At 40.9% G+C, this 62726-nt stretch overlaps 3 pseudogenes; 2 read left to right on the top strand and 1 right to left on the bottom strand.

The window, feature by feature from the left end:
* The first annotated feature begins 8667 nt into the window (after window positions 1–8667).
* Window positions 8668–11640, top strand: LOC138848017 (SERPINE1 mRNA-binding protein 1-like; annotated as a pseudogene).
* A 3407-nt stretch (window positions 11641–15047) lies between these two features.
* LOC149125241 (uncharacterized) lies at window positions 15048–18714 on the bottom strand (annotated as a pseudogene).
* Window positions 18715–27694: 8980 nt separating this feature from the next.
* Window positions 27695–38262, top strand: LOC138848118 (ubiquitin-conjugating enzyme E2 D3 pseudogene; annotated as a pseudogene).
* The last annotated feature ends 24464 nt before the right edge of the window (window positions 38263–62726 follow it).

Below are 62726 nucleotides of genomic sequence, written 5' to 3'. Positions count from 1 at the left end.
GCCCCTTGACCAGATTGTCTGCCTTGGCTATATAAGCTACTTTACCAACTGAAATAAAGGAGTCTACAGGATGATCGTCTCTGGCCCACTTTCACCCAGCTCTCAGGGTCTGTGTGGTGACTCTGTGCCTCTTACCCCCACTGCGCTCCTCCTCTCAGAACAAATCCACAGCAACATTTGGCCCCCAATGTGACTGAGAGAGACAGCGTGTTGGACTTGGTGAGGTCCCCCCTTGATTTTGGCAAGTAGGCCCCTCTGTGTTTTGTGTGCTGTTTGGTTCTGTGAGGGTGAGCACAGAACCCCCTCCTGTACCCCTTTCCTTATCATTGTCCTTGGTCTAAGTGACCCCAGGTTAGGCACACACTGCCCAGAAGCATAACGCCACTTCTCTGCTCCTCCTTTTACTTTCAGTTCATCCGGCAAATTTACGTAAGGGACTGATTATCCCAGAATTGGAAACCAAGTCATCTTCCCTCACTTGAGAGGGGTGATGCTCCAGAGACACTGTGTGGGCATATGGCCTTGACCTAATGAATCAAGGAAGTCTTCCACTTAGCACAGGCCATACTTATGATCTGATACACCACTGTCTGTTCATCTAACGTAGGGAACCCCTTGCATAATGCCATCAGCCACTGAGGTGCTAGGAATTAGTTTTGTTATGGCAGCAGTGCTGTGGGTGTCTTTCTTTTGGCTAGAATCAGTGTGGTTGCCGCTATTAAGTGCTCAAACATGGGAAACATATCACTCTCTCAGAAACCCACACAGATTACCAAACATAATGAGTCTGTGAGTGATAAGAGCCTGTCACTCCAGGCCTCTGCCTCACAGGCAAGAGTTGATGACTTAGGAGAGAGAGCTCCCATAGTGAAAATGACATGACAGCAGACAACGCAACAATGCCTAGTCAGCAACTCCCCAAATATCCATGGAATGAACTTAGATGACCTTGAGGCAATAACCCATGTGAGGTCATCCCATCTGCACCTAGTGAGGACCCTCACACTTGTGGCAGTCCCCGGGTACCCCAGGCTCTCAGGGCAGCTGCTAGACCCTTTCCCACCCACATGTTTTCCATTAATGTAGGAGTGGATGCAGAATTCAGGCCTTGGATTCCAATACCTACAGATGACCTTACTATGCTAAAAAAGGCTTCTCAAGAGTAAGATCCTGACTCTCCCTGCTTTGAACAGGTGCTCACACAATGGGCAGCGAATCTTCAAACTCATTTTGAGTGGATTACACTGCTCAAAGCATATTTGTCAAGACCACAGTTCAGTTCTTACTGTGGAAAGCCTCCTATGAGGAAGAGGATGAAACCGTGGTGAGGAATAATGCTGCCTATGGAATAGCAGTAACCTTTGATATGCTTAGAGGCCGTGGCACCTACAAATATTCTCATGAACAGGCCTGCAGTGGAGTAGTTACCTATTTTGATCAGGTCAGAGATTTGGCACTTAAAGCCTTAAAAAATATAAATCCTCCTAAATATAGTCAGCTCTTTAGAAACCTAGTTCAAGGCCCAGGTGAATGGTTCCTCAATTTCCTTGCCAGAGTCTTGGAGGCAGTAGAGAAAATATCACTGCTTGGCCTGATCAAGACAATCTGGTCAATTAGCTTGGGGAAGTGCTACCAAAGAGGCAAAAGCTCCAATTGCCCCAGTCCGTAATGAAGACCTTTCTAAATGGATAGTAGCTACAAAGGAGGTAAACCCTGCTGATACATCAATACAGGCCTTAAATGTGGCCATTAACAAACTGAACACAAGGAAGTCTAACGACCCTCCAGTTTGTTGGGGATGTCAGGAAACAGGACACCTATGGCAAAACTGCCCAAACACTGACAGATGGGGCAAGCCCAAAATGCTGTGTCCCAGATGTAAAAAAGGCTTTCATTGGGCAAATGATCGCAAAACCAAGCCTTTAAACTCCCAGTGGGGTGGCCCTCAGCCCAACAAGTAAGAGGGAGTCCCACCACCATTAACTGGTCAATGCCTATCTTCAATTTGAGGCCAAAATGGACCCTATACTTAGATTACATTGCTTTTGTGGGTTTAATTGATATGGGGGTGGATGCCACTATCTTAAAAGCTAGGGACATAAGAAAAATGCAACATTGGAAGACAGCACCTGGGCCTGACCTCCAAGGCATTGGAGGATTAAAATCAGCTGATCAGGTCATCAAGCCAATAATGTGGTGAGATGACACAGTGTGGTGAGATGGTTCCATACAGGAACCATCTTTCTACTAATTGCTGAGGTTTCCACGAGCTTTCAGGGGAGACATGTGCTCTCACAAATGCAAGTGGTCCTTAGTACAGATCACAAATCTCCACAAGCCAACAGCTTTAATGGAGAGCCTACAAGTAAGATTCACCCCCAATTCTAGGGGCCACTGCTCACCTCACAAAAACCAGGCCCAATCCCCATTAAATGTGAAAGAACAGGAAACATCTGGGTAGAGAGAGCAGTGGCCAATATTACAACCCAAATCTGTAGGTATTGGAATTGGTACAGGAACAATTGGAAAAGGGACACATAGAGCCCTCCACTAGCCCTCACAACACACCCATTTTTGTGATAGCAAAGAAACGGAAAATATAGGCTACTATAGGATTTGAGAGCCATCAACAAAATCATAAAAAATATGGGAACATTCCAGGCTGGCATTCCCCATCCAGGGGCCATTCCTAACAGATTCCACATAGTTACCATTGATATCAAAGATTGCTTTTTCCATTCCCATCGCAGAGGAGGATAAGGCCTGCTTTGCCTTTACAGTATGGGAGCCCAATTTCTAGCTCCTCACAAAAAGATTTCAGTAGACAGTACTCCCACAAGGCATGAAAAATTGCCCTGCCATTTGTCAAAAATATGTTTCTCATGCAACCAGCACACCTAAAGGTCAGTTCTTGGTCATACATTATCAGGATGATATCTTACTTGCTCAGGAGAATGTGATGACTCTGAAGGCCTAAGTCAGACAGTAAGAAATTTACAATTCCTGGGTTTGTCTATTGCCACAGAAAAGGTACAATATTTTCCTCTTTTTCAATTCCTGGGTTATCAAATCACCTCCCATATATTTCCAATGGGTCCAAATCTAAAAGTCAAGCATAAATATTCACTTAATGAACTTCAGCAACTATGCGGCCAACTCAATTGTTTGAAGCCCTTCCTTCCCTTAACACCCGCAGAGCTTAAATCACTATTTGACTTACCAAGGGGAACAGCCCTCCCTCAAAAATCACATTGACATCAGCAGCCAAATCCACTATAGAAAAGATCAACACCCAGTTGTCAAATTTAAAAACCCTTAGATATGAACCTTGGGTGCCTCTATTTGCCATAATCATTTCTACCCTCAAGGCCCCATTAGATACTGGGTTACCTGGCATGATTTTCCAAGGCAATGAAAAGGTTGATCATCTTATCTCCTGCAATACGGCTTCCATTGGATACCTACAACAAGCCCATATTCTACACCAAAAATTTCATATGTCAGCAAGCAACATAAAATTGCTTTTTCCAGAGCTAACAATGATCCAATGCAAACACCTAGTGTGCTCTTGCAAGAATTGTATCCCCCTCACCCCGTTAGGCCCACTGCAACAAGCAGGGTGAACTCTCAAGGCCTTGCTCCTAATAAGCTCTGGCAAGTGGACATCACCCACATTAACTCCTTTGTTAAACTTAAGTTTGTCCATGTGGTGGTAGATACTTATTCAAAGGCTGTATTTGCAACAGCCCAATCTAGAGAAAAGGCTAGTAATGTGATAAAGGCTCTCAAGTCAGCCATGTGGGTCTTCAGTATCCCTTGGACCATAAAGACATAATGGGTCACCATATACATCACAGGAATTTAATTCCTTCCTGAGGTCCTGGAACATACAGTGCCACAGGTATCCCATACAACCCACAGTTACAGGCAATCATTGAAACAACTCATAGGACTATTAAATATCTCTTACAAAGACAGAAAAACAATCTCATGCCCCCAGACACACCGTTTGCTTTGACTGAGGTTCTTTTCACTATCAATTTTCTTACTTTTGGTTCCCAAAGTGTCAGCCCAGCTTATAAACACTGGAGATCCTTTCCATCCCAGATCCCAGCCCCTATGTTTAGGTGGAAAGATCCCCTGATAAGAGAATGGAAGAGACCACACTCTCTGCTAACCAAGGGCCTAGGATATGCTTGTGTCTTTCCAGAGAATGTGGGACAGCACATTTGGGTACCAGCCAGAAACATCAAGCCTGCAACTGACAGTCAACCAGAACCAGCTGAACAAGATTGAGAGTCTGTCTTGTTAGTGGATGCACCTACTACCAATTGTCAAGCTGCCGCTCTATCATCCTACCCTGAGGAACTGCCCATAGCCACATTCTCTACTGCTTTATACTCTACTAACTCTGGTCAGCCACTCAAATGGCCCACAGCCTGTGTGCAGTCACTCTGTTCCTGATTACCATTGTTCCTCATTCCTACCCCCATCTGAGCAAGCACTCCTGTGGTCTCCCATTTTGAGGGCTGGTTAGTCAATTATGGGTAAGATCCCCTGGGGGACAACCTAAGACAGGCACAGCCACATACAGAGACCACATGGAAACAGAATCAACAATGATATGACAAAGGATCATGCCTCCTGTTGCTCAAAAATAAATGAAAAGGGGGAAATGTGGTGGAATAAGGCCATGCCAAGATGGCCACAGGCAAGTGAGCATCAGTTACTCAAGAATGATTTCAAAACCCACCTGGCAATGGAGCCTGCCGCTCAACAGGCTGTGATTGGTTAGGGCATAAACCACCCCTTGACTGGATTGTCTGCCTCAGCTATATAAGCTGCTGTACTAACTGAAATAAATGAGTCTGTGGGCTGCTCACCTCTGGCCAGCTTTCACCTGACTCCTGGAGTCTGTGTGGTGACTCTGTGCCTCTTACCCCCACTGCACTCCTCCTCTCAGAAATAATCCACAGCAACATCTGAAGTAGACTTTTAATTTTAGTAGCATCTTTGGTTTCTCGTATTTTGTGAGTGTTGACAGATACGAGCTATGTGACAAAGAAAAACTGGAAGATTTGGGGCAAGATAATCTCCCATCTCAGAATTCTATTACTGTGATGCTCTCTAAATCCCCTCCAAGCCTGAATGCTCAGTGGGTCTTGGACTTGCTACACACAATGATCCTGAGGTTATTCATTTTTTATCTGAAAGGCAGAGTTACACACACACACACACAGAGAGAGAGAGAGAGAGAGAGAGAGAAGCAATCTTTACCTGCTGGTTTACTCTCCAAATGGTCTCAATGGCTGGAGCTGGGCCAGTCAAAAGCCAGAAGCCAGGAGCTTCTTCTGGGTCTCCCTCATGGGTGCAGTACTTGGGCCATCCTCCATTGCTTTCTCATGTACATTAACAGGGACCTGGATCAGAAGTGGAGCATCTGGGACTTGAACTGGCACCCATATGGGATGCTGGTGTCACTGGCAGAAGCTTTACTGACACAGCCTAACCTTTTTAAAAAATATTTTTATTTTATTTTAAAGGCAGAGACAGAAATTTTTATCTGCTGGGTTATCCACAAATACCCACAAAATCCAGGGCTGGACCAGGCTAAATCCAGAAGCATGGAACTCCACCTGGGTATGCTATGTGGGTGGTAGGAATGGAGTCATCATTTTCTGCCTCCCAACATGCACATTAGCAGGATGTTGAAGTGGAGTCAGATTAGCCAGGACTTTTGAACCATAAATGCAAGTGGAGATCATTATACTTAGTAAAATAAGCAAGTCCTCAAAAGACAAATATCAGATTTTTCCTGATTTCTGGTAATTAATATACAGAGTACAAAACAATATAATGTATATGAGTAATGTTGACATTTTAGGATTTGATTTTAAAAAAAGATTTATTTGAAAGGCAGAGATACAGAGAGGAGAGAGGGAGAGGGGGAGAGAAAGAGAGGGAAAGAGTGAGTAAGAGAGAGAACCTTCCATCCACTGGTTCACTCCCCAAATGGTTGCAACAGCAGGGGTTGGAACAGGCCAAAGCTAGGAGTCTGGAGCTTCTTCTGGGTCTCCCACATGGGTGGCAGAGGCCCAAGAACTCAGCCATCCACTGCCCTCCCAAGCACATCAGCAAGGAGCTAGATCAGTAGTAGAGCAGCCAGGATTTGAACTGGTACCCATATGGGATGCTGGCACTGCAAGCAGCAGCTTAGCCTTCTATGCCACAATCCTGGCCCTCATAGATTTGATTATTATTTATAGTTCTATATTCCTTGTCTATACTCCTGAGGAACAGTGGTTATTCTGCTTACTACTTGTTGAGCCTTTTATTTAGTGGATGATTAAGCTTGTGATTATAAAGTAAATTGAAAGTTTGTCATAGCAAACCTTAAAATATGAAAGGAATATGAAGGGGGAGTGTGGATGGAAGTATCATTACTCTTAAAACCATATATATGAAAAACATGAAATTTGTTGCCCGTCCTTCAAGTTAATTTTTAAAAAGAGTTATCTATTCATACACCACTGATTCTCTTGAATTGCTGTTGCCATACATTTTCCATATGGCACCAATTATTTCACCATTCTTCCACTTGAGTTGTAGCATCAATGTGGAGTTTTCTCTGTATTTTCAGAATTCATGTTGCATTATGAGCTCTTTTGAAATTGTTGCCTTATACATCCTAGCACCTCAAACTACATCCTGTTCAAATATGTTGTAATAAGTTAATATGAGTTTATTTTAAGGCAAAAATATCAAAATTTATGCACTGTTTTTGTAGTATGCATTTCCCACCAATGTTCTGAAGACCCCTTTTATTATTATGCTTTCTCTCTGCATAGTGGACTTAGAGTGTATTGAGAATTTTGCCTTTTTCATGTCAAGATATAGCATATTTCAAGCACTTGGTTGGAATTCAGCATTGATGTATGAGTGACAGATGGGAACTCCTTGCAATTGATATCTCAGAAATAATCATCAAAGTTAAAAAAAAAGCTTAATTCATATAATTTGTGTGTGTGTGATTTTCAAAACTGTTTTTGAGAAACAGAGAGAGAGTGCTCCCATAAACTGGTTCATTCCCCAAATATTTGCAATGGCTGCAGCTGAGTCAAACATTTGAGAATCACTTTTATTTCACTTTCCCTTATATGAAGATATTCTTGATAGACTTGAAAATGCAAACTTATGCTTTTCACAGGAATTTCTAATCTACTATAGATTCTTAATGTTTGGTTTATGGTGTTTTTGCCTTGAAGAAAGTTTTGATTTATGTGACTCAGATTTTATTTTATTTCTTTTGTGTCTTCTAGATTTTATGACTTCCTTTGTAAAGGTTTATTTATGGGCCATATTGTGGCAAGCAGACCAAGCTACTACCCACAAAGCCAGCATCTAGTATGTTCCCAGTCACAGAGGGGAGGGTAGTTACTGGAGTGAATTCAGTGGGTTCCTTTCCTTAGCCCAGTAAAGAAAAAAAGCCTGGAAACAATGGCAAGTGAGTGGAAACTTTATTGCTTATTTGTTTTGCAAGTGAAAGTGAGCAGCTCATCTGAGAGGTGAGATGGAGTGCCAGAGTGGGACACTGGCTTTTCCACAAGTGCACTGGGTTTTTAAGAATTTACTATTTTCTTATTGGGTCATCTTATGGGCTTTCCCATTGGATAGGGGTTTCACATACTGTATGCTCATTGGCTTGGGGCCCATAGTAATAGTGGGATTTTTGTTGGTGACAGTCTGAATGGGAATTTCTAAATGCTAACTTCCTCTTTTGGTGGCCTCAGCCCTCTCTCTGCTAGTTCTGAGTGAAAAATTGCAACTAGTTTGAAGACATTGCCAAAATCACAGGCTGTAGCATAGGATGCTACAATGGGGAGAGGTATGAGCAAGTCTCAGAGAAAACCACACTGTCACAGCCTACAGCCTGCATGCTAAAGACATTCTGCTAAAGCCTGAGAGGCCCACAGATGCCCAGCCCAACTAAACAGGCTCACCATTTGGGCACTGGTTCATGTTCTGGCTGCTTCAATTTTCTTTCCTTCATTTTGTTTTTATTAAAACATGTTTGCTTAATTTACAGCAAGCAGAAAATAGGCTGGGTCTTCTTTTGATCCAAACATTGATGTTTTAAAGGTTGTACACAATATTTTTAAAAAGGACATATAAAAATACAATATTAGAAGTTTCCATAAGAAAGAAAATACAACTTTTAACCCCACAACTTTTCCTTTTTCAGAACTGCAAAACTACTGCTAGTAGTTTTATTTTTAAAACTACAGTTTTAAGAAATAGAGAGAGACAAAGAGAGACAGAGAAGTCTTCCATCTGATGGTTCACTCTCCAGTTGGCTGCGATGACTGGAGCTGTGCTGATTTGAGGCCAGGAGCTTCCTCCAGGTCTCCCACATGGGTGCAGGGGCCCAAGCATTTTGTGCCATCTTCTACTGCTTTCCCAGGCCATAGCAGAAAGCTGGATTGGAAGTGGAGCAGCCGGGTCTCAAACCAGTACCCATATGGGATGCCAGTGCTTCAGGCCAGGGCATTGCCCCACTGTGCCACAGCGCCGGCCCCTAAAACTACAGTGTTAAGTAGACTCCTTCCCCCTGAGCTGGATCATCTTGTGGGAAGTACTGAAGCAGGAGCTCTTAACTCAAGGTGGCCCATGGCAATCTGTGGAGAAAAGCACCGCCGAGCCACAATCAGGGCTGGGCACCTACAGGAAGGCTTCTCTGCATGGTTACCAACCAAGTAAACCAGTTATTTGACATTGAATCTGATCCATTCCAGATGCTAAAGGAGCAGAGACCAAGAAAAAAGAAGCCGGCAGAAGGGGGGCTGGGGGTGGGGTGCATTGGAGTCCCCGTGGCCAATAATGCAGCTCAGGCAGAGGCCCAGACCAACTCCAAAGCAGCAGGCAAACAGCCATGGAAAGAGTCCCAGAAAGACCAATAAACTCACTGCCAGATTGGCCTGGTTGACAAGAAAGAGGAGGTGCAGCCACCTGTGGCGTTCAAGAAAGAAAGAATAAGACATGTTGGAAGAAGACTGATCAACAACTTCAGGGTGAAGGAAAAATCATTGATAGAGGACCAAAAATGTGACCACCTCTTGAATGGTGGTGAAGAAGGGTGAAGAAGCAGGTTTTCTTTTCTTTTAAACACTAAAAAACTGCTATTTATTTAAAAGGAAACTTTTCAATACAATAAAGAAATGGCAATAGCTGGTACATACATTAAATCAAAATATTTTCGTTAAGCACCAAGTAGCATCATTCTCATTCTTTTCATTAAGAGCACCTTTATTATTAAAAGACTAATACTTTTAAGTTTTTAATCAAATTTAAAGCTGCCAATCAGAGCTTCTAATTAGCTTGAGATGACTGGGTAAACCTTCTTATAGTGTGAGCAAAAATGACTTATAAAAACTTTGTTTAACTGTAACTGAAGGGATTCACTGGCTTCAGGCTGAGAATCAGTGCTGGGGGCTAAACGCTACCCACAACAGAAAAATGAGTAATGAGTACCACGTATCAATGATAGATGACATATGGTTTCTTCCTAGTCAAAGGACTAATACCTAACTCTAATAGGTCTTGAAGGATTGACCCACAGGGACTGATTCAAATTCTTAACCTTCCAGGGTGAACAAGTCAAGGACAAGGAAAGAGGTGAAAGTCCTGCACCCTGGGTGGCAGGGGAAATGGCAGCAAACCAGGTGGGGAACATCAAGGAGTGTTTAAAGGCCAGGGAGAACAAAACAGCTGAGACTCAGACCCACAAAAGTACTAACTGCTCAGAAGGCAGTTCAACACATGTTTTGGGAGGAAGGACGTAATCCACTAACAGATTATATGCATCATATAAAGGAAAATGTCATTCAACAAGAGAGGGAAGATGTCTCTCCTAGCACAGAGACTCCGCAGCTGTTTGGGGAAGCTCTGAGGCTGAGGATCACCCTGGGATCCAGTCCACATTCCAAAGCCCTACCCCCTTGCAATTAAATCCACAAACCAAAACTTTATTAATGGAACTGTCTGCTCCAAAAAAGTGAAACACAAACACAAGCAAAGAAAACAAACTGAAGGGCCATTAGAGTAAGCTTTAATCCCTGCTACTATCCCTGCCCTGCAAGAACAGGATCTGCCCTGTTACTTCCATTGATTCACTTCTGCAAAGCTTGTCAAAACCCAGCATCTTACTGTTCCTGCTACATCCTCTCCTAATGAAAGCAAATACTATGCAAAAACACAAACACACCACAAATAGAAGCCAGCATCAACTTAATGACCCTGTGGAATATTACAAACCTAACCTAGGATATTTTAATCATCTTCTGACTTATTCACAAAATATCCACTTCTGTAATGTTTTGGGAGCATTGCAGACTTGGTTGCATTAGATTCCTCTTCTTGAAGTAGTTCAAAGTTTGAATGCAATTTAGATAATTTTCTAAATTATCTGAGGGGAAATTATCCTAAAAGGCCCAGGAAAAATCCCTTTTCCTCTATTCTCAGGCTCCAGTAATTCTTTTTCTCAGATCATAAAACCTAACCTAACAACTGGAAAGAGGATAAAAAGTCATACAAAAAATACAAAAAAAAAAAAAAACAGAAAAGGGAACCAACATCATCATAAGGGTCTGTCAGTGTCATCACACTATCTCAACATGGCACAAGACAAAAAAAAATCGTACTTTGTTTAGCAAAGTTATAGTCATTTTGTAAAGTATGCAAGAAATTAACAATTTATAAAAATAGGGGAAAGTTTTAATTGGGAGCATAAAACTAAAATGTCATTCTCTGGCGAAGAGTGCTTCCCAACATCAGGTCTACAGGTGGAAGTTGAGGCACAACTGTTGGCTCAAGGCTGCCTCAGGTCTGCTTCAGAGGGGCATGGATATTAGCAGATGAGAGGTGAGTTTTCTGTTGATACATTTATAATTGACTGACCTGAGGTAGTGGTGGTCTTAGAAGAGGTCAGGAGGCCATGGATGTGGAATGGGCCTAGGAGATGGATTTGGTTCTCACGGCAAATGTGAATTTGATAGACACAGTAAAAGCAATAGATCTTTATCACATTACAGTGGTCTAAAGCAGGTAGACAAATGTGGAGGTTGTGGGTCTCACAAATGGGAAACTGTCAAAGATGAATTAACTGACTTTGATTCATCAAAATGTGACTCAGGAAACACTTGAAGGTGAAGAACATCCAGTGGCCAACATGGAAAATGGGGAAATGTGAATGGAAGAGGTAAAAGAGAGTACAAAAGAGATTACTTTGGATGAGTGGAAGACAATTCATAAAGACAGGATAAAACTAGAATTTAATATCTGAAAATCAAATCAAGGTGCTGATTGGCAATGAAAGGATTTGTTTTTCATAAATCAAGGTGTGAAGAGGCTCATGCTGAAGATTCTATTATGGCCTATCATTTTTGGAAACCAGCAAATGATATAACATCTTAGCTAGAGATCAACTTTGGAGACTTAGGCCACCTAGAATATGGTGGTAGAAGAGGGCAGAGGTAGACATGGGCATGATGGATGTCATGATGGATGACCTAGTCCAGCAGGACTAAGTCAAGTGTTTCTGTTTCTGATATGAATGATCCAGAGGCATTTCTAGCTATGGCTTAATGGGATGTCCTAACAACCTTAGTTCCTTTGTGGACTTTCCTGTGCAATGCTTTTGCATGCTTAATGATCCCAAAGGACTAAGAAATTAAAAAAAAAACAGCCTAAAGATTGAATTTTATCTGTTTTGCAAATGAGTTTCTCTCACTACCCAGAAGTAACAAATATGGTAGTCACTTTTGTACTTAGGAATGTATTAGTAGCAAGGATGTTTTAATAATTTTCATAGATTATGAATTATTCATGGACACTTTTGCATGGCTGCTTGCAAATGTGCATTTCCAAACTTGAAGTGCAGGTGTTAATAGTGTGTAACAGTTTAATAAAAAATTAACTTTGTTCTTTATACATCCAGAAAAATCTTAAAAAATTAAAGAAATGTGCATAGCATGATTTTATAGCAAAACATGAACATTAACTGCAAATAGTAAATAAATGAAAGCTAGAAATACTATCCAATATATAGCAGTCCTAGAATCAATCCCTCAAACACAATCCACAAGCAGTATCTAAAAACCATTGTCTTGTTCTTCACAGGCAAAACCTAGGTTTCCAAAACCAAAATTGGAAAGAGTACTCCTCTGAAAGAAATTTTTTCCCCACAATATTACCTAGATCTACAAGTAAACAATCTGAGATTTAAAAAAGATGTTAGCTTCTTACTCTGAAATCAGTTTGGATATGTCAAGTCACTTTTAGTTCCTCAAAGAAATCTTTCAGAGAAATTACAGAAATTATAAATGGTTAAGGATTTTATTTCCTCATTTTTAGTCAGCTACATTGATAACTAAAGCTGAGAGATGACTCTTGCTTAGAACTGATCCTTTTCCTGAAATATTTTAAACTTCACGACACAACCTCACCTAAAATGGGAGTGTTGTCTCTCAGCTTGCCACACATTAAATAAAACTGAAGTGTGAAAAGCAAGCCTCCCTCATAAATAGGTAGGCACATTTTATACAAATACACACTCTAAGTGCTATAAGCATCACCATTTAGTTTACACAATGCACACTCTCACACAAACAAAACTTACTTTGAAACAACTTACTTCTAATGCACTAAGATAATTAGTCAGCAATTCTCATTAAACTTCAGAGTAATTATGTGAGAACATTCTTTCCCCCTTCAAATTGTTTCTGCCATCAATGATCTGCTCAACTTCTAAGGTGAGATTTTTGTATATTCCAAATCTGTACAGAAGCCAGAATAAAAGCAGTGAAGGCTCTGTGTTTCAGCCAAAATCTCAATCACCCTGAAAATGTTGTTTAACCCAGCCGGGGGGGGGCAGTCCTACAAGTACTGGGGTTAACAAAAGAACTATTCTAAACTGTGTCATACATAAACTTTTTTAAAGATTTATTTGAAAGTCAGAGTTACACAGAGAGAGAAGGAGAGGTAGAGAGAGAGGTCTTCACTCCCCAATTTGCTACAGTGGCCAGAGCTACACCAATCTGAAGCCAGGAGCTTCTTCTGGGTCTCCCAAGCAGGTGCAGGGGCCCAAGGATGTGGGCTATCTTCTACTGCTTTCCCAGGCCATAGCAGAGAGCTGGCTTGGAAGTGGAGCAGCCAGGTCTGGAACTGGCACTCATATGGGATGCCAGCACTGCAGGCAGTGGCTTAACCCATTACACCACAGTGCCAGCTCCATAAATAAAATATTAACAGGGGACTAGACATCTTAACAAGACCTAAAAGTTCACCATGAACCTACTGTGTTTGAACAGTCAGTGTTATACTGTGGCTGCTTCATTTTTGTATTAATCTATCTTTTTTTAACTTTTATTTAATGAATATAGATTTCCAAAGTACGGCTTATGGATTACAATAGCTTCCCCCCCATAATGTCCCTCCCACCTGCAACCCTCCCCTTTCCCACTCCCTCTCCCCTTCCATTCACATGAGGATTCATTTTCATTTCTCTTTATATACAGAAGATCAGTTTAGCATGCATTAAGTAAAGATTTCAACAGTTTGCTCCCACACAGAAACATAAAGTGAAAAACAATAGATGATTTTTTAAATGATGATGAAATCAGATCAGACCTATTGTCATGTTTAATCCCATAAATAAAGGGGAGAGTGATCCAACATGGGAAGCGAGATACTCAGCAGACTCATAGAATGGCAGATGTCCTAAACAGCACTCTGGCCTCAGAATCAGCCCTTAAGGCATTCCGATTGGGCTGAAAAGCCCATGAGAGTATTTCAGGCATGGAAAGCCAAGACACTCTGGAAAAAAAAAAAAAACCTAAATGAAAGATCTCTGTGAGTGAGATCGCAGTGGAAAGAACAGGTCTTCAAAGAAGGAGGTACCTTTCTCTGAAGGGAGGAGAGAACCTCCACTTTGACTATGCTCTTGTCTAAACAAGAAAAGAGTCAGAGAACTCAAGGGGCTTCCATAGCCTTGGAAACTCATGACTGGTGCATAGGGAGATTACTGATGCCATAAACAGGAGTGTCAATTTGTAAAGTCAACAACAGGAGTCACTGTGCACTTACTCCTCATGTAGGATCTCTGTCCTTAATGTGCTGTACATTGAGACTTAATGCTATAACGAGTACTCAAACAGTATATTTCACTTTGTGTTTCTATGGGGGTGCAAACTGTTGAAATCTTTACTTAATGTATACTAAACTGATCTTCTGTAAAAAAAAAAAAGAAGAAATTAATCTATCTTATTAGCAAGCTACAGCTCTAGGTTTCCAGTTCTATGAAATATGGAGATGAAATTTCATTTTTAGTAAGACAATGTTGCAAATTCAAGTCAATCAACATCTTTTCAATGAATACTTCAAGCATAATGAGAATCTTTGAGAAAATTGCAGATCCCACAGATTTGTTTTTATTTTTTTTTAAATTTTTTGACAGGCAGAGTGGACAGTGAGAGAGAGAGACAGAGAGAAAGGTCTTCCTTTCGCCATTGGTTCACCCTCCAATGGCCGCCACGGCCAGCGCACTGCAGCTGGCACACCGCGCCAATCCGATGGCAGGAGCCAGGTACTTATCCTGGTCTCCCATGGGGTGCAGGGCCCAAGGACTTGGGCCATCCTCCACTGCACTCCCTGGCCACAGCAGAGAGCTGGCCTGGAAGAGGGGCAACTGGGACAGAATCCGGCACCCCGACCAGGACTAGAACCCGGTGTGCCGGCGCCACAAAATGGAGGATTAGCCTAGTGAGCCGTGGCACCAGCCGACCCCACAAATTTGTACCTGCCCATGACATTAAGTAAATTGGACTCTTCAGAGTGGCTTCTAAATAACATGTCATTTTAATTATAACTGGATACATGGAAGGCTAACAAGTATTTCTAAAGTATCATTACAACATTGTACTTCTGATAATTTAAGTAAACCACACTATGAGTAAATAATGATATATGCCTAAAGATTATCATAGTTTATATTATCAGTGGCCACTGGACTTAGGACTAGTCTAAGATCTTGATCTAAATTTTGACCTAGACCTAGACTGTGATCTTGACTGAACTTTGGATTTAGGTAGTCCTTTTCTCCCTGGTTCCTTTTCATCACTTGAGCCAGACTTATAATGTGTTTTGGAACCTGTTTTAGGGGTGCCTTTAATTTTTTTGTGAGATGCAGATCTAGAATGTGATTTAGTCTCCAATTATTTATTGGGCTGGGATATCACGATCTTTGGTGTTTGAATCTAACAATGTTGGAACGGCTTCTGCTACCGTGAAGTCTTCTAATCAGTCTACTGTTTCTAGGGCTATAAGATTTATACTTGTAATTAAAAGACTGACTTCTTGCTCTCCCTTTATAACATTAGATTCTAGAACATCAATATTTGTCAAATCATCATGACATGAAGAACTATACACATTCCTCCCTTCCTTGGCTTCCTTCTGATTTGGTGTCTTCTGATTGCCCTGTGCAAATTGTATTTTTGATGCCCACAAATCTATTTTCTGTCCAAGTTATGTAAAGCATTTTTGGAATCATGAGCATCCTCAAATTGAATGTAAGCAAATCCTCTTGGATGGTGAATGTAGAAATCAAGTGGAACATACACATGAACTTTAGGATCATAACAACAAAATTTTCACCATAAGTCTTCAGACCTGGTGTTGTCCACTACGTTCCTGACAGAGATGTGTTTGCAGGGCACAGGTAGTGGCGTGAATCTTGCTCAGGGTACTAATAGGCTCAGCAAACCACTTGCAGCCAAGTCTGACACAGACACACAACTTTTTTTTTAACATTTATTTATTTATTTGAGCTGGTCCATGGCTCAGTTGGCTAATCCTCCACCTGTGGTGCCGGCACCCCGGGTTCTAGTCTCAGATGGGGCACCGGATTCTGTCCCGGTTGCTCCTCTTCCAGCCCAGCTCTCTGCTGTGGCCGGGGAAGGCAGTGGAGGATGGCCCAAGTGCTTGGGTCCTGCACCCACATGGGAGACCAGGAGGAAGCACCTGGCTCCTGGCTTCATATCAGTGCATCGCACCAGCTGTAGTGGCTACTTGGGGGGTGAACCAACAGAAGGAAGACCTTTCTCTCTGTCTATGTCTCTCTCACTGTCTAACTCTGCCTGTAAAAAAAAATGATAATTGGATTGATATACCTTCTTAAAAAAAGATTTATTTGTTTATTTGAAACTCAAAGTTACAGAGAGGGAGAGATGGGGGAGAGAGAGTGAGAGAGGAGAGGGAGAGGGAGAGAGAGAGGGAGAGAAAAAGCAAGAGAGAGAGAGAAAGAGGGAGATGGAGGGAGGGAGGGAGAGAGAGAGAGAGAGATCTTCCATCCACTGGTTCACTCTCCAGATGTCTTCAAAGGCCAGTGCTGGGCCATGCCAAAACCAAAGCCAGAAGCTTTATCTAAGTGAAGCAGCCAGAACAAGAGGTAATGCCCATGTGGGGTGCTGCCAATAAAAGTGGGTGACTTTACCCACTATGCCACAATGTTGACCCTGAGTCTGCTCTATTTCTGATCCAACTCCCTGCTAATGCACCTAGAAAAGAAGCAGAAGGTTGTCAAAGTACTTGGGCCCAACCACCCATGCAAGTGATCTGGATGACACTCATGGCTCCTGACTTCTGCTGGGCCTAGTTCTGGTCATAGCCATTTGGGGTGTGAATCAGCAGATGGAAGACTTCTCCTCTGTGTCTTTTCCTCTCACTCTGTACTCTTTCAAATAAACAAAAATAAATCTTAAAAAAGTGAAAGGGGCTTATTTAGCCTACACAGACATGTTAATGATTTTTCAAGTAGGAAACAATAGGTTTTAAAATATCGGCAAACACAGACTATGATTCATGTGACACGATGAATTGCTTTTGCCCTACCCTGATATAAACACACATACTGGCCCCTGGTTTTGGCCTGGCCAAGTCCCAGCTGTTACAGCCATCTGGTGAGTGAACCAGTGGGTGAGACAAATCTCTCCCTCTCATTCTGCCACTGTGTCTTTCAAATAAACTTTTTAAAAAAGATTTGAACTTAGGGACTTTGAGATATTAATCAAAATGCTGAGTCAGATACTCCTCTCAATGTGTCTTCCGTGGGCCAGCTCCCCATGTGTGACTTTTTTTTTACTCTCTTTCTATAGATGACTCACAAATTTATGTTTGTAGCCTCTGAATTAGAAACAATCTAGTGGACATTTCCATTTGGATGGAATTTAGCATGCTTATATCATATACTGGAAATATCAGACTGCTGTTTCTCATAATTCTTGGTAGAAAAGGTTGGAAATTGAAAGCATGGGACACTTAAATTCAGGTTCTCTATACCTAAGGTTGGTGCCTTTCTTCAGTGACTTAGGTTTGATTCACCAGCACCTCCTACAGACCCTGGTACCTGACCTGAGAGAATTTTCATTGATTCAGCTTTATTTGCATGTCATTGTTCTTTTAAGGTCAACAAGTCCTTTGGAAGGTGATTACCTTTATCCCACAAGTTCAAAGTACTGTAATTTATATTCATGATGAGAATATTTCCTAAAAGTGAGCAGGGATTCTTCTCAGAGAGCAATCATCACTGAAAGTCTGAATCTATGTAAATCCCCTTAGAGTCTTTAATCCATTGGAATTAATAATCACAGAGAACTCAAGGTAGCACATTAGATTTAAAGCAGTTCAATTCAAGCAAGTAAAGGAAACTTGGACTGAAAAGAGAAATCTTTGCACCAACAGGTCGGGTTTCAAGATTGAAATTGACAATTTCTATAGGACAAGCATTGCCATTTTCAGTTCTTTAGAATGATGCTTTTCTTTTAAGGTTTCCATTAATTAAAATATATAAAAGTAACATATGCTTATTGGAACTATGACAATACTACAAACCCCTAGAAGTGACTGTTATTAATAGCCCACAGTGCATTTCTTATGCTGCTACAGGCTCAAAAACTGGATACCAATAGGTTTCATACATGAATAGTGTTGAATTATCTATTTTCTTATTTATTTTATGTCTTCAGTAATAGAACTATAACAGGTTGAACTCTGTATTTGCTTATTTATTTATGTCTTCAGTAATGGAACTATGCAATGTATATTACTCTGCAACTTGCTTTTCTCACTTAATGCTATAATACGGATAGCTCCTCAGTCAGGTAACATAGCCTTCCATTTTGTAAATAACTTATAATATGAGCTACTCCTCAGGAAGTTCATTGAAATGCACACTATGAAAAAGTATGTGTAGATTTAAAAAATCTGCATCAAAATAAAATAGTAATTTGTCACAATCTGTTTGCCCAGGATCTAGTTTGGGGCACTAAGAAGGTTAAGACATCAATTTGAAAAAGCCCTTATCAGAGCAACAGGAATTCTGCAGGAGAAGAAGAATGAACACTACCTTGATGGTGCAGCATGGATGGGAAAATGGCAACCCCATGGATGCCTTGTGGCAATTGTATGTGGACAAGGCCTCAAGGAAATCAGCAATTTATGAGGGGTAAATTTATTTAAGAAGGGCTGAGGTGATGTTAAAGATGAAGCCCACAGTGGCAGACCATCCACATCAATCTGCAAGGATAACATTAGGCTTGTTCATACCCTAATTGAAGAGGACTGATGAATAGCAACAGAAACAAGAGCCAACAGTACAGACATCTCCACTGTTCAGCTTACATAATTCTGACTAGAAAAAACAAAGACTAACATTCTTGTTCAGTGGGTGTGCAAAAACTGTTGTTCCCAGAACAGCTATAGAAATATTGTTTTCAATAGAAAGATTTTTAACTAAAAGCACCTCTTGCAAACACTGCAATAATATGAGGAGTTACACTAGGTAACTCATTAGGTCATTTCCCTATCAGAGTGAGAAAGGGACAAAAGCCCTTGAAGAGTGGACAAAGTGCTTGCTTCTCCCTGGAAGCTGTCTTAACCACACTTAGTTTTATGCCAAGAGAAGACTACACAGCATTGTAGGCCTTGCTCCTGATTGGTTGGTTATTCTAGTCTTCTAATTGTTACCCTCCCCCTCTGGTTGCTATTCTACCCTTCTGATTGCTTTTTATCCCTGCTTTGTGATGATTGGCTGTTAGTCTAATCCTCCCTGATTGGTTAAATCTAGGAATGGTTTTCAGAAAGCAACCAGAGAGAGCAACTGTATGTATAAAATGGCTAGCCCTCACAGGCTTAACTGGGAGATGCTCTCTTGGAACCCCACTCCTCACTGCTGCAACAAGGGGATTCTCACTTTCAATAAATTTTGCTTTGCTCACTGTCCCTGTCTGCATGGAAATTCTTCTTTAATGTGAGGTAAGAACTGAGATGGCTTTCATCATCCTGCAACAATACAAGATGAAACATGAATTTACCAGTATGATTCCTAAGTCAAAGCACAGTCAAGACAATGGCTACCAAGAGGTGGAAGTGGTCCAGTCAAAGTAGAAACAGAGAATGATCACATCTGAAAGCTCCAGCAGAAAAACACCTGGAAAAGCTTCACCAAGGAGTATCTCTGCACTACAACAATGCATTGGTTCATTTATCTCATCAAAAAGGGGTAATTTTGTGAGAATTTCCATGGGGTATAGCTAGGCATCTATACCATAATTCTGTTTGGGCTCCCTATGACTTCTTTATGTTTTATAATCTTAAAACTTTTTTTTAAAGACATGCAGTTTTCTTTAGTTACTAATGTAAAAATCCAGCAATACCATGTTTAAATTCCCAGAAACCTCAGTTCTTAGGGGTGAATTAAATGGCAAAGTATCTTGATTCACAAAAGTGTCTTGATCTTCACTGAAATGTGAAGAAGTAAACTTTTTAAATTTAAATTTAATTTTTCAATTCCATTTTTAATGAACATTTTGTGTATATCTTTTTTATATAATAAAGCATTTATTTTTGAAGAAGCATTTCTTTCCATCACTAAGATTTCTGAGTTACAGAGAGGACTAGTTTTTCCAATTACCTTAATAAATGAGAAGAAGAAGGGAAAAGGGGAGCCACATATTTCTGTCTGCCAGATACTATAGGAGGTACTTTCCATAAGCGGTATACTTTGATCTTGGTTGCCTATTTCTAGTCCTGCCTCAATCCCTTCTCTAAACACAGAGGAGCATGTCAGCCTTTGCTCAAAGTCTCCTCCCCCCAGCCCCATGGTTCCCATGTTCCCCATGATACAGTACTGATTAGCAATACAAGCTACTAACCTGGCCCACAGGCCTTCCAGTTTGCTCTAACTTCCCTCTTCTGTCTTCCCATGTCCCCATCCTTTCTCTTTGTATCCCAGCTCACCTGAACGACCTACAGTTTCCCCAATTTCCAGGCCCTGTCAATCCTCAGGGCCCTTGTACTGCCTCCTTCTGTTCTCATGGTCCTTCTTCACCTCTTCTTCTGGCTGTTATTCCACTCACCAGTGAGTACTCACTGCTCTTTGGCTTTTTCAGAATGTCTTTTGCAGGGCGGTTTGTGAATTAGTGAAACAAGAGCATGCTATAGTCATTTACAACCAGTAACTCTTGGTAAATTAACAGAAGTTTGTTGCTTAGCCAGTCAAATTTGGCTGCAGGTCTAGGTCATTCTCTTGGGCAGATCCTCTAAAAGCTCTGCTGATGGAGTTCGTGGAGTCTCTTCCATCCTGTAATTGTACTATCCAGAGCACTTGACTTCCTTGGCTATTGAGGCAGTAGAAGAGAATATAAATGGGTGACTTTCTGGCCATGAGACGTATTGGTTTCAAAGTGCCCCTGATACCCGTACTCTCAGACTTCTACTAGCACTGGTACATGGCCCTGATTTCAGAGGTCTAAGGTCTGATGCAAGTACAAAGCCAGAAGAAAGGAGAAGTGGACATAGAAGAGTGCCTGCAATCTCTACCACAGGTGTGATGCCAGCGACCGCTTCTGTTTAGAGGGATTGCTGTGCAGTGTTAGAAGGATGGTGTAGGTGGCTCTCACCCACTAGAGTGTGCATTTTGTGAGGGTGAAGTCTTTTATAGTATTCATTTTTATGTCTCTGGAATCTGGCAGTGTCACCCACATGACAAATAGTCAAGAAAGTCAGTTAAACAAATCTATTCATCCACATTTCTAAGTGATCCAAGTTTATTTTTTTTTCTTATTTGACAGAGTTAGACAGTGTGTGAGAGAGACAGAAAGAAAGGTCTTCCTTCTGTTGGTTCACCCCCCAAATGGCTGCTACAGCCAGAGCTATGACGATCTGAAGCCAGGAGCCAAGTGCCTCCCTCTGGTCTCCCATGTGGGTGCAGGGGCCCAAGCACCTGGGCCATCTTCCACTGCCTTCTCGGGCCACAGCAGAGAGCTGGACTGGAAGAGGAGCAACTGGTACTAGAACCTGGTGCCCATATGAGATGCTGGTGCCACAGGCAGAGGATTAACCAAATGAGCCATGGCACCGGCCCTGATCCAAGTTTCTAAAAGGTTTATTATTTATTGAAAGGCAGAGTTACAAAGAGAGAGAGAGAGAGAGAGAGAGATCTTTCTTTCATCCACTGATTCACTCCCCCATATGGCAGCAAATGCTAGGCCAAAGCCAGGCTCCTGAAATTTCACCCCGATCTCCAATGTGAGTAGCAGGAACTCAGTACTTGAGTCATCTTCCACTGCCTTCTCAGGTGTATTAGCAGGAAGTTGAATCAGAAGCAGAGCACCTGGACTTGAACCAGCACTCTGATATGGGGATGCCAGTATTGCAAGTGACAACTTAACCTGATCTGCCACAATGCTGGCCCCTAATCTACATTTTATGTATGGGGAAACTAAAGGGTAGAGAAGTCAATTAATTCACATGGCTAGAAGGTAAGCAAAGCACAATTCAGATCCACATTTGTCAGATATCCTAATCTACAATTTTAGGAGAGGTTTTATAAGTTAAGATTCTTAGGTCTTGGGGCCAGTACTGTAGCAAATCAGGTAAACCTGCCACCTACAGTGCCAGCAACCCTCTATGGCACTGGCTTGAGTCCTGGCTACTCCACTTCCAATGCAGCTCTCTGCTATGACTTGGGAAAGCAGTGGAAGGTGGCCCAAGTCCTTAGGCCCCTGCACCTGCATGGGAGACCCTGAAGAAACTCCTGGCTCTTGGCTTTGTATCAGCACAATTCTGGCTATTGTGATCATCTGGGGAGTGAACCAATGGATGGAAGACTTCCCTCTTTCTGGTAAGGATGGGAGCTCTTTCTTTCTCTTTATTCCTCTCTGTGTGTCTCTGCTCTCAGATAAGTAAATAAAAAGTTAAAATAGATAAATAAATAAAACCTCTACTTTCACACATTTACATGCTAATTTCATGCCCTATAATGTTCCAAATGCAAGAAACTTCAGATAAATGCTCTACCTTCCTCATACTCCCATAATTTGTTCTATCTTATCATGTTTTGCTGCAGACTTGCAGTAGCATTCCTTCTATAGTGCTGTTTTATGTTGTTAAAATGTTATTAAAAGGGGCTGGCATTGTGTCACAACAGGTTAAGCCACAGCCTAATGCCAGCAACCCATACAATACCAGTTTGAGTCCTGGCTGCTCTGCTACTGATCCAGCTCCCAGTTAATGTGCCCAGGAATGCAGGGGATGATGACCCAAGTGCTAGGGCCTCTGCCACCTGTATGGAGTTCTTGGCTCCTTGGCTTCAGCAAGGACCAGCCTGGCAGCTGTAGTCATTTTGGGAGTGAACCAGTAGCTAAAAGCATTTCTCCCTCTCCCTTTCTGTCTTCCTTTCTCACTCCCCACCATCTCCACTGTAAGTCTTCCTTTTAAATAAATAAGTCTTTAAAGAATCAGAGACCAACATTGGATTTATTTTTCCTTCAAAGTATGTTATTAAAGGACAACTACTTCCTTGAAGTCCAGTAAGAATACAGTTCAATAAAATCCCTACACCTACTAACTTTATTTTCTTTACTGATTGATTTTTTAACAGGCAGAGTTAGACAGTGAGAGAGAGAGACAGAGAGAAGGGTCCTCCTTCCATTGGTTCACCCCCCCAAATGGCCACCAAGGGCTGGCATGCTGCACTGATGCAAAGCCAGGATCCAGGTGCTTCCTCCTGGTCTCCCATGAAGGTGAAGGGCCCAAGCACCTGGGCAATCCTCCACTGCCCTCCCAGGCCACAGCAGAGAGCTGGACAGGAAGAGGAGCAACTGGGACAGAATCTGTCTCCCTGACTGGGACTAGAACCCTGGGGTGCCAGTGCCGCAGGTGGAGGATTAGCCAAGTGAGCCACAGTGCCACCCTACTGATTGATTTTTTTAAAAGATTTATTTATTTATTTGAAAGTCAGAGTTACACAGAGAGAGCAGAGGCGGGGGGTCTTCCATCCAATGGTTCACCCCCAGATGGCCACAACAGCTGGAAACTGCACTGATCCAAAGCCAGAAGCCAGGAGCTTCTTCTGGGTCTCCCACACAGGTGCAGGGGCCCAAGGACTTGGGCCATCTTCTACTGCTATCCCAGGCCATAGCAGACAGCTATATTGCAAGTGGAACAGCTGGATCTCGAACAAGTGCCCATATGGGATGCTGGTGCTTCCAGCCAGGACATTAACCCACTGTGCCACAGTGCCAGCCCCTACTGATTGATTTTTTAAGGGAAAGAGTTTATTGGGGGAAACCCAACATACCAGTGGGAAGGGGAAAAGAAGGAAAAGAGGGAGAAGAAGAGCATAAGAGAGACAGAGATCAGGAGATGGAGAGAAAGAGAGAGGTCCTTTTAAAACTTTGCCAGGGGGCAGGCAGGGAAGTAGGAGCAGCAAATCCCATTAGGATGGGAGTGGAGCTTGACAGCAATGGTTGAGCCATGTGACCACCTGGCTTCCAGCAATGGCAGTGGGGGCTAGAGCCTAGGATGGTGTCAGGGTGTAGTTCACACCATAGATAAGATTGTACCATTTTACTAACATCCCCCCTTTTAGTTTTTTATGAAGCAGGAATTGTATGGGAATACATTAGTCCCAAAAGTCCAGGAGGGTTAGAGGGACGATGATCTGTCTTTAAAGCTACTTCCTGCTGGAACAGGGCAATGAGATACTCTTCACTGGCATGGAGCAATGTCTCAAGCCACTGTCTCCTGGGCAGGGAGCCAAGTATATCCCTGTAGCAGCAACAGCATTTGGTTGACCGCCTGGTTGCTGAATGCCTTGGTTCATTCCATTATCAACTCCTGTAAACACTTAAACATACACTGTAGTATAAAAGACAGGGTGAGAATAGCAACCAATGATCCTGAGAGTGGCATTAACCAGGTAATGAGAGGATTTCATAGAGGAGAGGAAATGATGGTGGGGGGGGGGTCTCTGGACCCTTGTGAGGACTGCGTGATAAATGTGGTTTAAAGCTGATCCCAACCAACATCAGGAGAAAGGCCACTCAACTTTTTCAGGTAGAGGGGTTTGTCTGTAGAGAAATTCTGAACAACAATACAACATTAAGTAGGGGAAAGGACCATCAATACACACATGTGGGGAGTAGAACCCTTGATATTAGAGTAGAGGCTATGATTACAAAGGAATGAGGCCCTAAGTGGGCTAGATACAAAGGACAGAGTCATCATTAGAGGACCTAAGAAAGGTGCTGTGTAAGCCAAATAGAAATTGACAGTCTGGCCGTTGTGGCCAATTGGGGAGTAAACCATCGGATGGGGGATCTCTCTCTCTCTCTCTCTCTCTCTCTCTGCCTCTTGTCTCTCTGTGTAACTCTGACTTTCAAGTAAATAAAATAAATCTTTTAAAAAAAGGAAAGAACTGACAGAAGGGGCCTGATAATAATCTGGTGAGCTTTAAGGCCTTGTAAGTTATGAGGCCCAGACCTATCTATCTCTTCACATGGGGTATAGCCTAAGGGAGGTGTGAACCTCCTTGGGGAAGGCAGCCTGTTGACTTCCATTACCTAGCTGGCTTGGGAGGAGAGGTGGTCAGGTTAAGGCAAGTGGCATCTTCTGCCTGCAACGTTACTGACTCTGCATGGCTGTACCCTCAGCAGTGGTGGTCACTTTGGAAACTTGGCCAAGTGAAGGGCTTTTCAGCTTGTAGCTTGCAAGATCTGTGGCTCTGAACTGGGCATCCTTCAACTCCAGGGCAGTTCCATTTCCAGTGATCCAACTCTTGGCTGGCAGAGCTGCCAGGGCTCTTCATAAGTGGATTTCTGCTGAATCCCAGGATTACCACATTGAAAGCCACTGTAGCGGACTGGCCTGCTGGGTTTCTTTGAGGGCAGATCGCTGTACAGAGCAACCTTTAATAGGCCTGCCACCTATGTTTACATTGCTTCTGATGCCTAGCTTTCTTTTCCTCCTGGTTTTTCTTAAAGCAGACCAGAGGATGCAAGTCAAGGAGGTGCTCAAGTCCCATCTCTAATTTACTGATTGATTTTTATCATCACATGTCCCACTTACTGAGATTACAGTAGTTGCAATTTGCCTGTGTGTTCATTTTCTCTCCCACTAGGATGGAAATTCCTGGGAATGTGGATTTTGTTTATTCAGCACTATATATCAGTTTCTATCAAAGTACCCACTATGTAATAAATTTCAAAAATACTTATGGAATAAATGAAGACATTGATATTTAATAAGGCTAATCCATTAATATTGGGAATTCCTTCAGAGATGTGCAATACAAGAGTTAATCTGACACTACTGATTCAGTGAGCTGTAAATGTGATGAACTCACAAATTTGAATCCCTTTTCATTTGGAAATGACTCTGGAGTTCATCAATGATCAACTAAATATAGGAAGTCATTGGTTTATAGCAAAGATCTATTTTAATTTGTTTATTCAGAAATAGAGCATAAAGTGGAAGTGGAACTTGCCACATTTTCTGGTGATGTTTGTTTATCTTCTTTTTTATTGATTTTTAAAATTTATTTTAAGGAATACAAGTTTCATCAGTACAACTTTAGGTATGTTTTATTATTTAAAATGCTTAAAAATTCTCTGCTGGATCCAGCATTGTAAAGTAGTGGGTAGAACGGCCATCTGTGATGCTGGTATTCTGTATGGGATCTGGTTCCAGTACTGGCTATTCTACTTCCTATCAAGGCCCCTGCTAATGCACCTGGGAAAACAGCAGATGTTCCAAGTACTTGGGCCCCTGCATGTGGGACACCTGGATCCTGGCTTTGGATAGGCCCAGCTGCAGCCATTATGACCATTTGGAGTGTGAACCCTGGCTGGTAGATATCTCTCCCTCTCTGTACCTTTGCTTTTCAAATAAATAAACAAATCTCTTTTTAAAAATTCTCTGCTGATGTACTAAAATTTCCCTCCTTTCACATCTTTTGACCTCCAGTCCCACTTCCTAGAAGTGACCTAAGTATTCTTGAAATTTTGTTCAAGGTACTTGTGGGTAGTGGGCCACAGATTGACTCATTCCCTACATATGGATATACAAACTGCAGCTCTCTGTTTACTCTGATAGGCTGTCTTTTTTCTTGTTAGTGCTCCCTCACTAGGCACTTTGACTCAATGCCTTTCCAGAGACTGCTCCATCCTTTAGCACTCCTTCTCAATACAGCCCCATGAGGAACTTAACCTGGCTCTTAGTTGTGCCTGTGGGATGGGTATGGCCATATTTTGTGCCTTTGGTCAGCCTACCGGTGCCTGCTTTTAAAGCCTGATGCCAGTATACCTGAGGCTGTGCTCCCCTGGCTGGGTCTAGCCTGGCTCAGCTGCAGTTCCCTGTGACAGGGCTGGATGATCCTTTGCCTCATCTTTCCCCACACCCCATCCTTGGAAGATGCCCTGAGAAACTGAGCACTCAAGAGACATAGGGACCTAAACGCCCCCTTGCCATCCTGCGGCTAGGGAGAACTTGCCCACCAAACTGGGCTGTTTGTCTCAGCACACCTCGTATGTGCAGTGTGCCACAGGCCATGAGAGACAGTGTCTTCAAGTCAGTCAGAAAAGGAGCAAGAGCCTCCTGGGAGGCAGAGTTTTCATCATACACATCCAACCCTCTGCCAACTCAACAGCTCTCTCTTCCTCCCACAGTCCCTCAACCCTGAGGTGAGGCTTTCATTTCCTTCCTGTCTGCTATGGACTTCTACTATGGCTAATCTTCCCCTGTCTCAACTTTGCTGCTAGGTCTTAATCTAAGTGCTGAGTACAAGTTCAGAGACAGAAGCAGTTTTATTGGTAAAGGAAGATAAATTGGGAAATACATTCAAAATGACTTACTGTTACAGATTTTATCTATAAAATTTACTGTATAGATTTTATGTAGCTTAACTAATCAATAGTGATGTTGTATTCCATATAATATTCTTTTCTTTTTGATGCAATATTTGTTACAGTTGTTACCACAGCCATACACACATCTCTATCTTATTATTTTCTAGGACCACATAGTTTTGCATTGAAAAAATATTTTGCCATTCTCTTAGTCATGGGCATTTAGGTCATTTCCAGTCATTTTCTTTGCAAGCAATGCTGTAGTAGGCATTACTAAGTACAGTTTGAGCATTTTTATTTTTTATTTTTGTGTGAGTATATACTTTAGCTACATCTCTAGAAGTGGGACTGCTGGAAAACTGTTATGAGAATTGAAGATTGAATATAAAAGTGTTTATCTATTTCATTTTGACATGAAGTCACAGGATGCCCTTTCAGCATTAGTTTGGATAACTATGTCAGTGATGACCAGAACACAAGAATCCATTTTGAAGATAGAGAGGAGGAAATTGGAAGGAGGTGAGTCACTTACTGGGCACCAGTGCAATGTGGGCATGGGCTCAAGGGCTTGGGAATCACATAAACTGTGTGGGAATTCTAGCTCTGCCATTTGCTGGCTGTATGGCCGGTTTCCTCATTCATGTGAACAGCTGTGAAGGTAAATAAAACACTTGTACAGTATTTAGTAATGAAAAATGTACATTTTTAGCACCATTATTATGTATCTAGTACTGTGCCAGATGCTTAACAAATAGTGGGACTGATGAGCACATAAGAGGAGGTATTAAACTTTATTTCTGTCTAGTTGGGAAAATACAACATGCCCATCAGAAATCTTCAAATAACATCCATCCTTCACAAACTGTAAATGTTCTATAAGTCCAGACACACTTTGTAGAATATTTATGAGAATAATTGATGTGAATAATTTCAAAAATCAGTTCCAAAAAATACATGTGTATTTAGATGTTTGGTGCTTTGAAGAGCTCTCTTTAATTTCACATGGCTTTATTGAAAGCAACAATATGTTCTATGATGGGTTGAAATGTCAACCTTATGTTTTAAAAGTTTAATTGCATATCTTATGGTTTCTCTAGAGTCAACATACTAAAATATTTTAAGTAAAGGTTACTGCTATTTACGTTAAAATAGTGTCATTGTACAGTTGAAGGAGATTTGATTCTTCTGATGGATTTCAAAAATAAATTTTAGACTTGGTTTTAGAACTTTTCTATTTCATAAACTGCCAGGGTCCTGTGAGTGCCTCTGTTTGAAGATGTTTTGGTGTCTACCCTACATTGTTATGATATGTCTTAAAAGGATATAGTTTGAAGCACTAACAAGAATAGACATCAATTAGGAAAAAGCCCCTATCAGAGCAACACAAATTCTGCTAAGCTTGAGCAAAAATAAATATCAAATTGATGGTAAATCTTGGGTTTAAGAATGGTGAAATCACTGATCATTTGTTAAAAAAAAAGTGTATGGGGACAATACCTCAAAGGAATCAGCAATTTACAAAAGAATTAATTGTTTTAAGAAGGAAAAAGACAATGTTGAATGTGAACCCTACAATGTCAGATCATCTATATCAATTTGTGGAAAAACCTCACCTTGATTATGACTTAATCAAAGGGTACTGATGATCAACATTAGAAAAAATGGCCAGCCAGGGCCATGGCTCACTTGGCTAATCCTCCATCTGTGGTGTCAGCACCCCAGGTTCTAGTCCCGATTGGGGCACCGGGTACTAGTCCTGGTTGCTCCTCTTCCAGTCCAGCTCTCAGCTATGGCCCAGGAGGGCAACAAAGGATGGCCCAAGTGCTTGGGTCCCTGCACCCACATGGGAGACCAGGAGGAAGTACCTGGTTTCTGGCTTCAGATCGGCACAGCGCCAGCCGTAGTGGCCATTAGGGGAGTGAACCAATAGAAGGAAGACCTCTCTCACTGTCTATAACTCTCTCTCTGTTTCTCTCTCTCTCACTGTCTAACTCTGCCTGGCAAAAAATAAAAAAAAATAAAAAATAAAAAAAGAAACAATGGCCAACACTGCAGATATCTGATTCATGTTTCACAATTCTGGCTCAAAATCTCAAATAGAAGATTCCTCAGAAACCTGAATATAGCCTTACCACATGACCCAGCCATCCCACTCCTTGGAATTTACCCAAAGGAAATTTAATTGGCAAATAAAAGAGCTGTCTGCACCTCAATGTTTATTGCAGCTCAATACACAATAGACATGGAATCAATCTAAATGCTCATCAACAGAAGACTGGATAAAGAAATTACAGGATATGTACTCTATAGAATACTATACAACAGTAAAAAAATGAAATCTGGTCATTTGCAACAAAATGGAGGAATCTGGAAAACATCATGCTGAGTGAAATAAACCAGTCCCAAAGGGACAAATATCATATGTTCTCCCTGATCAGTGACAACTGAGCACCTAAAAGGAAACCTGTTGAAGTGAAATGGACACTATGAGAAACAATGACTTGATCAGTCCTTGTCCTGTCAAGGAACAACTTACTATTTTATTCCTTTTAGTATTTTTTTGTTCTACTTAATATCATTGGTTGAACTCCTTAATTAATACACAATTATTCTTAGGTATTTAAATTTAACTGAAAAGTGATCCCTGTTAAATATAAGAGTGGGAATAAGAGAGGGAGGAGATGTACAGTTCAGCACATGCTCACTCAGACTTGTCCCTAATGGTAGAGCTAGAAATGTTCCAGGGGATTCCAAATCAATCTCATCAAGGTGGCATGTACCAATGCCATCTTACTTGTCAAAGTGATCAGTTTAAGTTCATAATTGATCATAAAGATAAGATTAAGTGTCAAAGGGATCACATAAACAAGACTAATGTCTACTAATAATAGCTGATAAAATTAAAAAGGAGAAAATGATCCAACATGGGAAGTGAGATACACAGCAGACTCATAGAATGGCAAATGCCCTAAACAACACTCTGGCCTCTGAATCAGCCCTTAAGGCATTCAGATCCGGCTAAAAAGCCCATGAGAATTTCTCAGGCCAAGACACTGGAAAGCCAAGACACTGTGGAAAAAATGACCTAAATGAAAGATCTCTGTGAGTGAGATTCCTGTGGAAAGAACAGGCCATCAGAGAAAGAGATGCCTTTCTCTGAAGGGAGGGAAGGAACTTCCACTTTGATTATGGCCTTGTCTACATAAATTTGGAGTTTGTGAACTCAAGAGGCTTCCATAGCCTTGGCAGCTCATGACAAGAGCCTCAAGTAATTACTGATGTCATAAATAAGAGTGTCAATTGTTAAATCAACAACAGGAGTCACTGTACACTTACCTTGTAGGATCTCTGTCCTTAATGTGTTGTACTATGTGAATTAATGGTAAAACTAGTACTTAAACAGTACTTTATACTTTGTGTATCTATGTGGATGCAAACTGTTGCAATCTTTACCTAGTATACACTAAGTTGATCTTCGGTATATACAGATAATTGAAAATGAATCTTGATTAAGGATGGGATGGGAGAGGGAGTGGGAGATAGGATGGTTGTGGGTGGGAGGGAGGTTATGGGGGGGAAAGCCACTATAATTCAAAGGATGTACTTTGGAAATTTATATTTATTAAAAGTTGAAAAAAAACAAAAAGACAAAAGTTTTACTTTTGAAATTTATATTTATTCGATAAAAGTTTAAAAAAAAGCTCAAATGGAGCAAACACTCTTTGATGAGTTCTAAACTTGATGCACCTAGATCAACTTCAGACAACAGTAGAATTTTCTATGGAAAATTTCAGTAGTCCCTGAAGTATTTCTTGGAAGAATTTTTAAGAGGAGATGAAATATAGACTTAGCAAAATGATCCGGAAGACAAAACCCAATGAAAAAATGGCTAACCAGAGTGGGAAATGGTTTAGACAAAACAGATTTATCAAGAGTAAATGTCATGAAAATGGTTTTTCAGATGCTCAAGGAGTTTTGCTTGTTGTATTTCTGGAGAATGATCATTGAGCATGCTTACATCACTTACTTGGAAAGAGCTTCAAGAAAGTCAGCCAAAGCTTTAGCAGGAAAACATGTAGGCAATCTTCACTAGGCAGTCCTTCATCATGACAATGTTTCTTCATTTCTTTCATCAAACAAGAACAATTTTGTAACTATTTCTACAGGAAGTAGTTATGCATCTATATTACACACCTCATTTGGCCTATTCTGACTTATTTTTGTTCTATAATCTTTTTTGTAAAGATTCACTTTACTTATTTGAATGATTTACAGAGAAAGGCAGACACATACACACAGAGAGAGAGAGAAGGAGAGGGAGAGAGAGAGAGAGAGAGAGTGAGGTCTTTCATCCATTGGGTCACTCCCCAAATAATTGCAATGACCGGGGATGAGTAGGCCAAAGCCAGGAACCAGGAGCTTCTTCTGTGTCTCCAAAATGGGGTCAGGGTCTTAAGCACTCTGATACTTTCTCAGGCACATTAGCAGGGAGCTGGATCAGAAGCAGAGCAAGGAGCTAGGACTTGAAATGGCACCCATATGGGATACTGGCACTGCAGGCCAGGGCTTTAACCCACTGCACCACAGCACCAGCCCCTGTACTAGAATCTTAAAAATCTTTAAAGAACATTCAGTTTTCTTTAGTTAATAATGTAAAACCCTGCATTGACATGGTCAAATTACTAGGAGACACAATTGTTTGCAAATGAACTAAATGCCAAGTATCATTGTTTTAAAAATGTCTGGAACTTCATGGAGCTTATGTAAACAAATAACATTTATATTTGTATGTGATTTTTGAAGTTGCCTCATATGTTTTCTTACTTTTTTATCATAAGGTATCTTATCTATTACATCTTGGCCACCTTCCTTGATACTTTCTTATTTTTTTAATTTATTTGACAGGTAGAGTTATAGAAAGTGAGAGAGAGAGAGAGAGAGAGAGAGAGAGAGAGGTCTTCCTTCCATTGGTTCACTCCCCAAATGGCCACCATGGCTGGCGCCGTGCCAATCTGTAGCCAGGAGCCAGGTGCTTCTTCCTGTTCTCCCGTTCTCCCATGCGGTTGCAGGGGCCCAAGCACATGGGCCATCCTCCATTGCCCTCCTGGGCCACAACAGAGAGGTGGACAGGAAGAGGAGCAACCAGGACTAGAACTCAGCACCCATATGGGATGCTGGCACTGCAGGTGGAGGATTAACCAAGTGAGTTATGGCACCAACCCCCCTTGATACTTTCTAATGTGACTGCATTATATAGGAAATAGCAAGGGCCTTATGACTTTAAGAATGAGAAGTGACCGGTGCCATGGCTCACTAGCCTAATCCTCCACCTGTGGTGCTGGCACTCCAGGTTCTAGTCCCAGTTGGGGCTCCAGTTCTGTCCCAGTTGCTCCTCTTCTGGTCCAGCTCTCTGCTGTGGCCTGGGAAGGCAGTGGAGGATGGCCCAAGTGCTTGGGCCCTGCACCTGCATGGGAGACCAGGAGGAAGCACCTGGCTCCTGGCTTCAGATCAGCACAGTGCACCAACCATAGTGGCCATTTGGGGGGTGAACCAACGGAAGGAAGAGCTTTCTCTCTGTCTCTCTGTCTCTCTCTGTCTAACTCTGCCTGTCAAAAAAAAAAAAAAGAATGAGAAGTGCTTAATAAATTAACCATCTTTTCTCCTTTGCAGAACTTCTGGGGAACTCCCTCTGATCATGAATGCCAGAGAGATAGATTTAGACTAGAAGTTATAGGCTGTTTCATGGTTTTCACAGAGGGTTGACTCTAAATAACTTAGAAAAATAAAATGATAATCTACAGTTATTTGTAGTCCATTGAATTCCTTTATTCACCCACGATAATTTTAGCATCAAAGTGTTCCCCGAGATCTTTGGGCTGATCATTTCACAGATTTCATACTACTATAAATCATAACAGTAAATTGCTTCACACTATAACCTATAATTAGTAAAAGTCTAAAATTGGTAAATTTTAAAGAAGATTTGTTTTGTTTGAAAGGCAGAGACGATGGCCAGGGCTGGTCACACTGAAGCCAGGAGACAGGAGCTTCTTCTGGGTCTCCCACATGGGTCCAAGCACTTGGGTCATCTTCCATTGCTTCCCTGGGAGCATTAGCAAGGAGCTGGGTCAGAAATGGCACAGTCAAGACTTCAACCAGCACCTATATGGGATGCTAGTGTCACTGGCAGTGACTTTACCTGATAAAGCACAATGCCATCCCTTAATCAGTAGATGTTGAATTCCATAGTATAGGACATTTAATATGTTCATGTTGAATAGGCCAAGAAAGCTATTGGCCTGAGATAAAGGTGAGTGGGAAGGTTTTGAGATCTTTCTAGGGATAGCTGGGAGCATCCACAAGAACCAGAAAGCTTTAACTGGGGACTAGTCAAGATATGGCATGCAGTGACTGAACATCTAATGCTTAGTAAATATAAGACATCCTTACTGTGGAGATGCTATACATATTTGTGGTTTAATAATTGGAAAGAAGCAATCTGCCAAGTTCTCTTTTTCTCTGATTAATGTACACACTGGATTCTGTCTACTTATTAATTAGAATAATCCAACGGTCTGTCACACCTTTGAAAAAGGAAGCATTCAGGGCTGGAATTGTGGTATAATGGATTAGGCTGCCACCTGAAATACCAGCATCCCAAATGGATACCTGTGTGGGTCCCAGCTGCTCCATTTCTGAACCAACTCCTTGTTAATATGCCTGGGAAGCAACAGGAGATGGCCTAAGTCCTTAGGCCTCTACACTCACGTGGGAAATCAAGAAGTTCCTTGCACCTAGCCCAGCCCTGGCCATTAAAGCTATTCAGGGAGTGAGCCAATGGATGGAAGATCTCTGTCTCTTCCTCTCCTGTGTAACTCTGACTTTCCAATAAATAAATAAATAAATCTTTAAAAAGAAGATCACCTACATATTGTAGCAATTGAGTCTCTGTGGAAGGTTGGAACTCCCCAGAACTTTCCTAACACCTGGCCAAATAGATTTGAGGCTTCAGTAAAGCTTCATGGTAAATATTGGAATCTGGAATCCCTCCTTCTGTTACTCCTGGTTCTATAACATCCATTTACAGTTTTAGGAATTCCCTTCTGTATTTCACTCCTAGTTATTTGTTGAAATTTGGGATTTCCCCATCTTTTGCAAGGAGTATTCTGATCTAATCTCTCTTTTTAACTGTCTCTCTTCTACAGTGCAAATCATGAATTTTGCCTTTTATTTTTACTCTTTTGAAAAATTTCTCTGCTTCTCTTTATCTTTTGCATTTCTTTGGCCTATCAAGCCAGCTCTTAATTACAAAATTAAGAATACTAGAGCTTGGTATATTTAATCTTCATCTGAGCCAAACTTGGATCAAAAGACTGAGAGTTCATAAATTGGATCTTTAAGTCAAATAAAGCATCAACACTTAATCGTTGTTTTGCTTTTCTTTGTTCCTGGTCTGAGAGGTGTTCCCCCAGGACTCCAAAATTCTCCCCAGTAGACTATCCAGGGAAATGTCAGAGGGAGCCTCCTCAGTTCTCCTTTCCCTAGACCTGGAATTTTTATTTCCCAGTTTGATCTCTGTGTCTGAGTTTTCCTGTGTGCCCAATGTCCCATAATGGAGATTCCTTGGACATGTGTATTCAGTCTCCCATAAGGGAGCTTTCTTGAACACCACCCCAAATTTTTCTTGAGCTCAAACCTCTGTAGTGGAGGTTTCCTTCACATCTTGGGATCCAACTGGCCCATGTCCAGCTGTTTTCCTTGAAGGAGAATGAAACTGTAGACCAGGACTCCACACTTGCCTCATACTTGGGATATGTGTCAGTGACATATGCTTGACCTCCAAAAATGCCCAACTACCAATGCAATACTTAGACTCTAATTTTTCCTACTCGGCTCACATGTGAGGTTGTTTGGTTGCTGCAGTACCTGCTTTTTGTTTTCTGTGGCACCTCTGCTGTCCTCCAAATAACAAGTCTCAGGCTTCTGGAGTGAGATGGGGCACCCAGATAGAGTAGGCCACATGCAATTGGATGGGATGTGTCTCCCCCTCTATTAGAGCCCCCACTCCATGCAGGCACAGAGATCCCAGATGAGCCCTCAAGTTGTGAGAAACAGCCTCACCTTTCCACTCAAGACACAGGAAGTGCATTGAGAGGGGAGACTATGAATGGTCTTGCAAGATGGGGTGCCTGGTGGGACAGCACACTCAGCGTGTTTTACAGCAAGCTATTTGTTTCCTAGCATGCAGGTTCTTACTCCGATTCCCCCTTGGCTGAGTAACTACAGGATTACAATCTTCCCAGCATTTGCTTCAGCTGTTTTGGCTACTAACCTCCTGTTTGCCTAAGAACTTTCAGGTGCATATCTTAGTTTGAAAATGCACCAAATATTTACTTGTCACACACTGAACCAAGTGTGCAATCATTTGTTATTTCTTACCCTTTGTTGGTTGACATTTCTTTTCAGAAAACTGAATTGTGTCTTTCTCACTAAACCACAAACTCCATGACAGAGGCATCCTGACTTCGATGCCTTCTATTTCTATCAGACCTAAAATTGTGATATAACATAGATGCTCAGCAGACACTTACATATATCACCTCCCCAGTCCTCTCGGAAGGCTAGAAAGCATTTACCATTCTCACCCCACTTTGTAAATAAGGAAGCTGAGTTACATCATTCAAGTAATTTGCTAGTCATTAGTGGGTCAGAATTGGAGCCTAATTACTTGAATGATTGGATTCTTCTGCCACATACAAATTTTTGGTCAAGGAAATGATGCTCCACAGGACCAGGATCAGAGCAGCTTTGGTTATATGACACATGAGTCAGCCAAACAGACATGTTCAAGGCTTCAGTGAGCCAGAATGTCTCATAATTGTGTGTCTAAACTAGGGGAAATGAGTAGAGGTGAGAAGGCAGACAGGGGAGGCTTGCTAAGTGGAAGGAGGTTGTCTGGTCAGAGGCAATTTAAGAACAAATGGGGCTTTATTGAGGCTGTCCAGTGGGGCTTGGGGGTCTGTGAGTCCCTCAGATGTAGGTAGAATTCCTTCACAAGTGGACTGCCATCTGTCACTGGAAAGCTTGTTTCCAGACCAGCTGGCATCTCCCCCACTAATAGCTTCTCATGATGCATGTGTGACCTTGCAGCTTTAAATCACACTTTCAGTGTGGTTGCAATCTTTCACCCCGAGCTAGCAGAAAAGGGGTTTGAGCTTCTAAGGAGAACACAGCCTGTCTCCAGGAGACCCACACAATCTCTGTGAGCCCCAAGCTAATCAACATTCATATGTGAAACCCCTGACCAATGGACACTTCCCAGAATGATCCAATTGGAAAAAAAAGTAATGCCTTAAAACCCTGGGCACTTCCTGAAAGCCAGTGTCCTGCTCAGGCACTCTGCCTCGTCTTCTCTTGGACCAGATGCTTTTGTCAAATAAATGTTTCTGCCTCTTAGTAAATTGTTGCCTATCTTTTTATTTCGATACTAACCTGTGGAAAATAATTCTCAAAATTCGCTCCTGCAACCACCCTCCCTTCTGTGACTGTTAACACTTATCTGATTCTTTTTCTCTGGATGAGCAATTAAGATCTAGGTGGGATCTCTCCGCAGCAGTAGACGGCCTATGGCCTAGGTGCATGGAGGACTTCTAAGGGCTCTGAAGCCACATATGCAGCTGTGAACTTGCAAATTGTAGTAGTGGGGCCTCTGGTGCCATTGAGAGGAGCTAGAGAGGGTAACAGATTCCAAGAGGTTCATTTCAGCTGTACCATGCTCTCTTTTAAAATATTTTTAAACCAGATATTTTAAAAGATATATGTGTATATATTTGAAAGGTAGAATTGCAGAGAGAGAGAGAGTTTTTCCATCTGCTGGTTCACTTCTCAAGTGACTGCAATGACTGAACATGGATCAGGAAAAAGCCAGGAGCATGGAATTCCATCTGTATCTCCCCTATAAGTCACAAGGGTCTGAGCACTTGGGCCATCCTTTGGTGCTTTTCCATGTGCACTAGTAGGGGACCAGGTTGGAAGTGGAGCATCTGGGATTTGAACTGGTGCTCATACGAAGTGTCAGCATCACAGGCAAAGGCTTAACCTGCTACACTACAATGCTAATCTCTAAACTGGATCTTTAAAAGATTTCATTTTAGACAAGGTCTTTACAAATTATTCACAGCTATGACTTTTAAATTAAAAACCAATTAGTATGAAAGTATTAAAAATGAAAAGTAAAAGCAGCCTTGTTTCTATGTCTCCATCTCTGTATGGATTCATCTTTTTCTCACATAAATGGAAACAGACTTATATATCCTGAATATTTTTTAAAAAAAATGCATTGGGGGGTGGCTCAGATTTGCTAAGCCCTGCATGTGGGCAATAAAGTGTCCCCTGCTATCCTTAGCTTCGTCCCATGCTTGTGACAGCCTCGTTAGTGGACTGATACACAGCAGTGAAGAGACGCCTGTGTTTGGCAGAGCCAATGTGAGACCAAGAGACAATCCTTCCCTGCTGCCTGGATAATCAAAAGTTTTAGCCAGACTTCTGAGCACACACTGAGAGAGAGGAACCAGACTGAAAGCACAGACTATAGCACTGAAATGGATTAATAAGGAATTCAGTGATTTGGCCCATGACCTTCTGGCACGATGTTCTGCAGGTCCAGTTTGGGATGATGTGCTTCACTAGCAAGTCACAATTATGGGACAGCTCATATCATGACAGTGTATTCTTTTTGGCAATTCATTTTCCTACAGACTACCCCCTTCAAATCACTTAATGTTGCATTTACAACAAGAATTTATTATCCAAATGTTAACAGTAATGGCAGCATTTGTCGCGATATTCTAAGATCACAGTGGTCTAATGCTTTAATAATTTCTAAAGTTCTTTTATCCATTTGTTCACTGCTATGTGATCCAAATCCAGACAAACCCCTAGTGCTAGAGATTGCACAAATCTATAAAACAGAGATAAATACAACAGAATACCTTGGGAATGGACTCAGAAGTATGCCATCTGATGCTACCTTAAATTCAGAATAATCTGCATATAGCTGAAGTAAACTTAAATTACTGTTTCTTTTTTGATTTTCTTATCTGGTGGCTTCCCTATCAGATCTCATCTTCTAAAAAAATTTTTTAACTCCCTTCATTCATTGATATGTTCATCTGAGAATACTTTGTTCTTCCAGCTTTGGACAATAGCTGCTTTTGAAACTGTAAGGTAGGGGCTGGCACTGTGGCATAGTAGGTAAAGCCATCGCCTGCAGTGCTGGCATCCCATATGGGTGCTGGTTCAACTCCCGGCCACTCCACTTTTGATCCAGCTCTCTGGTATAGCCTGGGAAAGCAGTCCAGCTATTGCAGCCAATTGGGGAGTGAACCAGTGGATGGAAGATTTCTCTCTCTGTGTCTCTCTTTATCTTTGTGTAATTCTGACTTTCAAATAAATAAATAAATCTTTAAAAAAAATAAACTGCAAGGTAGTTGCAACTGAACAGATTCCCAAGATTCAGAATTTATTTTAAAAAGTGAAGCATGTTGACTATGACCTTGTCTAAACAAGATAAGAATCGAAGAACTCAAGGGGCTTCCATAGCCTTGGAAACTCATGACTGGAGCATAGGGAGATTACTGATGCCATAAACAGGAGTGTCAATTTGTAAAGTCAACAACAGGAGTCACTGTGCACTTACTCCTCATGTAGGATCTCTGTCCTTAATGTGCTGTACATTGAGACTTAATGCTATAACGAGTACTCAAACAATATATTTCACTTTGTGTTTCTATGGGGGTGCAAACTGTTGAAATCTTTACTTAATGCATACTAAACTGATCCTCTGTAAAAAAAAAAAAAAAAAAGAAATTATCAACTCCCAACTTGACTCTCAATGGGATTAAACATGACAATAGGTCTGATCTGATTTCATCATCATTTAAAAAAATCATCTATTATTTTTCACTTTATGTTTCTGTGTGGGAACAAACTGTTGAAATTCTTACTTAATGTATGCTAAACTGATCTTCTGTATATTAAGATAATTGAAAATGAATCTTGATGTGAATGGAAGGGGAGAGGGAGTGGGAAAGGGGAGGGTTGTGGGTGGGAGGGATGGTATGGGGGGGAAGCCATTGTAATCCATAAATCGTACTTTGGAAATTTATATTCATTAAATAAAAGTTAAAAAAAAGTTAAAAAAAAAGTGAAGCATGTGTATTATGTGGCAAATGTCTTCACTCTAACTTGGTTGTGAGTCTAAAATCATTCTTCACTACTCTAACATGCTGAAGAAATCTGAGAGGGTGGAGACAGATGCTCAGTTGTCACATCAAAGGGAGCAGCATTATTATAGCAGCATCCATTCTTATTTAAGCCTTCCACTGTTAGAAATATGAGGTTAAATGATGTACTTTATGCTCATCACTGATGCAGCTGGAGAACTGATATTGAATTTATAGCATCAGCAGAACAAAAAATGTGGTGTATTTTATGCATACAAGTAAAGGAATGACCTGTTTTTGTTCTACAGGGAATAGAACTTGCAAGTCAAACACCCTTTGTATTCCAAAATAGGGTCTCCAACAATTTGTGATTTTCATTTAAATTGTTAGGAGGCTTGGAACTATTAGTTAATCTATCTTCCAATACATTGTTTAAGACAGCACTGAATGAATGATGCAAGTTCTCAATGGATGAGTATCAACTAACAAGTCTGCTAGTAATTAATTTATTTTCTTCAATAATGTTACATAGACCAAAACAAAAACCATGTGTCTATTTGGGGAGAGTGATTTTGGGGGTAACACAGTAGCTTGATCACATAATTTTGCTGTATGCCACAAACTTCATGAAAAATATGCAAGAATTTTTTAAACGATTAAATTTGAAAAATGGAGTCAGAGGAAGCAAAAGTGTAGAAAACTGTGGAAGCAGAAGGTGAATGTATAGTCAGTAGACCCAGAAAAGTTGGACCCTACACTGGCCAAGGAGATAACTGAAAATAACATGCTCTGCCTCAAGATGTTCAGAAGCTCAGCAGTTCTTCACTGGAACTATGTGCCTTGGGGGAGGGATACAGGGGAATGGGAGATGAAGGCAACCAAGTCTCCAGCCTAACAATGCAAGGATTTGTGCTGAGAAGTGGATTGATGAACACACACATGTTGAAGATTTCCCCAAGGAACTGCATTCAGCAGTCAGGACTTCACCCTCCATGTAGAGGCTAGAAGAACACACCCTGGGGAATCTGATCTGTATAAGCACAGAGCATAAAGATATGAACACTGTACAGTGGTCTTTACTGTATAGTGAAAGCCAAGTCAGTGAGCCCCATCCTCAATTTTCACTTCCAATCTAGTATACACCCTTTAATCATGAGCAATAAGCCAGCTATGATAGGATAGCTTCTAAATGAGAAAGCTAAAATCAAACAGAAAAGAAACTTGTGGGAAGTATGCAGGTGCAACAAAATCTGACATTAATAGCCTCTGGGAAAATGTTTGCACTGTGAAAGAACAGCAGTATGCCATAAAAATCTCTGGGAGCAAAAAATAGTCCTTGGGTATTAGAAATGTAGCAGAAATGAAAAATTCAAAAGAAGAATTGAATGAAAAAATTTCCCCAAAGTAGAGCAAAACAAGAGTAGAAAGTAGGAAGGAAAACAGAGGAAAATTAGAATTTGGATCCAGGAGGTTTAACAACCCAACAATTAAATCTCAAGAAGCAAAAGAGAACATGGATGACAGAACACTTTTTAGAACCAAAGGATATGTATTTTGGGATGAAAGGGACTCAATCATAGTCCAATGAAAAGGACAAAACAAAAACTTCCAGCATAATTGTGAAGTTGCATTATATTTAGAATTAGGAAGAGTCCATAAACTTCCAGAAAATAAAACAGTTCACACAGAAAGGATCAGCAACTTCCTAATGGCAGTACTAAAAGCTAGAAGACAATGGAAAAACCTCTAAAAGTAAAAGAACATTGATTTCTATAGCAACCCAAGCTATGAATCAAGTTTGATGAAAAATAGACACTCTCAGGCAGGCAAATCTAAATAAGATTTCAGAAATTTGCCTTCTTAGACAGTTCCTGGAGGATATACTCCATACAGATGAGTGGAGAAGCCAATGCAGAGAAAGACTGGGATAGAGGACCCTGTAGGAAGGGAGAGGATTTCCTGGAGAGTGATACAAAGGGACACAAGGATAACAATTTTACCTCCAAAGTAAATGTCAATCAGTATAGGTGGGAAGTGTGTGACTCCGCACATTGTGATCATATGGGGAATGCACCAGTGGATGGAAGATCTTTCTCTCTGTCTCTCCCTCTCTCTGTCTGTAACTCTGCCTCTCAAAAACAAAAAAAAAGATTATAACATCAATCTTTTGCATGTGAGTATATTGTTTTCCCAGCATCATTTGTTGAAGAGACTATTTTTCTGCACTGAATGGTCTTGGCAATCTCACCAATACAATTTTTTAAATTCTATTTTATTGTTCTGTGTATTTGCTTTGATGCCAGGGCCCTAGTGGTTTGAGAATTGTACATGTGTAATTTTTAAAAAATTTTTTTTCTATTTTTTTATGTGAAAGGTAAAGTTACAGATAGAGGAAGAGACAAAGAGAAAGGTCACTCATCTGCTGGTCAATTCCCCAAATGGCAGCAATGGCCAGAGCTGAGCCAATTCAAAGCCAGGAGCCAGGATGTTCTTCAGGGTCTCCCACAGGAGTGCAGGGGCCCAAGCACTTGGACCATCTTCAATTGTTTTCCCAGGCCATTAGCAGAGAACTGGATCAGAATAGGAGCAGTTGGAACCCAAACTAATGCCCATATGGGATGCTAGTGCTGCAGTCAGAGGTTTAGCCTACCATGCCACAGCATCAGATCAATAATGTTTCTAAATCAAGAAATGTGATACTCACAAATTTATTTTTTTCAAAATTGCATTGGACATTTGGAGTCTCTTGAGGTTCTGTATGAATTTTGGAAAGGTTTTTCTGTTTCTGCAAAAAAAAAAAAAAACTCAGAGATTTTGATAGGATGTATTGAGTCTGTAATTCACTTTGATAATGTGAACACTATACCAGGATTTTTTTCTCACAAGTATAACATTACCAAATTATGAGTCTGACCAAAATGAACAAATGAAACAAGCAAGTGAGATATGGGAGACCAATGCAAACTGAGGATTCTATGATGGAGCTGACCAGCAGAGCACTATACTGGAAGTATTAGAGTTAAAAAAAAATCCGTCACCCCCAAGAACAACTCCAAGAGACTCTCTCATGCAATCAGCAAAGGGTTAAGGATTTATTGATCCAGCATGCTGGGGCTCTCTGAACATGCCAGAACAGAGCAGCCCCAAGGAACTAAAGTATAGGGTTTATAAAGGCAAAAACCACAAAATCAGGAGGGGGGAATGCACGGTTGCTATACACGGTTGCTAAGATCAAAGGAGAGTACATAGTTACTGGGGTCAACATAACCCAAGACCTAAGTGAAATTCATATGCACTATAATCTTAACAATACAAGTTACAATTTTACAATTATTAATTATGATCTTGACATTAATCCAAGTTATATGTAAGACATAGACAAATCACATCTTTATCATTAACCCAGGTGCAACCTTTCTACTTTCAAGCTAGAGCAATCATGCTAAAGGGTTTTTGTGCTCTGCCAAGGGTGATGTAGTGTACTGCTATTGTCTGACTATTTGAGATCATAGTTGCAGTCCAGAGTGTCATGGTGGGGGGTGCTTTCCCAGAATGGAGTCTCAAGTGCTCCAAAATGGAGTCCCTACTGTCAAGGTGCTACTTCAGAAGGCCATTGGAAGATAAGGAAGAGTTTGATTAAAATACACAATGACTCTGAAATTAATAAAAAGAAGACAATTATAACATTTGGTTTATATATAAGGAAAATAGAGAGGAAGCACTGCCATAACAAAATGCATAATTAGCTACATTTTTATGGACACATGCATATGACATAAATGTTGAATATTGAATCACAAGTATATAAATCTTATAAAAAAATGAAAGAAAGTTCAGTGTTAGGAAAGCTAAATGTTTATTTACCTGTAAGAGTTGTTGTGCCTGAACACATGTTGACAGAGGAGCACCAAAAACTGATAAACTTTGGAGTCCTTTATTGCCAGCAGCTGAGAATAGGCTCTGCACTAAAGAACTTTGGACCACTAATCTCAAAGCAACAGGGTTTATAAAAGCAAAAACCACAAGGAGGGGAGAGGGAATACATGGTTGTTAATGGTTGTGGAGAATACATAGTTGCTAGGGTCAAGCTGACCTAAGGCCTATGCAAAACTAATATCAATTACAATCATGAGAATACCAACTACAATCTTAACAATACTAAATACAGTCTTAACATTAGTCCAGGTATTGACCTAAATCCTATTTGGGATATAGACAAATTACAATCCTAACAATCCAGAGGCCAGAGCTGTGGCACAGCAAGTTAATGCCCTGGCCTGAAGCCCCAGCATCCCATATGGGTGCTGCTTTGAGACCCAGCAGCTCCACTTCTGATCCAGCTCTCTGCTATGGCCTGGGAAAGCAGTAGAAGATGGCCCAAGTCCTTGGGAACCTGCACACACGTGGGAGACCTAGAAGAAGCTCCTGGCTTGTGGCTTCAGATCAGTGCAGCTCCAGCCATTGTGGCCACTTGTGAAGTGGACCATCAGATGGAAGACCTATCTCTCTCTCTCTGCTTTCCTCTCTCTGTGTAACTCTGACTTTCAAATAAATAAATAAATCTTTAAAAAAAAAAAACATTAATCCAGGAGTAGTCTATCTGTTTTAAGCTTGACAATCATGCTAGGGAGTTTCCATGTTCTGCCAAGTGGGAATGCTTTTTTTTTTTTTTTTTTTTTGACAGGCAGAGTTAGACAGTGAGAGAGAGACAGAGAGAAAAGTCTTCCTTCCATTGGTTCACCCCCAAATGGCTGCTATGGCTGGTGCACTGCACCAATCTGAAGCCAGGAGCCAGGTGCTTCCTCCTGGTCTCCCATGCGGGTGCAGGACCCAAGCACTTGGGCCATCCTCCATTGCCTTCTGGGTCCATAGCAGAGAGCTGGCCTGAAAGAGGAGCCACCGGGACTAGAACCTGGTGCTCCAACCGGGACTAGAACCCAGAGTGCTGGCACCACAGGCAGAGGATTAGCCTAGTGAGCCATGGCGCTGGCCTGTACTCTAAGTTGTAGACCATAGTTAGTTTCAGATCATAGTCTCATGGTGGGGGGGGTGCTTTCTCAAGATAGAGTCTCAGTTGCTCTAAAATCGAGTCCCTGCTTTCAAGGTATCACTTCAGAGTAAGTTAATCACCAATCAAAAAATAGATGTATACTTCAATTAGAGATATTATATCTAATATGGTAGTGACTAGTCCCATATGACTATTGAGAAATTTAAATGTAACTGGATCAAATTAAGATGCATTATTAGTGTAAACTACACCATGGATTTTGAAGGTGTAGTAAAAACTGTGAAATGTCTGTTTTCAATTATTTTCTGCTGCTACTATAGGATATCACAAACTGAGTAAATTATGAACAAAATAAGTTTATTTAACTTATTGTTCTTGAAGCTACAAAGTCCAAGTTGTAAGAACTGCATCTAGAAATGGTTTTCTTGCTGTCTCATAACATGGCAGAACATGTCAGATGGCAATGAAAGAGAAGGAGGGGGGCAGAAAATATAAACCGTCAAAACATCTTCTTTTTTCATTAACCCATTCATAGGATAACAGCCTTAATCCACAAATGAGAGTTGTGCCCCCAGGACCTGATCACTTTACACAGATCCCACCTCCCAAACAACTGTGGCACTGGCAATTAAATTTCAATGTGACTTTTGAAGGGAACTTTCCAAACATACACCATCTTATTACTTATGTTCATACTGATTGCATATATTGTTAAAATTTGTGGTTAAATAAAAGATACTATTAAAATTCATGTTACCTGCTTATTTTAATTTTTAAAAGGTGGCCACTAGACAATGTAAAGTTATATTGTGGTTTACCTTATGTTTCTGTATTTTGTATATAATAAATAAGTTATTCCAAGAAATAGACCCACAGAAAGAACAGTGTTGATTTATAAGTAAAGTAACATGTATATGTGGAAAGGGACAGCTATGATAGTAAGATGTGCTTGTTTCTTGAAGAGGACTGGGGATTGGGAGGGGTAGAACAGGGAACCTAAGCCTTTTAATATCATTTAATCTTTTAATTTTAATTAGTTTTCTAAAGAGTATTTGAGAGAGTTGCAGGAAGAGATTGAGAGAGACAGAAAATACTCTTCCATCTACTGGTTCACTTCCACATGGCCACAATGGCCAGAGCTGGGCCAATCAGAAGCCAGGAGTCAGGAGCTTCTTCCTGGCCTCCCACATGGGTGCAGGGGCTTAAGCAATTGGGCCATCTTCCATTGCTTTCCCATGTGATCAGCAGAGAGTTGGATCAGAAGAGAAGCTGCCAAGACATGAACTGGCACCCATATGGAACTCTGGGGCCACACAGGTGGAGGCTTAATCTACCACACCACAGCACTAGTCCTTAATTATTTTTAAACAGATTCAATGTGTTTGTAGATACATTCTAAGAACATAATGATAATCCCTTCCTTCCTGCCTTTCACTCTCTCCCTCTCATCCTCTTCCTTCATTTCCTATTTTTAATTTTTTAAACAGCATATTTAAAATTTACATTACAGTAAAAAGGCTTAATACTACACTGAATACTACTTGTTGGTTAGTGTAAGGTTAACTTTATGATCATTAGTAAACTGAAAATAGATCATTGTAGAAATTAAGAGTGAGAATGGGAGAAGTAAAAGAAGAGTGTTGTAGCATGAGCAGGAGGAAGAGAGGAAATAGAAGAAACTTGTATAATTTAAATAAAAAAGAAGTTTACTAAGTAAAAAGCAAAAAGACCCTAGTTAACAGTAATATAGACAATGACTATAACCATAATTGAATGCAAAATATGTAAAAATGACCGTTTTCCCATACAGTACATTTTAAAGTAATCATATATCATTAAAATTTTAGAAACATAACATTGTTAACCACTGATTTGACAAAGTTATAAAAAAAGTTTGACAAAACTATAATTGCAGTAATACAGACACACACAAGCATCTCTTCCTTTTTTGTTTTTGTTTTATTTTAATTTTTTATTTTTAGCTTCCACATAGATGAAAGATCAAACAGTATATGTCTTTCTGGGTATGGCTTATTTCAACATGGTGTCTTTCAGTTGTGTCAATCTTGCTGTAAATGGTAGAATCTCATTCTTTTTTATAGATGAAAACATTGCATTGTATATTTATACCACATTTCTTCATTCATTTAATGATGGACACCTTGATTGATTCTAAATTTTGGCTATTGTGAACAGTGCTGTTATAAACTTAGTGGTGCAGGTATCTCTTTGCTATGTTGTGTTCATGTTTTTTGGGTATATACCCAGTAGTGTGATTGCTGTATCATATGGCAATCTATTTCTAGCTTCTAAATAAATCTTCACACAATTTTCCACAGTGGAGGCACTAATTTATATTTCCACCAATAGTGTATAATTGTTTCCCTTTCTCCACATCCTTGCCAGCATTTTTTATGCTCTATGTTTTGGATAAAAGCCATTCTGTCAGAGGTAAGGTGGTATTTCATTGTGGTTTTGATTTGTGTTTCCATGGTGGCTAGTGATGTTGAGAATTTTTTTCATATATTTCTTGGCCATTTGTACTTCTTGTTTTGAAAATTGTTTATTGAAGTCCTTCTCCCATTTCTCAACTGTGTTGGTAATTTTTTTGTTGAGTTTTTAAAGTTACTGATATATTTGAGATAGTAATCATTTGTCAGACAGCTGCCTTGCAAATACTTTTTCTGATTTTTTTTGGTGTCTTCTTCATTTTATTGATTGTTTCTTTTGATTGTTTCCTTTGCTGTGCAAAAGTTTCTAGGTTTGATATGTCCCATTTGTTTAGTTTTTCTTTTGTTGCTTGTGCTTCAGGGCTCTTGTCCAAGTCATCCCCTAAACCTTGGAGTGTTTCCCCTACATTTTCTTCTAGCAGCTTAAAAGTCTCAGCTCTTAAGTGTAGGTCTCTGATGCATCTTGAGTTGATTTTTGTATATGGTGAGAGATATGGATCTAATTTCATTATTCTACGTATATATATCCAGTTTTGCCAGTAGCATTTGTTGAAAAAAATATCTTTACTCCACTATATGTTCTGAGTGCTTTTTATCAAAAAATCAATTGGCTGTATGTATTTGGATTAAATTCTGGGCTTCCCATTCTGTTCTGATGATCTATGTATCAGTTTTTGTGCCAATACAATGCCATTTTAATGACTATAACTTTGTAGTATGCTTTTAAAAATATTTATTTATTTATTTGGAAGAGTTACACATAGAGAGAAGGAGAGGCAGAGAGAGGTCCTCCATCCACTGGTTCATGCCCCAACTGGCCACAATGGCCAGAGCTGCACTGATCTGAAGCCAGGAGCCAGGGGCTTCTTCCAGATCTCCCATGTGGGTGCAGGGGCCCACAGACTTCAGCCATCCTCCACTGCTTTCCCAGGCCACAGCAGAGAGCTGGATCAGAAGTGGAGCAGCCAGGACTTGAGCCAGCACCCACTTGGGATTCCAGCACTGCAGGTGGTGGCCTTACCCACTACACCACAGCACCAGCCCCTGTAATATGCTTTGAAGTCAGGCATTGTAATGCCTTCAGCTTGATTTTTCTTGGTCAGGATTGCTTTGACTATTCTGGGTCTTTTTCTGTAGATTGGTTTAGGTGGTATAGACATTTTAATGATATTGATTCTTTCATTCCATGAGCAAAAATATCTTTCCATTTTTTTGTGACATTGATTATTTCTTTCATCAATTTTTAAAAAGATTTATTTATTTGAAAGGCAGAGTTACAGAGAGGCAGAGGCAGAAACAGAGAAAGAGAGAGAGAGAGAGAGAGAGAGAGAGAGATCTTCCATCCACTGGTTCATTTCCCAAATGGCCACAACAGCCAGAGATGAGCTGATCTGAAGCCAGATGCCTGAAGCTTCTTCAGGTCTTCTATGTGGGTGCAGTGGCCCAAGGATTTTGGCTATTTTCTACTGCTTTCTCAAGGCATAACAGAGAGCTGGATCAGAAGTGCAGCAGCTAGGACTTGAACTGGTGCCTATATAGGATGCCAGCACTGCAGGAGGCAGCTTTACCTGCTACCCCACACTGCCGGCCCCATCATCAATGTTTGATAATTTCATTGTAGAGATCTTTCACTTCTTTGTTAAAATATTCCCCAATTTTTGTGTGTGTGTCTATTGTGAATGGGATTTCTTTAATTTCTCTTTCTCTGAGTTCATCATTAGTGTATTAAAAATCTACTGTTTTTGTGTGTTGATTTTGTAACCTGCAATTTTATTGAACTGGTTTATCAGTTCTAACAGCTTTTGGTGGAATGTTTAGATTTTTCCTTGTGCAACACTGTGTCATTTACAAACATGGATAATCTGATTTCTTCTTTTCTATTTTGGTGTCCTTTATAATTTCTTCTCCCTAATTACTCTTGCTAAAACTTCCAGTATTATATTGAATAAGAGTGGTGAAAGTGGACAACCTTGTCTTCCAGATCTGAGGGGAAATGCTTTCAGCTTTCCCACATTCAGTACAATATTGGTTGTTGGTTTGATACATAACCTTTATGATTTGGTTTGTGGAGGGTTTTTATCATGAAGGGGTATTGGATCTTATTAATTGCCTTTTCTGCTTCTATAGCGATAACCATGTGGTTTTTGTTTATTGATGTGACTTATTACATTTATGGATTTGCAAATGTTGAAACACCTTTGCATTTATGAAGTAAATCCAACTTGATCATGATGCGTGATTTTTATATGACTTTGGATTTGATTTACTACTATTTTGTTGAGAATTTTGGCATCTATATTCATTAAGGATATAGGGCTGTAGTTTCCATGCTGTGTCTTTGGTTTTGGTATCAAAGTAATGTTGGTCTCATAAAAAGAGTCTGACAGAGTTCCATCCTGTTTAATATTTTGTAATAGTTTGAAGATATTGGGGTTATTTCCTCTTTGAATGTTTTGTAGTAAAACAATCAGGTCTTAGAGTTTTTCTTGATGGAAGACTTTTGATTACTGCTCCAATCTCTTTGCTTGTTATGGATCTGTTTAGGTTTTCTATGCATTCTTGATTTAATTTTCTAAAGATTTATTTATTTTATTTGAAAGGTAGAGTTACAGAGAGAGGGAGATATCTTCTATTTGCTGGTTCACTCCCTAAATTACCACAATGGCCAGAGCTGAGCTGATTTGAAGCCAGGAACCAGGAACTTCTTCTGTGTCCCCCTCATGGGTGCAGGGGCCCAAGGACTTCAGCTGTCTCCACTGCTTTCAAAGGCCATAACAGAGAGCTGGATCATAAGTGGAGCACCCAGGACTTGAACCAGTGCCCATATGGGATACTGGCACTGCATGCAGCCACTTTACCCACTATGCCACAGGATCAGAACCTTGATTTAATCTTGGTAGGTTATACAAATCCAGGAATTTATCCATTCTTCAAAGTTTCCCAGTTTATTAGCATATAGTTCTTCACAGTAGTTTCCTTTTATCCTTTGTATTTCAGTGGTAATATAATTTAACTTTTAAACTCAGTGCATATATGACTGTTAACTACAATTTAATAAAACTATATTTATGGACAGGTTTTAAAAATGATTTATTTATTTGAAAGGCAGACTAACAGAGTGAGAGAGAGACAGGGTCACTCCCCAAATGGGAACAATGGCTGGGCATGAGGTTGAGCCAGGCCAAAGCCAGGAGCCTAGAACTCTATCAGGTCTCCCATGTGGGTAGCAAGAACCCAAGTACTTATATCATCTACTGCTTTTCCCAGGCATATTCACAGGGAGCTGAATTGGAATGGAGCAGCCAGACCTCAAACCAGGACTCATATGGGATGCCAATATTACAGGCAGAAGCTTAACTCACCGCACCACAATGTTGGCCCATTAATGGACAGTTTTACCCTATTAGTCTGTATAGATTTTCCTGATCCCTTAAAGGAATTACATAACATTCCTATGTAGGAAGTTACCATAACTAGTGTAATTTGTTCCTCTTTTTGATAACTATTTTGTCTCTACATTATATCCGTGAGACAAATATTCAAAAGTGGGATTCTTGAGAGTAATGGTATGCGCATTTACAGTTGTATTGGGGATCTGTTATCATTGCACAGCAGGTTAAGTCCCCCATTTGCAATGCAGGCATCCAATATCAGAGCACCAGTTCATGTACAGGCTGCTCCACTCCAGTTCAGATCCCTGCTGATGTATCTGGGAAAGCAGTGGATGATGATCTAAGTTCTTGGGTCCTTGCTACCCATATGGGAGATCCAGATGGACCTTCAGGCTCCAATGTGACCTGGCCCAACCCTGGTTGCTATAGCCATTTGGGGAGTGAGCCAATGGATGAAAGATTTCTTTCCTTTTGTGTTTCTCCTTTCTCTGTAACTCTGCCTTTAAAATAAATAAATCTCAAATAAAAAAAGTAAGAGCTCATTTGGGGAGGTCGCTCTTTTTTGGAGACTGGGGAGGGCTGAAATAGAAGCTAATCATTAGAAAATTTAGGGGTAAGCTTGTGAAAAGCTGAAAAGAATAGTTTCTATCTAGTGATAAATGTCTGAGACCTCTTTGCTCTCCATCTGGATAGTGTGTACTGGCTGTGAAGTGCCAAGTGAGGAGCTGTTTCTAAAAGAAATAGAAAACTCTTGTCTCACCACAGTGGTAAGTTTCCATGACTCATACATGCTCTGTAGATGCATCCAATATAACCAACATGTGTCTGGCAACAGGGATGCAGTAATCCAAAAAGAAATCCAGTGTGAGGTATGGGCAGTGACAAAGTGTGAGGCCACACTGCCCATTCATTGGCCTACTTTTGGTATTCATTCACTCCTTCATCTTCTCATTTCACCCTTGCTTTCCATGGCATGATCTTAAGCCAGCTTTCTTGACTGATCCTCTTCTTTCAAGTGATCTCCTTGTCTTTGTATCTCAGACAAGCTTCACTCCCAACTCCCACAACTCCACTAACAGGTGGAATTTGGACCCCAATCCATCACATAAAATACACAGTAAGTACTGTTGATTGAGTTTACTGTTAACCCATCATTTGTGCATTCTTTCTTTTGTCTCTTTGCTTATCAGAAATTTAATAAACAACAGCTGTTTGAGGGCCCAGGTTGGTCAGGTAGGCCAGAGAAAGGAGGAGAGGAGGAGAGCAGGCTTTGACACCTGAGAAATCAAAGTCAGGCCCTGTCTTGTTCAAAACCCAAGGACACTGACAATAGGTGTCTACCCCTAGACTGGGTCTAGGGATAGACATACAACCAACCAGAAAGTAGAGAGAGATAGTAAGAGAGAGAGATGGACACTCTGCTTGTACCTTGCAAACTCATAGGACCCTTTGAATATGAGCCATCATTTTTCTGTTAAACAGGCTGTGGCCTCAAGATTAAGTGACTTATTTTGAGTTGGTACCCTTGGTCCCCTGAGATTTCATTGAAGTGATAAGAAGTAGCTATGGCTTGAACTTTAAGAAGCTGGTGAATGCTCTTGTCCTTGGATTTGAAAGAGACAAATTATTCCCAGAGAATTGAAAGGACTAGAGTGTGGATCCCAGAAGTGTGTGGAGAGAAATGGAGCTGTTCAGCATCTTAGACTTTTCTCCCCGGAACAGAGGTGGAGAGAGGAAGTGCCAGCAATCCAAACCAGAGAGCATTATGGGAGCACCACTTCCCTCAGGGTTGATTTGCCACTGCTAGGACTTACCAAAAAGCACACCTTTCTCACATCATCATGAAAACATCTGGATGTTTGCCACATGCTCGGTGTGGCTCAGCTGTTCTACTTAGCATGCCACACAGTGAGTGCTTTCAAAATAACTCTACCTCCCACTTGCAGAGTTTTAGCAGGTACAAAACCTTTTCAAATATACTAGTTTATTTGGATCCATGGCACTCTGATGAAGAAAAGAAGGCTCAGATACTTTGAGGTTTGCCCAGTAGCCCATGGGCATGTTAGTGTCAGAGAGCAGAGGCCTGAGCCCAGGTTCCTGACCTGCTCATGTCCTGTGCCCTCTGTTCCCCCTGTTATCATGGGAAAGAATGTGTTTCTCCAGCAGTTTTGATACAGAGGTTTTGAAAATCCTAAAATTTCATTTCTTTCATGGTTTGTTGTGCTATTTTGGCAAGTAAAATGGCATATATTGATAAAGTAAAAAGTGATGATGTATATACTGTGAAATGACTACCACCTATGAGGGAATTAACACATCCACCTTCTGCCATAGCTAGGGTGTGTGTAGTGGGACACTTAGGACACTTAAGATCACTCTCTTAGCAAACTGGCAGACAACACAGCCCAGTTCACTGCACTCACTGTGCCATTAGACCCCCAGCATGTATACATCTTAAAATTTCTGCCCTTTGACCAACAGAACACTTCATTTCATACTCATGCTTAATCAATGCACAAAATTGACTTCTTATTTTTAATATTAACTTCAATTATCCATTTAAAAATATTATTTATTTATTGGACTGAGAAAGCCCCTATCTGATTGAGTCCCCTAAACACATGTAATGACCAGATTTGATGTCGGGAATTGAGAATCCAATCCATGTGGCATGGATAGGAACCTAACTATTTGAGCCATTACCCTCTTTCTCCCAGGGTCTGTTTCTTCAGGAAGCTGAAATTAGGACAGAGCCAGGGACCTAATCTAGTCACTCTGATGTGAGATACATGTGTCTGGGTTTTTTTCCCTCAAGATTTATTTGTTTATCTGAGATGTAGAGTTACAAACCGAGAGAGAGACAGAGACAGAGAAAGGTTTTCTGTCTACTGGTTCACTTCCCAAATGGCATGGCCACAATAGCTGGAGCCAGGCTGATCTGGAATCAGGAGTCAGGAGCTTCTTCTGGGTCTCCCACATTATACTTCCTTCCTAGGCCATAGCAGAGAGCTGGATCTGAAGAGGAACAGCTTAGACATGAATCAGCACCCATATCGGATGCCAACATCACAAGTGGTGGATTAGCTTACTAAGCCACAGTACCAGCCCTGATACACAATTCTTAACTGGTAGCTTAGCCATTGGGCCAAGTGACTACGCCAATTAGGCCCTTGGAGTATTAAACAAAGACCTCAATATTGAATTGTGTAAAATATTCTGAAAACACTTGGGTTCAAAAAGTTACCTTTCTTGCATTTGGCATTGTGGTACAGTGGATTAAGCTGCCTCCTCTGATACTGATATTGAAAATCAAAGGGCTAGTTTCATTCCCAGCTGCTGTTGCTGCTATGCTTACAATCCAACTCTCTGTTAATGGACCTGGGAAAACAGCAGAAGATGGTCCAAGTACTTGGGCCCCTGCCAGCCACATGGGAGACCCAGATCAAGTTCTTTGCCCCTGGCTTTGGCTTGACTCAGCCTCAGTCATAGCAGCCATTTTGGGGAGTAAACAAGCAGATGGAAGATCTCTGTCTCTCTATATAAATAACTTTCAAATAAACACACCTTTAAAATTTACTTTTCTTTCTAAACTAATTTTCTAAAATTAACACCTGTTGACTAATTAATTAACACCTGTTGTGTGCAGAGCAACATTCACTAGCAGCACAGTACATGTAAAAGCTTCTGTCTCCCTCCATCCTGTCTCCTTTTCCATAGCTTCTATTGTTAAAAGCATTTAGTGTGAACAAATCTGTTTGGAGATTGACTTTCTCCTTAGGGCTTACATAAAAACATCTGATGTAGCAGGGACCCCAATATGGACTCACCATGCCCTTTGTTGGAATGGACACATCCCAGTGGAAAATTCACAAGGTGGCCAGTCAGAAGTCAGAAGGTTATGGAGGAGGTTTAAAGGCATAATAGAGGAAATTATATGATGGAGGGGTCCCATAGGTCCCTAAGGACTGTTAAATTTAAAGGTCAGAGATAATGACCTATAAGCAGGCTCCTGTAAGAGCCCATAAAGAGGAAGACTAGCAAGAGAAAGACCAGAGATCCAGAAAAGGGACAGTAATCTTATACCCCCAGACTAAAAGCCAATACTAGAAGTTCTAATCATGGTACAGTCAGTTTAAAAAGTCTGGGAATAAGGATTTAGGTTAGCAAGTGTCTCAGGAAGTCCAAGACTTCATCCTATGGATTAGTCCATATAAATTTAAAAGCACTTGAAGTTATTGGGCCTGGATTTTTGCCTAGAAATATCCAAGCAATATTACAACAATTGGGGCAACAGCTGCCTGATAAAACTCTCCTCCACCAGGAATTGAAAGCTTCAACAATAGTTAAACACCTATAACTAAGGGACCCTTGTGGCTCACAAAATAGGTGAGATAAGTTTCTTGACAATGATACCCAAGAACACTATGATAGACTCCAGAAAAGAAATTAATGTGTGTTGGAACACATGCAGGAAAATAGAGTCAAGAGGTCATTTAGGAGACAGAACTCTAAGATAAGGAGTCAGAGTAAAAAGGCTGCTGCTTTTCTCAACTCACTTGGGAATGTAATCTTCCAAAGATATGCATGAATCACTTCAAGGGGAAACCTCCAAGGAAGATACTCAAAGGGAGTTCAGGAATCTCACCTTTCCTCCACTAAGTAGAATTGTCCAATAAGAAATGAAAGTAAAGAGGAAATCAGTGCTCAGATATTGGGCATTTTGAGACTAGAATTCATCTGCGGAGTTTTGGTCACATAAAGGAGTAGCCTCAGTCAGAGACCATCAGTCCTCCACCAGGTTACCTCCAGTCACATGCACCCTTGTCATCATCTCAGAGAGGAAAATGAAGATGATAGGAAGGAGAAAGTAGGAGTGATAGGCCATTGGTGATCTCTTATTTACCACTTGGAGAGGAAAGCTTAATAGGTCCCCAATAATGTTGTAGCAGAACTAGTGAGATTAGTTCTCACTGGGTTCATGTCCCAGTGTCAATGACAACTTATGAGACAGGACACAATGGTGAGAGAAGTGAAGTTTTACTTAAGATAAAGAGAGGGTGCAAACAAATGGAGGGACTGGCAGAAAGAGACACCAAGCCACAGGGGCTCACAATCTAGGAGTGTTTGTGTTTTTAGTACATTATCTCCAAGGACCAAGTGTGGTGGTTATACAAGATCTAGGAAGGCAGGGGCAGTTTCAATGGAGCCATTTGTAACTTGTTTGTGTCAAAACCTAGATCTCATTGTATGCTGGCAAATATTTGTACAAAGGGTTTCCATTTTTTTGTTTGTTTAGTGTGTACAAGCTATTAAGGAGCAGCAACATACATGCTGGTAAGGACCTGCAGGATGGACACCATCTAGTGTACTTCTAGTCCGGGGCTCCCTCAAACACAGCCTGTTTTTTTATTTTGTTTTTGTATAGTGGGGACATTTTATTCCAGGTGTGTTTCTCTGTATGTCAGATTTACCCATCAAGCTTGAGTTTTCTTTTGCACATCAGACTTGGATTACTTCAGCCTCTTGTCCCTGGCTACCTAATTCAGACTTCAGCTGTCTCCTGTCTATTGATATCCAGCATGGACAACTAGAAGAGGGGCTCTCATAGGCTCTAAACAGAAATAAATGTTGAGGAAATGGAGATGCCCATTCCCTGATTTGATTAGTTGACAGTGAAGACATGTGTTGAAATATTGTACTCTTCTCCATAAAAATATACATGTATTATGTTAATCAAAGATGAATAAATACTTGTGGGAAAATGCAAATATTGAGGCTAAGCTCAGTCTTTTGGAGATTAATCAGAAGCTCCAGTGTGGCCCACACTCTGTTTAACCAACCCTGGCCCTAATTCACACTGACCTTCACCTTCCTTACTGGTGACATTCAACACCAAAGGAAAATGAGAACCAGAGCCTAACAGAAACTCAGCAAGTTCTGTTTAATGATTTATTTTCAGAGCTCCTTTTCAGCACCATATTCTCCATCAGTCAGCCACTCAGGAAGCAGGATAGCCAATAGTGACCTCCATTTTCATCTGTAAAGGAACAGGTTACTAGTGGCATCCAAAGTTGCCTCTACCAGCCAGAAAGAATTGCAAATCATTACCAAGACATCTTTTAAAATTGTCAACAGAAGGCCGGTGCCATGGCTCACTAGGCTAATCCTCCGCCTTGTGGTGCCGGCACACCGGGTTCTAGTCCCGGTCGGGGCGCCGGATTCTGTCCCGGTTGCCCCTCTTCCAGGCCAGCTCTCTGCTGTGGCCTGGGAGTGCAGTGGAGGATGGCCCAAGTGCTTGGGCCCTGCACCCCATGGGAGACCAGGAGAAGCACCTAGCTCCTGCCTTCGGATAGGCGCGGTGCGCCGGCTGCAGTGCACCAGCCGTGGCGGCCATGGGAGGGTGAACCAACGGCAAAGGAAGACCTTTCTCTCTGTCTCTCTCTCTCACTGTCTACTCTGCCTGTCAAAAAAAAAAAATTGTCAACAGAAATGCCATGAATACAATGGTTATGCCAGAAGCTAGAGCTAGTCAGACCTGAGATCAGGATTGAGAAAGATAAGAGAAGGATACAATATAAAATAGGCCTGGGTACCCAGCCAACTGGTCAAGACCTTTTACAGGGGAATCTGCATCAGAATCAGAGGCAGGAATCAAACTCAGGCACTCTGATATGGGATTAAGATGTCCAAGTGGCAGCTTACTTCACAGCACCACAGTGCTTTCCCCCATTCAATTTTATATTGCCTTTTCACTTGACAGTTTGTTGTAATTAAGTTTCTATGATGTTTGTGTAAATTTACCTTCCTTCATTCAATAGTTGTGCAATATTCTACTATTTAACTACAATTTATTTCAACAGTGCCTGAATCATAGAAAGCACTCAATGAAAATGGACTGTTGTTTATGATCATACACATATTTGCTTATTTCCTTACTTATGCTCCTTCCTGTGTATTTATACTTTCTTCTTTTTAATGTACAAGTTTCCAGACATAAGTACATTTTAAGGCATAAACTCTGTTTTTATTAATCAATTCTATAGTTTTATTTTTGCCTTTATTACTGTATTGATGCTTTGTTACTATAGTAAAATACACAGCTTTATAAAGAAGAGAGGCTCATCTAGCTTACAGTTTTCAAGTCTTAATATTCAAGTAGACTGCTACAGGCTCTTGCCAGTGCCCTTCTGGGATGTCATCTCATAGCAGGTGGCCTTTGTGCTTGCAGAAGTCCTGAGTGGCAAAGAACACCAATGGCAGGAGGAGGGTGTGTGCATGTCTATGTCTTGTCTCTCCTGTCTTCATATGAAGCCACCAAGATTCCACCTTTAGGTTCCTCCCTGATACCCTTATCAAATCCTCATCACTTCCCAAAGGCCACCCCTCTGCACACCATAATTGGATTAGGTTTTCACCTTCTTTGTGTCTCATCATGGGAATGAAATCTCAACACATGAAGTCCTAGGGGGCACTCAGACTATATCCAAATCATAGCAAGTACTCTATTCTACTTTCTGTGAGTTAACTTTGATGTTTTACTATATTGTAGAGCTGAAGGTACATTTATATTTCTCTCTCATTTTCTATGGAGGTATTTTATGTCCATCCATAAAAAGTATTTTTTAAAGATTTATTTGAAAGACAGAGTCACAATGAGAGAGAGAGGGAGAGGGATAAGAAGATTATATATATATATATATATATAGAGAGAGAGAGAGAGAGAGAGAGAGATTGGAGATAGAGATCTTCCATCTGCTGCTTCACTCTCCAAATGGCTGCAATAGTCAAACTGAAATAAAGATCCTGAAACTCAGTCTTGGTCTCCCATATGGGCAGCAGGTGTCCAAGCACCTGGAAAATTTGCTGCTTTCCAGATGCATCAGCAAGGAGCTGGATTGGAATTGGAGTAGACAGGACTCAAACTAGCACTCACATGGGATGCCAGCATTGCAGGTGGTAGCTTAGCATGCTTCACCACAATGCTGGCCTTCTATGAAAACTATTTCACTGTGACTTTGGCTGCTCACTATCAGTTTACCCAAATAAATCTTAATTTTCATCTTTGAGTTTGTATGATCCAAAAGTTGTTTCAAGTGATGACTTTACATTTCAAGTGTGGAAAATGGTTTTACAAGTACTGTTATTGCTATATTTGAATCTTGTTGTATTTATGTAATATTGCCCAGAGGCTTTCTATATATAAGGAATAACTGGGTTTTTCTTTGACATAAGCAAGAGAATACTCTGACTACATGTGGTTTCAGGGTGCTTATGGAAGGTAAAACTGCCTGAAATTAGAGGATGTAATGCAGTACAGCTGAAGGTGGGCTGCCATATCAAAGAAGCCCTGCATTAATAACTCATTTACTTGGTGACTTTATAGTTTCTTTATGTAGGGACCAATTACTATAAACTTCTCTCTTAACACTGCTTTTGCTGTATCCAATAAGTTTTTTTAAAAGATTTATTTATTTGAAAGTAAAAGCTATGCAGAGAAAGAAGGAAAGGCAGAGAGAGAGAGAGAGAGAGAGAGGTCTTCCATCCACTGGTTCACTCCCCAATTGGCTGCAGTGGCTGGCGCTGCACCGATCTGAATCCAGGAACTTCTTCTAGGTCTCCCATGCAGGTGCAGGGGCCCAAGGACTTGGGCCATCTTCCACTGCCCATCCAGGCCACAACAGAGAGCTGGATAGGATGTGGAGCAGCTGGGACCAGAACTGGAACACATATGGGATGCTGGCACTGCAGGCGGCAGCTTTACCTGCTATGCCATAGCACTGGCCCCGTCCCATAAGTTTTGATATGCTGTTATTGTCATTTTCGTTCATTTTCAGGAATTTTTAAATTTCTCTTTTGATTTCTCTGGCCTACTGTTCATTTGGGAGCAGGTTTTTCACTCTCCATGTGCTTCCATATGTTCTAGAGGTTCTTGATTTGTTGATTTTCAGCTTCAATCCATTATGATCAGAGAAGACACATGGCATAATTTTGATTTTTTTTGAGTTTACTGAGACTTGCTTTATGGCATGGTATATGGTATATCCTAGAGAAAGTTCCATGCAATGATGAGTAGAATGTGTATTCGGCAACTCTGAGGTGAAAGAATCTGTAGAGATTGGTTAAATCCATTTGGTCTATAGTTTTGCTTAGCTCTATTGTTTCTTTGTTGATTTTCTGTCTGGTTGATCTATCTATTGCTAAAAGTAGGGTGTTGAAGTCCCCATCATTTTTTAAAAAGATTCATTTATTTCAGAGGCAGAATTACAGAGGGAGAGACAGGGAAAGAAGTCTTGCTTTTTTAAAAAAAAATTTTATTTTACTTGTTTGAAAGAGTTACAGAAAGAAGTAGAGACACACACAGAGAGAGGTGGGGTCTTCCATCCACTGGTTCACTCTCCAAGTAGCTGCAATGGCTGGAGCTAAGCCAATCCAAAGCCAGGAGCCAGGAACTTCTTTCATGTCTCTCATGAAGGTGCAGGGGTCCAAGGACTTGGGCCATCCTCTGCTGAATTTTCCAAGTGCATCATCAGGGAGCTAGGTCAGAAGCAGAGGAGCTGGGACTTAAACCAGTGCCCATATGGGATGCTGGCACTGCAGGCCAGGGTTTTAGTGTGCTGTGCAACAGTGCCACCCACCCCCACTACTATTGTATTGGAGTCTATGTCTCCCTTTAGATCAATTAACAGTCCTTTTAAATACCCAGGTGCCTTGTAATTGGGTACATATACATTTATTATAGACATATCTTCCTGCTGAATTGATCCTTAGTCATTATATAGTGCCTTTCTCTGTCTCTTTTACAGTATTTGTGTTAAAATCTATTTTATCTGATATTAGGAAGGCTACACCTGCCCTTTTTTTTAATGCTTTCCACTAGAGTGGAATATTATTTTCCATCCATTTAGTCTTTGTGTATCTTTGTTGGTGAGATGTTTTAGTTGTAGGCAGCAAATAGATGGGTCTTGTTTTTTAATCCATTTGACCAGTCTGTATCTTTTAGCTGCAGAATTGAGGTCATTTACATTCAAGGTGACTATTGATAAGTAATGACTTGGCTCTGCCATTTTTTTCTATGAATATTCCTATTGTTAACTTTGGCTTTATTTTGTATTATTACTGGGATATTTTATGCCTTCATATTCTTTCATGATGATGGCTTTTTTTAAAAAAAAAAAGGTTGTATTTATTTATTTGAGAGGCAGAGTTATAGACAGAGGGAGAGACAGAGAGAAAGGTCTTCCTTCTGCTGGTTCACTCCCTAAATGGCTGCAATGGCTGCAATGACTGGAGCTGTTCTAATCTGAAGCCAGGAGCTAAGAACTTCTTTCTGGTCTCCCACATGGGTGTAGGATCCCAAGCATTTGGGCCATTTTCTACTGTTTCCAAGACCATAACAGAGAACTGGATTGGAAGAGAAATAGCCAGGTCTAGAACTGGTGTCCATATGGGATAATGCGCTGCAGGCAAAGGATTAACCTACTGTGCCACAAGTGCTGGCCCCAATGATGGCTTTCTTTCTGTGTTTTTCTGTGTGGCACATCCTTTAGCATCTTTTGTAAGGCTGATTGACTGGTGACAAATTAATTCCATTTCTGTTTGTTATGGAAGGTCTTCATTTTACCTTCATTCATAGATGAAATCTTTGAATTCTGGGTTGACAGGTTTTTTTTCTCTTAAGTTTTGGACTATATCTTGCCATTCTCTTCTAGCCTGTAGGGTTTTTGATGAGAAGTCAGCTGAGATTCTAATTGGAGATCCTCTGAAAGTAATTTGATGTTTCTCTCATGAACATTTTAGAATATTTTCTTTATGTTTTATGTTTTACTGTGGAAAGTTTGACTACAGTGTGTCGTGGTGAAGATCTTTTCTGGTTATCTTTGTTAGGAGTTCTATGTGTTTCCTTTACTTTCTCCAAATTAGGAAAGTTTTGTGCAATTATTTTACTGAATAGGCCTTCTAATCCATTCTCTCTTTCCACACCTTCAGAAACTCCTAAGACCTGTATATTGGGTCATTTGTATAGTATCCCATAAATATCCAATGTTGTTTTTAATTTTTCTAATTTCCTCTTTTTTTTTGGTCTGACTGTAAAATTTCCAGATAGTTTTCTTCCAGCTTGGAAATTCTTCCTTCTGCCTTACTGAGTCTGTTTTTATTTGATCTATTGAATTCTTAATTTCTAATATTTCATTTCAATTTCTCTTCAAAATATCAATTTCATGGGAAAAATTTTCAATCATATAATGTATGGTTTTCTTTAGTTCATGGATTGGCTTATGATTACTTTTCAGTAATCCTATGATTAAGTTTTTGAATTCTGTTTCCAGCATTTACTCAATTTATTTATCTTTGGATTCTAATATTGAAATGTTGTTGTGCTCCTTTGGGGGGGATCATGGTGTCTTTATTATTTTGGTTTATGTAATTTTTGCATTTATTTTTAGTCCCCACAGGTGGCACTTCCTTTCCATCAGGATGGCTCAGCCTCCCTACCCATTGCCAGGTAGTTGCAGCTGGCAGGGTGGAGGCCATCTCCAGCAGTTGCTCTTGAACTGTTGATTGGTTAGAGTATCCCCACTAGGAGCTCTGTGTGCACACAAGATCTGGAGCATCTGCTACCTGCTTATGTCCAAAAATGATTCCAGCCCTACTACAGCTTGCCACAGGTCTCTGTTTTATGTGTAGGAGGGAGATGGGGAGAGAGAGATGTGCTGCTTTTTTTCCTCCTCTCTGGGTGAGCAGTTGCCCTGTTCCCCTCAATTTTTTGGGCTGGACTCAAAGATGGTGTAGTCCACTAGGCTTTCCCTGTAGCTGTATCAACAGTGGCCTGGGCTTTTGCAGTCAGTAGGTATTTTTCTAGATCCAACTGCTGGGCCCTTTGTTGTGTCCTTACTCATTGTTGTGTGTCTGCACCATCCACACAGGTCCAGGCTGTTTCCACTACTTTCATGGGACCTCCTACTGCAGTTTCCCCTGCAAATTTACCTTGGGAGTGTACTTTCTCTACTTTTCTCCTACCAATTTTGCTTAACCTAGATCAGACTGCCCTGTCACTATTCTGCCACCTTGGAGTCTCCTCCTCTTTGCCTTTAAACCCCCAAAAGAGCCCCTTTCAGACCTTTGTTCTTCTTGGGTGGCTTCAGTAGATTCTGTTGTGGGTCCAATGGAAACTACAGAGACCTGGTACTGACTGAGTGTGACATTTACAAGTGCAACACTTCATCAGGCTAATAAAGGGCAAGACAAGTTCAGGAGATTATGGAAAGGCACCAGTCTTTGTGAGGTGTCCCATCTGGAAGTCTCAGGATGGTGGGAGACATCCTGTTGACCCTCTACAGACTGAGGGAAAACCTGAAGATGCCTAGAGCTGGTCTTTCTTGTCTTGTAGATGGGAAACATTTCCTCAACTA

The sequence above is a fragment of the Oryctolagus cuniculus genome, chromosome 7, assembly GCF_051225735.1.
Source record: "Oryctolagus cuniculus isolate XC-2025 breed Fujian yellow rabbit chromosome 7, ASM5122573v1, whole genome shotgun sequence".
Taxonomy (NCBI): Eukaryota; Metazoa; Chordata; class Mammalia; order Lagomorpha; family Leporidae; genus Oryctolagus; species Oryctolagus cuniculus.
The sequence above is the reverse complement of the archived record's forward strand: the minus strand, read 5'-3'. Positions and strand labels throughout refer to the sequence as shown.